Here is a 72,089-nt window from a genome sequence, read left to right on the forward strand (position 1 = left end):
GTCCGAGGCATCGGTGGTGAGGGCGATCGGTGCATCGGGCGCCGGGTGCGCGAGCATGGTGGCGTTGGCCAAGGCGAGCTTCGCGCCGACGAACGCCGCGTCCATCTGCTCGGTCCAGGTAACGTCACCTTTGCCCGGCTTCCCTCGGAGGGCCTCGTGCAGGGGGCGCAGGAGCTGGGCGATGCGGGGTAGGAACCGATGGTAAAGGTTTACCATGCCCAGGAACTCCTGGAGCCCCTTGATCGTGCGGGGGCGCGGAAACCCCTTCACCGCCTCCACCTTGGCCGGTAGGGGGATGGCCCCGTGCCTGGTGACGCGGTGCCCCAAAAGGTCGATTTCGGCGACACCGAACCGGCACGTGGCGGGGTTCACGATGAAGCCATGCTGGCCCAGGCGTTCGAAGAGCGTGCGGAGATGGTGGAGGTGCTCTTCGCGGGACGCGCTGGCGACGAGGATGTCGTCCAGGTAGATGTACACGAAATCCAAGTCGCGCAAGACGCTGTCCATTAGTCGCTGGAACGCCTGAGCCACATTCTTCAACCCGAAGGGCATCCGAAGAAATTCGAAAAGTCCGAATGGCGTGATGACGGCCGTCTTCGGGATGTCCTCCGGCCTGACGGGGACCTGATGGTAGCCACGTATGAGGTCCACCTTTGAAAAGAAGGACATGCCCGCCAACCGGGCGGAGAAGTCCTGGATGTGGGGGACAGGGTAGCGGTCGGGGGTGGTGGCATCGTTGAGATGCCGGTCGTCTCCTCACGGTCACCATCCCCCGCCGGGCTTTGGCACGATGTGGAGCGGTGACGCCCAAGCACTCTCGGAGCGCCGCACGATGCTGAGCCGCTCCAGCGTAGCGAACTCCGCTTTAGCTACTCTGAGCTTCGTCGGCTCAAGGCGGCGTGCCCGGGCGTAGACCGGTGGCCCGGCAGTGGGGATGTGGTGTTCCACCCCATGCTTGACGGCCCCCGCCGAGAAGGTGGGCCGCGTGAGGGCCGGGAAGCTGGCGAGGAGGTGGGTGAATTCGTCCGCTGCCGGAAGCGTACAGATCAACCTGGCCGGAACCGAGCCACTCGGCGAGCCGCTCGATGAGCCGCTCCGTGAGCTGCTCAACGAGCTGGGCAGCGCGCAAGCGAGCGAGCTGAACGTCTCGGCCTGGATGAGCCTTCTGTGCTTTACGTCCACCAACAGCCCATTAGCACACAGGAAGTCCGCGCCGAGCAGTGCCATGGGTACGTCGGCAGTGACGAACGACCACCGGAAAACCTGCCCTCCGAACCGTAGAGAGAGGCAGCATTTTCCGTATGTGCCTATGGACGTACCGTTGGCAGCAAGCAGCGCGGGGCCCCGGCCCGCGGTTTGCTTGTCGGACATACCGGCGGGAACGACACTCACCTGCGCTCCCATGTCGCACAGGTAACGGCGCCCGGATAAGGTGTCCGTTATGAACAGGAGGCTGTTCGAATGGCCGGCGCTCAGTGCCACTACCGAGGGCCGGCCCGGGCGTTTCCCAACCTGCCGAATGAGCACGGCGGGCGACACTGCCGAGCCTCGTGGCCGAACTGGGCGTGGAAAAAACACCAGGTTGGCGGCGGAGGCCGCGGTTTTCTCCGCGGCGGCGGTGGTGGGCGGGGCGTGGAGGCGGCCGCGAGGTGTGCATCAGCATCAGCCACGAGGTGTGCATCAGCCTCGGGATGCGCGACGGCCGCGCCAAAACTCGCCTGCGTGTCCAAAGCCGCGAAGAACTTGTCGGCCTCGGCAGCGAGAGCTCGGGGTTCCGTCGTCGCAGAACCGGCCAACGCGAGGCGTACTCGTGCCGGCAGCTGGCGTCGAAACAGCGCTCGGAGCTGAAAATCCAGGGTTTCGTCACCCATCAGCGACAGCATATGGTCCATGCGGACCGACGGTCGCGTGTCACCGAGCTCGGGGAGGTCCAGGAGGCGGTCGGCCCGTGCGTCCACCGTGAGGCCGAACGTGGCGAGGAGGAGACGCTTGATCGCCTCGTACCTGCCGTCGGCCGGTGGGTTCCTCAGGACCGACACGACGCGGGCGGCCGTGCCGGGCCCGAGGGAGGCGACCACGTGGCAGTACATGGTCTCGTCCACCGTGATGCCTCGAAGTCGGAACTGGGCTTCTGCCTGCAGGAACCAAACTTCAGCTTGAGCCTCCCAGAACTCGGGGAGTTTGATTGTGACCGCGTTGGTTGCCATTGCTGTGGCGTGTTCGGGTGGTCAGCGACGGCTGACCAGAATGTGTCGGAGGGTCACCAATGAAGCGCGGTGCTACGCGCGCTACTTAGCAAGGAGGAAGCGGCCAACGCGGTAAGTTAAAAGAGTCTTTATTGCAAGAGCTCCACTGTAGCACTGGAGCGCTCCGGGCTGCGCGCCCGGTGTATATCCCGAGGCCACGCCTACCCCTCGGGCGTGGCCGCCGCCCACTTGGTGCGCGGAATGATGCCATCACGCCAGTGAGCTTTCGTGTCCGCCACAATCTATCTATAATTCCAGTAATCTCTGTGTGTATGTTTGTATGTTTGTATGTTTGTATGTTTGTATGTTTGTATGTCTGTATGTCTGTGACCGCTGTTTATCGACAACCACGGGTCCGATATACTTTAAACTTGCCAGGTATATTGCTGGGGACCCGAGGATGTGCCTTTTCAAGGTTTCATATTAATCGGAGAAGTAGTTACCGAGCTATGTCCAAAAAACGATTCAACCAATCAGAGAGCAGCGAGCTATCACGTGTGCCGAACGTGGCGAACAGACTCTGCCTCGGACGGCACATTTGAGAGCGTATTCATTTATTTCACGTTGGCAAACTATGTTGCCGCTATGTTGGCGTTAAACGATGTTTTAAAACTAATTAAAACTAATTTGCGATTCTTTCGCTTTCCTGCGCGTTTGTGCATGCTATGGCGATTTCTTTACCAAACTCCGCAAGCCGTTCGCTTTGGACCAAACCATTTCACGTAAATAGAGGGGGGGGGGGGGATTGTCACCATACTCGCAAGCCGTTCGCTTTGGACCAAACCATTTCATGTAAATAGAGGGGGGGGGGGATATAATTTTAGATATAGATATAGTACGGGCATGCCCTAGTATCACAAATATAAAGACAATGGTTTTCAATGACCTTTGTTTGTTGCTTTTCTATAATCCTGAGCACTATTTTGAGGCCTTTATTGGATTCCCTGACCCAGAAAACATAGGATTAGCATATTTAATTAAGTCTCTAGGTTGACAAGAAGCCGAGATCGCACAAAATATGTATTTTATGGCGGCCATTTTCAAAATCCAAAATGGCGGCCATGCAGGTGTCTGTGCAAATGCCAACATTGATTTTCAGATTCTCCATGCTCTGAAGATTCCAAAAATGTACAGGTTTGCTAATCCCAAAATTTTGAAAGAAATTATATTTGTTAACATCGTGAACCTGACTATCTTCATCACTGTCCTGAGTGTCATTTTCGCAAAGGTGTCTACGCAAATGTAAACATTAATTTTTGGATTCCTCATGCTCTGAATATTCCAAAAATGTATAGTTTTGCTCATCTACCAAAATTTTGAACGAAATTATATTTGTTAACATAGTGAACCTGACTATATCTATATGGTGCAATGCATTGGATACGAGGGGTCACGTGCTATTCAGACGTCGGCATGACGGCATGACGTCATCACGTGAATGGGAAGGATTGGGTTCCTTTGATACACATTTCTGATATTTCTCCCTTTGTTAGCTTTCTTAAATAGCTATAGACCATTTGTTTTGAAAAAACGTTATATTTCTCTTTACTGTACCGTCTTGAAATAATTTTATAATGTTAAAATGATTTTAGTACGTAATTGCCTTCACTCAACCTCACGTCTTACTGTGGCAATGCCAATCATGGCCATGGCAGTATAGTTTGCGGCAGTGATTTTTTAGGGACCACATAATGTTATTTTCTATTTTCTCCGCACGCACATCCTGTATTTGTCTGCTTTGCTCAACTCAACACATATTGAAGCCGATCAAGTAATTGATAGTTATTTGCATCGTTAGAGTTGTTAATCATTTTTTTACATTCACCAAAACATTTTATTTGTCGTTGAATATACATTTTTGGACATGCAACAAAAACCTTGTGTGCGCAAATTATTAGATTATATCTAACTTGCTTGTTATATTCGATGCTTGGCGAACCTTAAATGGAACAAATGACATTCCAAGCGGTCTGTGTGAACAATGCGCTAATTAACGACGAATTGAATTATTCTCATGAGGAGAAAGGCTTCTTCACCTGAGAGTTCCCGGAAGTGTTAGCGTGCTGACGTCAGTCGCACCTGCTCGCAAGCTTCCTGAAAGGACTTCATCGCGATCAACATCTCTCCGTCGTTTGCTTGTTTCATTTTGCCCGATTGTTATTGTTGTTATTACATTGCTTTGGCTTCATTACGCCTTCCCAATGGCTACGGTTTCCAATGGGTCATTTCATGGAGAGAAGTAAGTTGTTACTGTGGTTGGCGAAGTCCTAATCTAATCTGGCTGGGTTGACATGATGGCCTAGGCCTAGAGGTACGCCCACTCGCCTCTAACCTGTCTAGCCTGGGTTCGAATCCTGACTCGACTATAAACTGCCATCCTGGTGTTTCACAGGCAGGATGATTCATCAATGCGATGGACGTTAAGCTGGGTATCCCGTCTGCTGGCATTAGTTGGTGCATGTTAACGATCCCACGGTGTCTTTCGTGAAGAGTAGGCAAGCTATCGCCGGCACCCTGGAAAAACTCCAAATTCCTGCCCCAGCCTACAGGGAGCATTTAATCATTACTTCAGCCCAATGATGCTACCCCTGTAGGCTTGTGCTGCATACGAAAGAAGCAGGTGTAATCTGACTGAGAAGCGACAATGCAGACCATAGGTCATGTCTCGTTCACCGAAGATTAACGGAAGTTATGTTTTCACCCCTATCTGTCTGTTTGTTTGGGAGCAGGATAAATCATAAAGTTATGGACAGATTCAGACGAAACTTGATGGACAAGTTGGGTGTGTGACAGAGAAATTTTGACATATCACGTGCCTTCAATACGGTCTGGCACCCCGCCCTGCTCACCAAACTCTCTTCTGGTATCCATGGAAATCTCCATGCATGGCTTGCGGACTTCCTCTCCTGTCGCAATTAACGTGTGGCCCTGAATAGAATGATCTCTTCTCCCCTTCCTGTTCTGGCTGGAGTTCCCCAAGGTAGTGTTCTGCGCCCTGTGCTTTTTCTGGTCTTCATTAATGATCTCTCCGACTCTGGAAAATCCTCTCTTTCCTTTTGCTGATGACTCCACTCTGCTGCTCCATATCTCAACCCTAAGATCGGCAGTCTGCAGCCTCCTCACTCTCTTCAGACCTGGACAATATCACAAACTGGTCAAACAAGTGGAACATGTCTTTCAATCCTGACAAATCTCACACTCTCACTATGTCTCTCTGAAAAGACCGTCTGGAAAACCCTCCCATCTACTTTCTGAACAATCATCTCCATGAAGTTCTGTCATTCAAGCTTTTGGGTCTCATTATCTGCCATGGTCTTTCTTGGGAAAACCACATTTCCAAGCTGGCCTCCAAAGCCAGTCGCCGACTGGGCATCCTCCGTCGTGCAAAGTCCTTCCTTGGCACACCTGAGCTCCTCACCACATACAAGGCTTCCATCCACAGCTCGATGGAATACTCATTCTCCCCTCTGGGCTGGTGCTCCTGCCTCACACCTAGCTCAGCTTCACGCTGTAGAAACCAAAGCATTCAGAATCATTGGAATCTTCCACAATGAGGCTGATTCTGAGGGTCTTTCTCTCTCTCACCACAGGCAGGTTGGTGGTCTTTCTGTCTTCTACCGCCTCCTCTCCAGCCTAGCTCCACCAGCTCTCTCTGTGCTCTGTCCCCCAAATATTCCTTCAGGATGCACAAGTTCTGCCAGCAACCCTCTTATGGTTAAACTGCCAAAATCAAGACTCTCTGCTCACCTTCAATCTTTCATTCCTCTTTTTTCCCGCCTCTGGAACAAACTCCCACATTCTCTTCAATCCCACTCCTCCCTCCAGGTCTTCCAAACAGCCGTTCCCCACCATCTCTTGTCTTCCCCCATCCAAAACCTTGATCTTTTCTACGCGAGCTAATACACCCCAAATCCACCTTTTTCAAATCCCGCTTTCTTTCATGAAAGTCCGAGTAGTGCCTGTTTGCGTTGTAGCTTGTACCGTCCCCATATGTTTTATGTGTGTTTCTGTTTGTTTCTATGTATTTTATGTATTCGCTCTTACATGAGCCCCGACTTTGTCTACAAAAATCTATAAATAAGGGAAGCGGTGTATTGGCGGCATATCTGCTCTGTAAGGCTGGCAGTTCAAATTTCCATTCTAGTTTTTGATAGATTTGTGTTGACCTTCCCTTCCAGCTCGAACTGATTATTTTAAAATAAATATAACTTTATTTCTCAGTTCCTTATTATTTATACCTGTTTGTTTCTGACTTCTTATTTACAGTGTATATTCAGTCAGAGCAAAATATATATTTGGCCGACCTCCCCCACCATTCACCCCATCACCATTCACCCCATCACCATTCTCCCCATCACCATTCTCCCCATCACCATTCTCCCCATCACCATTCTCCCCATCACCAGTCACCCCATCACCAGTCACCCCATCACCAGTCACCCCATCACCAGTCACCCCATCACCAGTCACCCCATCACCAGTCACCCCATCACCAGTCACCCCATCACCAGTCACCCCATCACCAGTCACCCCATCACCTGTCACCCCATCACCTGTCACCCCATCACCAGTCACCCCATCACCAGTCACCCCATCACCAGTCACCCCATCACCAGTCACCCCATCACCAGTCACCCCATCACCAGTCACCCCATCACCAGTCACCCCATCACCAGTCACCCCATCACCAGTCACCCCATCACCAGTCACCCCATCACCAGTCACCCCATCACCAGTCACCCCATCACCAGTCAACCCCATCACCAGTCAACCCCATCACCAGTCAACCCCATCACCAGTCAACCCCATCACCAGTCAACCCCATCACCAGTCAACCCCATCACCAGTCAACCCCATCACCAGTCAACCCCATCACCAGTCAACCCCATCCTCCATCCACCCCATCCTCCCTCCATGATGCCCCCATTCCCTCACAACCCCCAATTCACCATCACCCCCACTAACCCACACCCACCAATCCACCCTTCCCTCACTCCCAGAGAAAACAGGCATGGTCAAAGATGCCTATGCCTCTGTAGCGATGTGAGGTGAGGCGCATGTAGCGTGCCGATCCATGCTCCTTTATCTAAAGGAGCATCTGCGATAGATGATTTTTTTTTTTTCCATCATCATTTCTAAAGCAACTGATCGAATCCGATAAAGCATAGCTTGCGAACATATAAATGTTTTATTTGCCATTTTAAGTTCCATTCTCATGTTGAAAATAAATTTTGTTATGAATTTGGGGTGGGGGGGAATATCTAGATTTAGGTAGATCTGCATAGGTAGATATCCGGCTGTCGTGATGGGGAACCTCACCTGTAATAAGTTCTGTGTTTAGGCGGTTTGTTGGATTAAGTGTGTATCTGTGATCATACGAGGATGATCCGGTGATAGGTAGAATAAGGATAAGGCTAAGACTCCATTGTATGTGAAACCTCTGTGATCTACCCTTTGTCCCGTATGGCAACGCACTCTTATAGACACTTAGATAGGCCTTTAGCTGCACACATTAATTAATTTCCCTCTCCCACAATAAGACTTACAGAACAACAGGCAGGAAGCCACATCGGGGCACCGCCGATGGGGCCGCAGCCAGCCACATCACCAGCTGGCATAGCAACACACATTGACCAAGCAGGCTGAGAGCCATGCCCAGGAGAACTAGTGATTGGCCAGAGGAGGGGTAAGCAAAGAGCAGGCCACCGACCAATGGCATGGGAGCAGGGCGCCAAGCGCTCGGCCAATGGGAGGGGACGGATGACATCAGAAGATTTGGGAAGGTTAGAAGCGACGTGCTGTTTGGAGGAGAAAGCGCCAGTGACGTCAGAAGACGACCGATAAAACGACTGGCAAGTGGACATTTTGCCTCTCTCGTCCCTGGTTCCTTCCTGCCCAGATCTCTTCCCTTGCCCTTCTCGTTCCTGGATTCTTCCTGCCTAGACCTCCCTTCTGCCCGTGATTTTCGTCTCCGTTTGGACCTCTTCCTTTATGATCTAAATTTGCCTGCTGGACGAAAGACGGTGGAGTGACGATCGTGCGAGCGGGGCCTGCCGGGCGGCATGCGCTGATTAGCGGAGCGCGCGAACGAAGTGGACTGAGGCCTCCTTCCCGCTAAGCACAGAGCCGCGTCCAGACGCGAGTTTGGGGCCTGGACGACAGCAGACAGATAAGACTCGCCACATTCAACAACACGACGAAACATTTATTTTATTCATCCTTTCCCATTGTTTCGTATCTGAAGTCTGTGCGGGGACGTCCCAACTTAGGTTTTAGTTCTTCCGTCGCGTTCCTTGTCCCGATATTTATTAAATAAATCCTTTCATACTTTTCCCCTGTACATTTCACATTCGTTTCCGGTTTGGATTATTTCCCGTAGGGAGAAGACATCGGACCATGAAGGTAAGCGGCGTAGTTCATTCCGTCTCACGTATGATCCGCCATCAATTGGGAAACGCCTCGTTAAGCTCGATTCCATCCGTGGTGGACGCTCGGTCTTAACTGAGCCAGCCACACGACAATATATTTCCAAAATAATCATACTTTTATTTATGAAACAAAATTAAATCCACAAGCCTGTGAGTTATATTCTTTACAACTGCGCTGTGATTTGGTGGAATGGGGGGTGGTGAGGATGCTCCTTGGCCTGTCATTTTTGACAGGCTTTCCCCCTAGTATATATATATATATATATTGTATATATGTATATATAGCATGATATCTCGAGTTGTGGATGGATTGTGACAAAACCTGGTGGATGAGTTGATTAGGTGAGAAGAACAAGCTGATTACATTTTGGTTTCGGTCCAAATCCAGATACGGCCTGTAGGTGAGATATAAAACGTAAACTGTTCAGCTTGGTGGAGGTATGCTGTGTACCGTTCTAGTTCACATCTATTTTCTGCACGGAAGAACGCCCAGCGTGTTCCATTGAAATTGATATGATGCCAGTTGCATGAAGTAGATCCCAGATCCCAGTAACAAAAGGAACGTTTGGCGTGTTGCTTTTAAATATTACTGGGATTAGTTTCACACTACCTTTTGGAAAAGTGTCTTTATCTTGTATTGTGGCAAAGCAATAACTGCCTTCAAATTTGACTTTGTACAGTTAAAGCAAAATGTGAATGATTAATAAACAAAACTAGGATTAAGGTGCATACACAGTATATTAAACTTGGTGTTGTTTCGACTGTCACAGTGTGGACATGTATGGCTTTGAGCGCCCTGCGGATTTTGACTTGGCGACCTATGAGGAATTCATGTCCCACTACTTGTCCGTGCTGGTTCGTCGTGCCCAGCGCTGGGATAATTTGGTTGGTCAGAAACTAATGATTCGACGCTCTCTGAAAGGTATATAATTTTCGGTGTTTCATGGTTGCCTGAGGGACGGCATGTAAAGTGTGATGTGGGTGTCACCGATTTGGTGATAGCAGTCCTTCAAGATGCATATTTACAGTAAAAGCCGTTTTTGAACCTCATGTTTCATATTTGTGTCCAATGAACAGTGAAACGATTTTCAAGAAAGGGCATCCCTTCATCGCTGCGGTCTGTTGTATGGCTTGCCTTTAGTGGTGCACAGGCAAGGCTGGATGCAAACCCCAATTACTTTTCCAGTCTGCAGGCAGCAGAGAAAAGTTCTGCTCTGCACGATGTTGTCAGCTTGGGTGAGTTTGAGGAGTAATTCCTAGATTTGCAGTTTCGATAAATGTTCACTTTGTTGAAGCTTGGTGTTTGCTTAACGTTTAAGGTGACTAGCTTAAGATCTTAGGGTTTTGAGTTTGAGCCCCTGTCATGTCGTTTAATTAACACATGGTGGGTTGTCTCAGCCTGTCATCCTTCCGAGGTTGGCAAAATGAGTACCAGCTTACTGGGAAGAATGAGCCATTCGAGTATCCTGCGTCAGAGTGGCGACCCATCCAGGATTGTACCCAGTAGCCTCGGAAACTGCTTCGGCAGCCCTATGCTTCTGAAAATGCAAAATGAGTGGTCTTCTTCCCTTCACTTTGTTGAAATTGCTGTAGCGTTGTCGCTCCAATTCCTGCTAATATCAGGGACGGTTCCAGTCCAGTTGTCAAGTCATCTCTTGCATCGGAAGGAAACTATGCACATGGGTTGTAAGCAGTGTGCAGGAGTAGCTCACGAGTAGTGTTTGCTACTCTTTTTCAATTTTAAGTGGCTTTTTTCAGTATTAACTGGCTCTTTCACAGTCATGTCAAGCTTTCACCCATCATCCTTCTTCTTTATTAACACCAGATTAATTTTTATCTATTAGCTTATGTATTTGAGCCTGGTGTTGGCTTAGCGGTCAGGGTACCGGCTTAGGATCCTAGGATCCTGGGTTCGAATCCCGGTCGATCGCTGAATTAACGCCAGGTGGGTTGACTCAGCCTGTCATCCTTCCGAGGTCGGCTAATTGAGTACCAGTTCACTGGTAAATCCCTGCTTGTCGTAAAAGGCGACGAACAGGGTTGGCGGCAGGAAGGGCATCCGGCCGTAAAACATTGCTTCAAAAAGGGGACCAAAAAACAACAACAACCACGGTGCCCGAAAAAGGCCAACCCCCGCCTTGCGGGGGAAAATGGCCTCTAAAGGTGTTTTTTTTTTTTTTTTTGTATTTGACTTCACAGGGATAGTGGTGGGGTTGGGAAGAAGGAATGCAGAGGAGAACTGAGGGGCAGGCACAGCAACATAATCATGGTGTTGCTGCATGTTGCTTGTTGTTTGGGTGAGGAATGAATGAACAAGCACAGACAAAACGTTTACTTTCTGATGAGACCCCATCATAGACTCCACAAATTGTTACACGTGTATACAATCACCGATTGCTACCGACTAGTCTTGCTCCTCCATCCCCAATACTAACAGGTATGAAAACTACATTGCCAGAAGGACCTTGATGTGGCTTCCTGACTTCCGTTCACTGTCTGTTATAAGCCTGGTGTTGTCTTAACAGTTAAGGCGGCTGGCTTGAGATCTTAGGGTCTTGAGTTTGAGCCCCTGTTGTGCTGTTGAAATAACACCAGGTGGGTTGACGCAGTCTGTCATCCTTCCGATGGGCACTGCATCAGTGGCACAGCTGCGCTTCCAGAAATGATGCAACCAGCAGCCACAAGCTGCATATGAAACAAAAACTGTCTGTGTTTGTGTTCCCCTGAATTGGGTTTCTGGAGAGAAGCTAAAAATTATTTCGTTTTTCACAGAGGATGCATCCATCAGAAGTTTGAACAAAGTAGCAAACTGCATTTTAAAAGCGTTTTTCCAAATAGGTTATAAATGTAGTGAGCTACTTTTTTTTTTTTCTTGTATCTTTATTGGGGAAGTGTTTTCAAAGTAGCTGACCCAATACTGATATTAAGACTGAATTAAAAGAAAGATTGGCTTCCTCTTTCAACCTCTTTGACTTTGGAAACCTTGGTTATGCCAACCACTTCTGCTTATACACACCGATTACAAACAGTGATTTCTCGAATTAAAGGGATCCAGATTCCTGCAGGGTGCATGTGGCCTACCATCAACTCCCAATCTGGTGCAACTCCCAAAATCCCGAATCTTTGCTCACCTCCACTCATTCGTTCCTTTTTCTTTTTTTTTCTTTCTGTCACTGGAACCGACTTCCACATTCTCCTCTATCTCATTCTTCCCTCCAAACCTTCAAGACAGCTGTTCACCACAATCCCAGACCTTCACCCATCCAAAACGATGATCTTTTTCTATCCCAGTTAACCCTTCCCAAGCCGGCCTTTTTCCAAGTTTCCATTTTTTTCCATCCTGAGAGTTTGCGGCTCTATCCATTTTATCCACGCAGTGCCCCATCCCTTAGCCCTCATTCTTCCCCACATCCCTTATTTGTCCAAGTCTCCCTTTATTTTGTCCCTCATCCCTGCTGTTGGTGCCCCCCCCCTCTTTTTCTACTGTTCCTTTTGTACTGTTACCTCATCATCCATTCTATGTTCTAGCTTTTACACGAGCCTCAACATTGTATTCAAAATAAACTTAAACTCTGTCCAGATTTAAATCCCACAGCACAATTAAAAGAAGTAGGTAGTAAAAAAAAACAACTTGCAATTTGATGCACAAGGAATGGCATCTATACCCAGAATGCAAACACTGTCATTGCTCCGCTCACGTCAATCACAGCTGCTACAGATGGGCATTGAGCTGAATCAATTGCTCGCATTAAATACTGAATAAAGTTCTATCTAACAATCTTTGGAGGGTCCAGTGAAAGTGAAATTCCAATTGAAAGTCACCCACTTTGTGGTAAATTGGGTGAAAATATTCCCTGAAAATTTTCCTGCTAGGGCAGACCGTCTGAGCTTGAGGTGTAGTACCCCTGCAGATTTCCAAACAAATTTACAAGCGCTGTCCGCTCGCGGCAAATTGCATTTCCCTCCATGCTTCATTGCTTCATGGTTGAAACAGAAAATCACTCTTTCTGCATACATATCTTCTATTTAAACACCGACAAAAATCCCCCTGCACCCGTCATCCCCCTCCCCCAAAATAAAATCCTTACTTACCCCAGTCATTAAGGAGCATGTGACAAGAAACCCAGCATTTTTTTTGGCTTTAATAATAACATTCAAGTCATATTCCTTGGGAGGAGTGTCTGACTCAACACAAGTTAGTAGTTGTCGTTGTTTTTGTATAGCTCTGGACAGTTTTCTCGAACTAGCCCGGGGTACTGAGACAGTCGATCGATCTCGTAGGAATGACCCAGAGATCTCCTCATCCAGGATGGTGTACCCCAGCTTGCACAACGTCAGGGCCACGACAGAGTTAGAGGGTTAGAGAGAGAGGCAGAGACAAGGGGGCGGTCCATGGGGACCGATCGGCCCTCTGACCATGACCACGCTGTCCTGACAAATCCGGGCATCAGGGAAGAATGTGGAAGATTTGGCTCCCGACTTGTATTGGGGGGTACAACCACTGCGAAAAAGCGTCCCCGATAGTCGAGCCATCCCCGATATTACACAGGTTGGTTGAAGCTGACTTGAAAATTATGACTGAGTGCAAATCGAAGAAGAATAAAAACATCCCAAATATAAAAGCCTGGAAACTGAAACACTAAATGTCTTCCCTACAACCCCTTTTTTATTGTGAAGAGTAGCCCTTCCCATGTCCTTTTTCTCAAGTCTTCCCAGGGTAAAGTGTTCTATAAACTCTTTTGTTCTGTTGCTTTTTTGTCTCTTCTCACATCAGAGAGTACGCCATCCTTTGGAAGTGTTTTCCACTGTTGGCACTCGCTCATAAATGTGAATGATCTCACGGAGTCTTTTGAAAAGACGAGGTAATTGTATTAAGTTGTTTTATATTGAGTCCAAAATTCATGAGTTGCCTCTCATGGGGGATGCAGTAAGCAAAACACTCCTATAATATTTCTTTATTTGTTTTGGCAGCTCCTAAATTTTGCAGAGGAGAATTATGTGAAACACTGTCGTTAGTCTTGTCAATTTCACAAACTTCTGCTTTATATTTGGTCCCATGCTCAATCAATCCCTGCCAAACAATGTATACTATAGGAAAACATCATAAATGTAATTAGCAAAAATAATTCTCAGCAATCTGTTCACCTTTGTCCGTCTGTCCCCAAACATCAGTTTATGATCAAGGAACAACTTGATTTCAATTGAATGTTGTATTTTTAACTTGGATCGGAAAACAAACCTGCCATTTAACAGTACATCAGCTCTGAATTTGTCCTGATCGCACATGTGCAGAGAGGAGTGAGATAATTTTTTTCCTGTCTGCCTGCCTGTCAGTCAAACAAAATAGAAAATTATTCAAAACGGGTAACCTACTGTTTTTAAGGATGCCATAAAGGACACAACCAACAGGCACGAATAACTAATGCATCGTGTTATATAGGGTGGTGTAAAAGATGCTTCGTCAACGGTGGTAAACTTCCGGAATTTTTTTTTTTTTATACAATGTTTATGATCTTTATTTTATTTTTTTATTAAATTATATACTTGAACACTGATGAACATAAATCGCCTTCCTACCGCTTCAATAAACCTCCAGTTTTGCTGTGCTTGGAGTTTTGCTTAAATAAGGTGGTGGAGAGACTACTTCAATGTCGCTATGACTTTTATGATGTAGCCCGTATGGCAATGCCGTCTATAACAGCGTTTGTCTGTCCGTATGTCCCCACAAACATACACCAATCTGAGCTGAGGATCTGGTCACATGACAGGGGGACATGTTTAGCAACCATTACAATAGCACATTTTATTAAAGGGAAATATAATAACCTTCTGTGCAACGTTTTGGGGTCCCAGCGGGTGTCGTAAGGTAGGTAAAAGGTTTCAGAAATTCCTCAATGCAATTATGATTTTAAAATGCGATCGGCATGGAACTTGCTCCCAAATCTGGAAGTGATCAAATTATGACAGTTAGCTGGTTTGATATCTCAATACAATTATGATTTAACATTATATTTTGATATCTCAATTCTATAGTATTAATTTGTGATTGGAATGATGAATGATGCTGGTTGTAATGAAAATATAGAGAACGTGCTGCATTGCCTGACGTTTGACTGAAGGTGGCACAGGAATGTGGAATTTATTGGTTCATCATTCATACTATCCTCTTCAACTAAAGTATTGTCGTGTGTCTACCCTGTAGTGAACACCGCAGGGTAACGGATGGCCAACCGAGCTTTAAATCCGAGGCGTATACCCAACTATGGCGGTAGTGACACGTGAGGTGGGGGAGGGAGGGGTACGGGGGTATTGGAGGGCAGCGAGAGCTTACCTGTACGGCCAGACGCGACGCTGGTTTTCCGAACCACAAACAAATAAACGGACAAGACAAGGAAATGAAAGTCAACAATTAAAGGGTTTAATAAAAATCAATGCAATACAATTAAAAAAACAATGACACTAAATTCCTAACCGAGGGACCCTCCAGCGGACTCGAATGCAGACACGGAGAAATAAATGAAAGTACATGTGGTGTGTAGCATTTGCTTGGTACTCATCTTGGTGTCCTTGACCATCCTGGGCCGTCACCGGTCCCGCGTCTCTGCACGGGAAAACACCTGTTGGCGCGAAGTCACGTGCACCGCCTGCCGCCGACCTGAAGCGAACAGGCCAGAGCTCCTCCCACGTCCTTCTTGCTCGGATGCACCGAGCTCCGACCGTCCCGAACTTCCCAGGTGCACACGACACGAAGCGCAGCCGTCATGAGCCAACACCAAGGAGAGGAAAGAGAAGGATGTGTCCACTCGCAATGAAGGCCAGGACAGAAGAGAGTATATGCGACTGCACACGATGGAAGCCTGATGAATGTGCGCAACATTGTATAACCACACAACCCACACAACCAAGAGTGTATAAACTGCGAGAATGCTCGTCACGAACCCAGCACAAAAGAGCAAATGCGAAACTTACTGTCCGTAATAAATGTCGGAACCAAGAGAGTGTCCGCTCGTAATGAAGCCCAGCGCAAGAGAGCGAAAATGGCGGGACGTGTCCTTTTTGTCTCTGGCGCTAGAATGTTCTCTCTGACGTCACCCGCCCTCCAATCAAAGAGCGCCATCGCATCAGTCTATGGCTATCAATCATTTATTTCGGGGCGGGGCCTCACGGCCCTTCTTGACGCTTCTTGAGATGGCTCGGTTCTTGATGGCTCTTGAAATGGCATCTTGAGATGGCTCGGCTGGTTAGCGTAAGTGGTAGTGTTTGGATCTGGTCGGCAATCGTGTGGTTTAATTGAAGTGCTGAATGCATGGCTGGTATTGTCAAAAGGAACGAAGGGAAAACCACAGAGGCAACTACACACAGGGAATCTACCCTTATACAACAACAACACAACATGCATTTTAAAGGCCATTTTCCCTGCTAGAGCAGGGGGTTAGCCTTGCGGTCCCCATGACAATCTTCTCCATTTTGCCCTATTTTCTGCATCTCTCCTTGTTAACCCCCTTGCCCGCATTTCTTCTTCCACCATCTTTAGCCAAGTCTTTCTCGGTCTTCCCCGTCTTCTACTTCCTTCTACATTCATTTCCATCACTCTTCTCAACCAGTCACTTTCATCCTTCCTCAACACATGACCAAACCATCTCAACCTGTTCCACTTCACAGCATCAATCACAGGCTCTATTCCCATCATCTTTCGCAATTCATCATTTGTCTTCCTCTCTCTCAACGATACTCTGCACATCCGTCGAACCATTCGCATTTCCACCCTTTCCAACCTCCGTTGCTGCTCTATGTTCATTACCCATGTCTCGCTCCCATAAATCATAACACTTCTCACACATGCAGCATACACCTTTCCCTTCAGCTTCAACGACACTCCCCTCATCATCAGCACGCCACTCAATTCCCGAAACTTCTTCCATGCACATCTCACTCGAGCAACCGTTGCCGAGTCTGATCCACCTTCTCCATTCAGCATGTCTCCGAGGTAGCAAAATGTTTTCACACCTTCCAGCTTCACGCCGTCTCCAAGATCCAACTCAACATTTCCTCCATCTGCAGCTCCCTCTGTGCACACCTTACATTTGAATGTAGCTGCCACACTGGTTAATGACCCTCTCAGACCACTACATTTTTGATGAACCCACTCAGCGCACATTGTACACTGAATGGAGTTCACTCCGACACCCTTCCTACACACAGCACAGGGCCACTTCCCAGTTCTTTCCACCTCACCACATGCTTTACCACTTGCCATCACCTTCGTCTTTCCGATATTCACCTTCAGACCTATTGTCTCCATACATTCCTTCCACGTGTTCATCTTTTCCTTCAGTCCATCCATACTTTCCGCAATCAACACCAGATCATCTGCATACAACAACTCCCAAGGTAAACCCTCCTTTACGTTCTGAGCCAGCACCTCCATCACAGCTACAAATACAGACTTGGCATTTAATATGGAATATTTTTTTTGTGGGGGTGAACTTACTTTTCAAGATGACTTAGAACCAAAAGTTCATTGGAATTATGTTGAAATTATTCTAGATTTTGTTAATGTGACCTTTAAAAGAAACAAAAACCACATTTGACATTTCGAAGCAAATAAATTGATCCTTGAAAGTGATATCAACTGATATCAAACTCAATTAACGGACAGTACTGTGTAAAACTTCTGTGCGTTTTCCAGAAGTATCTCTTTATTTTGCACATTAGGCAAAAATTTTTTTGACAAAAACAAAAGTTAAATTACGACTGGGATTACAGACAGTAAAATTACAGTTCAGTACTTCGTGGAACCCCCACGAGTATTCAGGAGAGCACGTACACGTTGAGGCATGCTGTTCACGAGATTTGCCACGGTTTGGCCAGGAATCGCTTGCCATGCAGTTACAATAGCCTGCTGCAATTCAAGCACAGAGGCAGGCTGCTGGTCCAAGTTGTCGATTTGACGCGTTAATTCTGCCCACAAGTTCTCGATCGGATTCATATCTGGGGACATGGCAGGCCACTCCATATGCTCTACACCATGGTCAGCAAGAAAGTGTTGGATCATGCGAGCACGATGAGGCCGTGCATTGTAATCTTGGAAGACAAAGTTTCCTCGAAAGGCTGCACGAACAAATGGAAGCAATGTTTCTTCCAGAATGGCCCTGTGCTTGAACTGGTTCAGGTTTCCATTCAGAACAACCAGGTCAGTTTTGCCCCCTGCATGAAAATCAGCCCAAACGGTCACCCCACCACCTCAAGCTTGGACTCTTGGCACTATACAATCTTTGTTATAGGCTTCATGCACTTGTCTGTGCACTCAGACGCGGCCATCTTGACGATCGACCAGAAATCTAGACTCGTCACTGAAGATCACGTGATTCCAGTGTCCTGGCTGCCATTGACGGTGCTCTCTGGCCCAATGCAATTGGCGCTGGCGGTGTTGTCTGGTCAGACTTGGCTTTCTCAGGGGACGCCTGACACGATAGCCTGCTTGAACCAGTCGTTGGTTGACTAGCCTTCTGGATACAGGCACATTTGTCAGTTGCTGCCACTCAGCCCTAAGCCGATTAGCTGACTTGGTACGGCCATTGCGGACTAACCGGTGCAGCTGGCGATCATCCCTCCTTGTGGTTCTGCGGGGACGTCCTGGCCTCGGTATTGGAGTAGGGACACCCCTCTGAGCATTTCGTTTCAGGATATTTGACACCTGACCTTGAGTGATGCCATACTGCCAAGCAATAGCACACTATTTCATGCCGGAATTTCGTAAAGCCACCACTAAATGACAAACAGCATTGTCGAGTTGACGGACCATCTCCAGGGGAAGCGGCAATAACTTTTGTAGACGTGCAGCAGTTGTTTTCCACTAATACAGTACGCAACAACCCTTAAAAAACCCGAGTGTGAAGCGAATCGTCAAATGTACCTGTCCGTACATTTTGTCACGCCACCTGTGATATAATCCTGTTATTGACTTCTTGCTGCGACAGACAATCAGTGACATGGTTCTTTTAACAAATAATTCACCGACGCGTAAAAGAAACTCACCAGATTGATATACCGAGTTCAGAAAGTAAACCCAAGTCAAGAAAAAAAAAAATTCCATATTAAATGCCAAGTCTGTAGTAGTGGACTTCGTACCGACCCCTGATGCACTCCCACCTTCACCTCAAACTCACCACTGTTCCCGTCCTTCGTCCTTACAGCTGTGCGCGCTCTTTTGTACATTGCCATCACTACTCTGATCAACCATTCCTCCACTCCTAACTTCCTCAATGCTCATGTCAATACTTTGCGTGGAACCCGATCGAATGCTTTCTCCAGATCAACAAACCCAAGAAACAACTTCTTCCTCTTCTCCATGTACTTCTCCTGCAACTGCTTCACAATGAAAAGCGCGTCTGTCGTTCCTCTTCCTGGCATGAATCCAAACTGCATTTCGTCGATCTTCACTTTCTTCCTTATCCTCCTCTCCAACACCCTTTCCAATACCTTCATTCCATGCTCCAATAACTTTATCGCTCGGTACGAGCCACACTCCAGAGGGTCACCTTTCCCCTTGTATAGAGGGACGAGGGTACTCAGTTCCCAATCCACTGGAATGCGGCCTTCTTTCACCACCAGATTACAGATCTCTGTCATTCTCTTCACACCCCAACTTCCTGCTGCCTTCAACATATCTCCCACAACTCCCGTCGGCCCTCCCGCTTTTCTACCCTTCATTGCTTTTATCGCTTCCTCAACTTCCTTCTCAGTTATCTTCTCTGCCGGTCCTAAAACTGGGTTACTCTAAATGTTGCCATCCCATTCATTCTCTGTATTCAACAGCATTTCCATATATCTTTTCCATCTTCCTTTAATTCCATCTGGGTCGACAACGATTTGTCCCACTTCATCCTTCAAGCAACTCACCCCCATCACATCACACCTCTCTTTCGCTATCTGCTTTGCAATCCTGAATACTGCTTTCTGACCCTCTTCCGAATCCAAGCGTTCTTCGAACATTTTCCTACATGCCTCCTGCGCCTTTGCTACCTCTTTCTTTGCAGCCTTCCTGGCTGTCTTATAACTTTCATGCTCTGCTGTTTCTGCTCCCGTACCCTTCGCCTTCTGCCACTCCTTGAACTTCTTCCTCTTCTCGTCAATCCTCTTTCCAACTTCATCATCCCACCACCTTGTTTCCGAGTGCCTCGGTGGTCCTTTTGTCCATCCACATACCTCACCAACGGCTCCCAACAGACTGGCTTTCATTGACATCCAACCACTTTCAAGCTCAACCACATCATCCTCGACCCTACTCAGCCTCTCTTTTAATGCCTCCCTTACTGTCACCTCTTTCAACCTCCACACCTTCATTCTCGGTTGGTACTTCACCTGCCGAGCTCTCCTCGCACCTTTCACCCTTACGTCGCAGACAACCAAGTGGTGCTGTGAAACAGCCTCCTCCCCCGGGATCACCTTTGTATCCCGGAGGTGCCCCCCTATCTCGCCTATGCACCATCAGGTAGTCAACGGTTGTCGTCGACCCACCTGACGTGTATGTAACAAGCTTATTATCCTCTTTCTGGAACTGAGTATTACAAATCAACAAATCGGCTCCATCAGCAAACTCCAAAATCCTTTCACCTTCTCCATTTCTCACACCATATCCATAACCCCCATGAACTCCGTCAAAACCATCCATACTCCTTCCCACATGTCCATTTAGGTCTCCTCCTACCACAACAACTTCCTCATCTTTCACGTTTTCCATCAGCTTCTCTATCGCACACCAGAACTTGTCCTTCTCTTCATCGCTCCGACCAACCTGCGGAGCATATCCCGAGATGACGTTCACCAAGAGCTTTCCAATCATCATTTTCACCATCATCAACCTATCACTCACTCTAGTCACACTCACCACACTGTCTACAAACTCCTCAGAAAACAGGACACCAACACCATTCACGCCCTCCGGGCACCCTTGCCACACAAACTTTTATTTCTGTCCCTGCCGACCCTTCACCATTCTCACACCACTTCCCTTCCATCTCGTCTCTTGCACACAACATATGTCCACTCTTCTTCTGACCAATACTTCCACCACTTCTCCTGATCTTCCTGTCATTGTCCCTACATTCCATGTCCCAAACCTCAGAAACCGATCTCCACTACCCTTATACCCTAACTAATTAGCATAGCTCCACCCCTCGCATGGAGACAAATATACACTTACGCGACATCCGGGCCTGACTTAGTTACAGGAGGTTTCTTCTTCTTCATGACATTTGGAGCACACTTCCCTATACTATCCTACCTGGCCTAAGGTATTCCATTGGCTACCCCCACAAACGTAATAGTATCAAACAAGCCTGATTACGCCGTTGTTAGACTATCGGTCTTGTTTTTATACGGCCTTTAAAATCATTATTTTATTTCAATTGAATTATATACCTGAAAGCTGCGTGGGGTAAGGTGTTCTATGAACTCTCCAGTTTATGAAAGCATGCTGTTTCCTTTAACACACCTTTCTTGCATAGATGTACATAGTTTATTGTGTATTTGCCTTCAGTTTGCTCAGTTTGACAGTTAAGAAAATTGGATACAACTATTATACTGTGGCATTGTATGACAGAACACACCTTTCTTTATAAAAGACTATAAGCAGGTTGTCTTGTCTGCAGTCATGCTGCAATTCCAGAGCAGTGTGGTGGCCTACTGTCTTCCTTTATTTTATACAGTACATTCAGAAAGTATTCAGACACCTTCACTTTTTTCACATTTTGTTATGTTGCAGCCTTATGCTGAAATCGTTAAAATTCATTTTTTCCCTCATCAATCTACACTCAATACCCCACAATGACAAAGAGAAAACAGGATTTTAGAAAGTTTTGCAAATTTATTAAAAAACAAACAAACTCAAATATCACATTTACGTAAGTATTCAGACCCTTTGCTATGACACTTGAAATTTAGCTCAGGTGCCTCCCATTTCTCTTGATCATCTTTGAGATGTTTCTCCACCTTGATTGGAGTCCACCTGTGGTAAATTCAATTGATTGGACATGATTTGGAAAGGCACACACCTGTCCATATAAGGTCTCACAGCTGACAATGCATATCAGAGCAAAAACCAAGCCATGAGGTCGAAGGAACTGCCTGCAGAGCTCAGAGACAGGATTGTGTTGAGGCACAGATTTGGAGAAGCCTACAAAAAAAATTCTGCTGCATTGAAGGTTCACAAGAGCACAGTGGCCTCCATAATTCTTAAATGGAAGAAGTTTGGAACAAGCAGGACTCTTCCTCGAGCTGGCCGTCCGGCCAAACTGGGCAATCCGGGGAGAAGGGCCTTGGTAATAGAGGTGACCAAGAATCCGATGGTCACTCTGGCTGAGCTCCAGAGATCCTGTGTGGAGATGGGAGAAACTTCCAGAAGGACAACCATCACTGCAACACTCCACCGATCTGGGATTTATGGCAGAGTGGCCAGACGGAAGCCTCTCCTCAGTGAAAGACACATGAAAGCCCGCTTGGAGTTTGCAAAAAAGCACCTAAAGGACTCAGACTGTGAGAAACAAGATTCTGTGGGCTTTCATGTGTCTTTCACTGAGGAGAGGCTTCCGTCTGGCCACTCTGCCATAAATCCCAGATCAGTGGAGTGTTGCAGTTATGGTTGTCCTTCTGGAAGTTTCTCCCATCTCCACACAGGATCTCTGGAGCTCAGCCAGAGTGACCATCGGGTTCTTGGTCACCTCTATTACCAAGGCCCTTCTCCCCCGATTGCTCAGTTTGGCCGGACGGCCAGCTCTCGGAAGAGTCCTGCTTGTTCCAAACTTCTTCCATTTAAGAATTATGGAGGCCACTGTGCTCTTGTGAACCTTCAATGCAGCAGAATTTTTTTTGTAGGCTTCCCCAGATCTGTGCCTCGACACAATCCTGTCTCTGAGCTCTGCAGGCAGTTCCTTCGACCTCATGGCTTGGTTTTTGCTCTGATATTCATTGTCAGCTGAGACCTTATATAGACAGGTGTGTGCCTTCCCAAATCATGTCCAATCAATTGAATTTACCACAGGTGGACTCCAATCAAGGTGGAGAAACATCTCAAAGATGATCAAGAGAAATGGGAGGCACCTGATCTAAATTTCAAGTGCCATAGCAAAGGGTCTGAATACTTATGTAAATGTGATATTTCAGTTTTTGTTTTTTAATAAATTTGCAAAACTTTCTAAAATCCTGTTTTCTCTTTGTCATTGTGGGGTATTGAGTGTAGATTGATGAGGGAAAAAAATGAATTTAAACGATTTCAGCATAAGGCTGCAACATAACAAAATGTGAAAAAAGTGAAGGGGTCTGAATACTTTCTGAATGCACTGTACATCGTCATCCAATTTGTACTTTAATTGTGGCAATGTTTCATCTTGTCGGGAATAATAAAATGGTGTTCTGATTTTGTCCAATCAAGTATAACAATGTGTTGTGGCAAGTATAAATATCCTGCACAATTATAGTTAGATGCTGTGGTCAACAAAAGAGTGCATGATTTGATATCTTTGTTAGCTAAGTTTCTTTATGCTCTTTTATTAATTTTATTAATTTTTTTAAATGTGCATCCTACAGACCTTGATCGAACTTTCCCAGAAAATGTTCATTTCCAATCTGGTGCAAATCCCCATCTTCGTACTTTCCTCTACAACGTGCTTACTGCCTACGGCCACCACAATCCTGCTGTCGGATACTGCCAGGTCTCCAAGCCTCCCCTGGCCCACCAAGACAATCTGCCAGCGTTGCTCTCATGGTGGCTGCACCTAGTTTGTGATTTCGTGTAAAAGGAACATCAATGAAATCTTAAACTGTTTTGCTGTGGAACATTCAAGCCTTAAAACATATTAAAACTTACTGTGTTGTACCATTCAGGGCATGAACTTCATCGCTGGATACCTGCTGCTAGTCACGAAGAATGAAGAACAGGCTTTTTGGTTGCTAGATGCCCTTATCAGTCACATACTTCCTGGTAAATTGTTTTCTTTGTTTTGTGTTGTTTTATGTTGTATCTGTCTGCATCTTAAACAGGTCTTTTATTGTGGTCTATCTTGCATCCACATGAATGGTCATGCAAAGTATCATCCCAGTCCCCATTGATTTAAATTTTCTACCAGAAGTACTCTGTTGCCTACTAAATTTAAAGAAGTTGCGTGCATTCTTTGCAAAAGATGAACGCCATGACTAAATATTTATTCGGTGTCGTCACGCAATTTTGATTTTTTTTTTCCCCTCAAGGCTGGGTTATTGGTGCTAAGTACTATTGCAAGACCTGCTTTATATCTTTGCTTTGTGTTTGAGCATGGATATGGTTAAAGTGCAATCTCACTATAAGTGCAATCTCACTATAAGTAACGCTTGTTACAAACAATTTTTGTAACGAATGGTCTTTTTGGTAGATAATCTCATTTTAGCAAATACATTTTAACTCTATTTCTATTTTACCACTCAAGGCAGGGAAATCGCCTATGAATATTCCTTTTTTTGGCTATGGCCACAGAAATATTGTTGGGTCACCCAGCGATTAAGACCACTGGGTGACGAATGACCGATCGTTTTTACTCCCGAGGCGAACTCCTGGAATCTTGGTGGTTATTTTCATGGTGCGCGCAGAATGGAAGGCAGCGAAGGTGTTTTCCTCAACGGAATCACACGGGTTTATACCCGAACCCACAACGCATAAACACCACAACAAATGAAAAATGCCACAATAATGATTTAATAAAAATAAGTGCAAGACAAAATAAATGTTGAAGTAAACCAATTGCAATTCCTACTTTGAGGATCCTCCTCTCAGACACAAATACAAACGAACACACAGGGGAATGATAAAGTAAAATAAATGTTTTTTTAAATATCGTGCAGCCACTGAGCTGGTCCCAACGAGTTGTTTTGCAAGGGTGACGGCGATGGTCCGGTCCCATTGACTCCCACGCCGGAGTGCCCAAAATGGCGCCGGCCGGCGACGGTGACGTGCACAGAGCCGTTGAGTGAGCTGTAAAAACAGCCCTCTTTTGCTCTCTCTCCGTCCCTCCCATGCACGGCAGATCCTTCAGTCCACCACAGGCCCAGCAGTCTTCAAAACCTCCTTCAATAGCCGCCAACGCAGCTAAGGGCTCCTTGCTCTCAAAAGCACACACCAAAAACTACCTCAGCACACGAACAGAGAAAGATGGTGCCCCCTCCTCGAGCATTTCACCAGAGAACAACTGAGAGAGAGCCAAGAGGCGCGCTCTTCTTCCTCTTCCACATTTCTTCTCTTCTGACGTCACTCTGTCCAATCGTCGAGCCCCATCAAATCACCCCATGGTCGTGCTCAACCAATGACGAACTTTGGGGCGTGGCCTGCCGGCTTTGCTTGGAGTGAGCATCATTAACATGTGGCTTACTTGCCGATCGGCAATGTCCGGGCATTGTCGGCGGTAACAGTGGTTGTTGTTTAAACGGAGGTTTTATGGCCAGCCTTGTCATTGTAAAAACGTAGGGAAAAGCCACAGGAGGCAATCACATACTGGGGGAAAACTAGCCTTAATCCCTACGCTAGTTAACACAGCTTCAACCCCGTGTGAAGACACATAACCAATCTTAAGCTTCAGTTTCCCTACTTAAATACATTGAGATGTCTCCTACGCGTCTATGGTCCATGCTATGTCTATACGATCCTATCTTTTGTATGAGATTCCATCATCTACCCAAACAAAAGAAACAATAAGTTTCACTCTTGCACTTGTAACGCTATGGTATGTTCCTTTTCTTGGTGGGTGAGTGGGGAAGGGAGGGGTAGGAGTATGTTGTGAAGGGGGGATGGATTTCAGGTATCTATAATAAGAAAAGGCATTGTGTGTCAGTCAGTGTGTCTCCTCCATAACTCCAAAACCATTAAACCTAGCAGTCCTGAACTTTGCATGCATACTAAGGTAACTTCAAAGGAGTGCATAGATGAAAACTGGGTATTTGGATAAATATAAACACCCCTTTTGAACAGAAATAACAGCTTACCTTCATAAAAGACGTTATCCTTGGTCTGCTCATCACCTTGCAGGGGGTCTTAGCCACAATTTTGTGTCAGCCTATTCAAACGTGCCTGGCCTTGGAAACACGATCTACTCTCAAGGACTAATTAAAGTATATAATCAAAATCTGTGTTTGTTTTCCATTATATACTTTAATCAGCGATTCTTATAACTAAGCGTATTTATTTATTTAAGAAAGGCTGACATCCCTCCTTCTGCTCTGTCATCTTAATTCATACCTCCATAGGATAGGGTGTCACTCTACTGGGAACTGCAATACTTGTAGGAAACCTAACAATTTGAACCATCTCTTTTTAAAATTCCCTCTGTGGACCCAGATTGAGTCTATTTCAAAGTATTAAAGAAGTGAGGATTGGCGTGTCAGATCTGACAAACATTTTTGCCCATTTGAACCAGAAGCATTTCTGACTTTGCAAGGCAGTTCTGAGATTTAAAAAAGAAAGCAGGGGGAAATCCATATATTCCTATGTATTATGGATTACATAAAGGCTCCTTTGTACACCACTGTTATGTCTGGGTGCATGGCGTATATGGAGACTCGCGGCTCTGACAAAGCCATAACACTTAAAAAGCAGATGAAGAAGATCCCTCCTTCTCCATATTCAGTGAAGCGATGGGTGGAATGTGCTAGCGATGGGTGGTGTATTGAGAGAGACCTGCGGTTCGGCCCCATGGTGTTCACACACGTTTGATTAACAATGGTTCCCGAGGAGCACAGGCCAGGGGTCCTTCATCTTGGGAAAGTTAACTCCCCCACCCCATCCTCATGGGGTATGTTCTGTTATGTATGTTTCACCTTTGGTGGCGGAGGTAATCAGCTTGCTATCACTTGCCAAGACAGCCCGCTCCTTATCGACCATTTTGTTGGAGTGCGACCTTGAGTGCTTAAGCCACTTGGCGAGCACTCCAAGTTTATGGGTAATGGAAACCCCCTGCCACCTCCTCCTGCTCCCTCTCACTGTTCTCCTGTTCCTTGCACACCCCTTTTCCTCCTCCCTGCTCACCCAGAAAACTACTCCCCACTCAACCCTGAAACTGCTCTCCACCCACTTCTCCTGATCCCTGCTCACATCTCCTTCTGATCCCCGCTCACACCTCCTCCTGATCCCCGCTCACACATCCTCTAGATCCCCGCTCACTCCTCCTCCTGCTCCCCGCTCACTCCTCCTCCTGCTCCCCGCTCACACCTCCTCCTGCTCCCCGCTCACACCTCCTCCTGCTCCCCGCTCACACCTCCTCCTGCTCCCCGCTCATACCTCCTCCTGCTCCCCGCTCACCCCTCCTCCTCCCTTCTCATCCCTCCCCCTGATCCCTGCTCTCCCTCCTCCTGATCCCTGCTCTCCCTCCTCCTGATTCCCGCTCACCCCTCCACCTAATCCCTGCTCACCCCTCCTCCTGATCCCTGCTCATCCCTCCTCCAGATCCATGCTCATCCCTCCTCCTGATCTCTGCTCACCCCTCCTCCTGATCCGAGCTCACCCCTCCTCCTGATCCGAGCTCACCCCTCCTCCTGATCCGAGCTCACCCCTCCTCCTGATCCCAGCTCACCCCCTCCTCCTGATCCCCGCTCACCCTCCACCCATGATCCCTGCTCACCCCTCCTGATCCCTGCTCATCCCTCCTCCTGATCCCTGCTCATCCCTCCTCCTGATCTCTGCTCACCCCTCCTCCTGATCCCAGCTCACCCCTCCTCTTGATCCCCGCTCACCCTCCACCCATGATCCCTGCTCACCCCTCCTCCTGATCCCTGCTCACCCCTCCTGATCCCCGCTCACACCTCCTCGCTTGCCAAGCCAGTCGTTCCTTATCAACCAATGTTTGTAAACCATGGTGATACAGTCGAAAGCAGTGTAATAGCCTTTTTAAACAGTGGTTGCTGTTCCTGAAAATAAACTATGTTAAGGTGATAAAGTAAACCAAGTACGTACAGTATATAAATGTGTGTTTTGTTGACTTGGTTAAATCTGACAAAAGCTTAACATGTAACCTTCACCTCGGAGAGTTCCAGTTCCAGAGTGGGCACCCAGGTTGGCAGCCACAGTTTGTCGCATCCCTCAAGGGAGGCCCATGTTACATTCTCTTTTAAAATGGTACGTGCTGTTTGAAAGTGATGGATGGTATTGCTATCTTGTTTGAATGCGCTGTTTTAACGTACCCCATTTCTTTGAATCCTGTAATAATGCCAGCAGACGGGACCAGCCCTCTTCCCTTCCCTTCCCCCTTCATCCAAAATAAATGTGATAACCTCTCATCTTCTTCCACTAATAGATATTTCTGGTTTTAGCAAAAAGTATCTCCAATAACTCCCTTTACTGTATCTTTCCTTCGCTTTTCCGTTCTGATGATACTATCGCTGTCTCTCCGACCGATAAAGCAACACTTTTTGGTCCTTTTCTCCTCCAATTCCACAATGGATGATGAACATTTCACCTCTGAAGCACCCCTTACCAATCCAATTCCCCTCCCTACAATTTATTTTCATGCAGTCAAAAAGTACTCCTCTCTCTGGACACAAACGAGGCATACGGACAAGACGGCATTCCTCTATTCCTCCTCGTGTCTTTAAAGAGTGTGCTTCAGAACTTGCTCTCGTACTTGCTCGTTTGTTTTGTTTTTGTTTAAAAACCTAAACTTTTTCTTTCCTGGAAACTGTAAAGTATCTCGACAAACTACGATCAATTGTCGTACGCGTTTATTCACTCTGCCGTTCAAGGCCCGATTTACAGCAGCGCCATCCGAGCTCTGGCGTAGGGATACAACCCGGTCCCGGTGTAGGGATACAACGGTGAATATTTGCACTGCATACATGACATCCTCCCCTTTAAGTCCAAAATTACCAAGAGCAATACGTGCTAGATTTCCAGAATTGACATTTCAAAAGCAACATTTCCAAAACATGTGAAAATATGTGTGCAAACGGTTATGAGAATAATGAAAATATGTGAAAATAGAACATGTGTCAACGTGAAAAAAAACATCTTCAAAGATTCAACCGGTCGGGTGCTTTTCTCTCACGCATTGAGCGTCGCGGTGTACCAGTGGATACAGAGTCCGAGGTGATTCCTTTGGGTCGCGGTGTACCAGTGGATACAGAGTCCGAGGTGATTCCTTTGGTCTCCATGAAGGGTGTAGCGTTTGCAGAGGTTTCCGGGGCATCCGAGCCGGCTGGAGCGGCCACGACGATCTCCGGCAGTGGCGGGTCGAACTGTTGTCCTGACTGTGACGATGCTACAGGCTCCATCGACTCACAGTGACGGTAGGTTATGTGGTCCTGATGTCGACGAATTTCGCGGCCGTCCTGCAGGCGAATCACACTGGACAGTGGACCTGGCTTCTCGATGATGTCCCCCGTTAGCCACGTCGCACCTGCACCAAAATTTCGGGCAAACACTGGATCTCCAATGTTGATACATCGACTGTTGGACGTCTTATCGTGCACCAACTTTTGATTAAGCTGGCTCTGATAAACATTTGATGATATGTCTGGTTTGAGATTGTCAAGTGTCGATCTCAAGTGTCGTTTCATCAATAACTCAGACGGAGCTGCACCGGTTGTTGATTGTGGCGTGATGCGGTATTTGAACAGGAGACGAGACAGCTTTGTTTCCAGGGTTCCCTCCTGAAGTTTCTGCAATCCGGATTTGATGATTCCCACGGATCGTTCGGCCAAGCCATTTGAAGCCTGGTGATGTGGGCTGACAAACTTATGTTTGATGCCGTTCCGACGTGTGAACTTGGCAAACTCGGTACTGGAAAAACATGAACCGTTATCACTCACGATCATCCTGGGCAGACCATGAGTGGCGAAACAGCGTCTGAGTCTTTCGATGACAATGGCTGACGTAGTACCACGCGTCACATAGGCATCAATCCATTTTGTGTGCGCGTCCGTAATTATTAGAATCATGCTGCCGTTAATAGGCCCGGCATAATCGAGATGTAGGCGATGCCACGGTTCGCTGGGCCATTCCCAGGGATGCAGTGGCGCTTTCGCAGGTGTATTCCGGGTGCTCTGGCAGGGGTAACAATGTCGAACATGATGTTCGATATCAGCATCAAGATTCGGCCACCACACATAGTTTCTGGCGAGTGACTTCATGTTCACAATCCCGGGGTGACAGTCATGGATTTCATCCATGACCCTGGAACGCAGATTTTTCGGGATCACGACACGACATCCCCAGAGTAGGCAACCATTTTCCACGCTGAGTTCGTTTTTACGTGCTTTAAAAGCCGCAAAATCTGGGTCACCCTCAGGTAGCAAATGCCATCCAAGCTGTACAGCCTGGACAGTTCTGGACAGAACGGGGTCTCGTCGAGTATGAGTGCGGATCTGGCCGGAATCGACAGCACAATCTTCCAGATGATCCATCAGTGCGATAATGGATCCTGGTGTAGGCGAATCATCAACGGATTCTGGAAGGGGTAACCGACTCATGGCATCTGCATTTGTGATAGACGAACCGGGCTTATAACATATGGTGTAGTCATAAGCAGCGAGAAACAGGGACCAGCGGATGATCCTGGGTGGTAGTGTGTCAGATGTCGCCTTAGTTGGACCAAACAGACTGATCAGCGGCTTGTGATCAGTGCGAATCGTGAAATGATGTCCAAGAAGGTACTGGTGAAATTTGCCGACGCCGAAAACGATTCCCAATCCTTCCTTGTCAAGTTGGGAATAGTTTTTCTCTGCCGGGGACAACGTTCTGGATGCAAATGCAACCGGTCTTTCCGTACCATCAGGCATCACGTGTGATAATACACTCCCCACTCCATACCGACAGGCATCGCATGTCAGCACAAGATCCTTCTCTGGATCAAAATGAATGAGAACATTGGACGATTTGAGCAGATCCTTAGAGGTCTGGAATGCTGATTGTTCAGTAGACCCCCAGCTCCAGGAGACTCCTTTCCTCAAAAGCCGATAAAGGGGGCCCAAAACGTCGGTCACATTCGGGATGTAACGACCATAGAACTGAAGCAAACCTAGGTATGACTTCAATTCGGTCACATCTCGTGGAGCAGGAGCATCCTTGATAGCTCGGACTTTCTCATCTGTCGGGTGTAGACCCTCGGCGTCAATCGTATGACCCAGGTACGTGTCTGATGGCACCATAAACTTGCACTTGTCTCGACGCAAACGTAGGCCGGAGTCCGAAATCTTCTTCAGAACTCTCTCCAGGTTCTGTAGATGTTCCGCGTCCGTACGACCAGTAACCAGAATATCATCCTGGTAACAAATGACGTTGTGTTCGGCGGCAAACAAACTGTCCATGACACGCTGATAAATTCCAGGTGCAGATTTCACTCCAAAACTAAGTCGGTGGTACCTGTACAACCCACGATGCGTGTTGATGGTAAGATACTGTTTCGAATTCTCGTCCAAGCAGAGCTGTAGATAGGCGGATTTGAGATCGAGTTTCGTAAAAGTCTTGCCTCCCGTGAGACGAGCATAGAGGTCTTCGATCCTCGGGATTGGATATTTATCCAATGAAGAACACCTGTTCACGGTCATTTTATAATCTCCACATATGCGGATGGACTGGTCCGATTTTATGACCGGAACGATGGGCGCCACCCATTTGGCATATTGGATTTGCTCGATGATCCCCAGATTTTCAAGATGATCCAGTTCCTTGTCAATCCGCTCACGCAGGGCGAAAGGGACTGGGCGAGCCCTGCAAAATATAGGATTGGCATCCCGGTCAACCCTGAGTTTAGCCGTATGTCCTTTCAAGGTTCCAAGCTCATCCTTGAAGACATCCGGGTACGTATCCAGCACATTTTTGAGTGTGTATGCTGCGGTAGGAGAAACGTTGGCTGCCCGGAGTTGATGAATGCTTTCCCACTTCAGTCGAATTATGCTCAACCAGTTCCTGCCGAGTAAGGAAGGGCCCTTTCCAGGAATGACAATCAGGGGTAGGTGAAACTCACGGTTATCGTAGCCCACCGTGACGTCACATGTACCGCAGGGAACAATCTTCTCACCTGTATAGGTGGAGAGTCCATAGGTAGTAGGTTTCAGATGGGGTCGGTCAGCATCACTCCACAGGTTTGTGAAAACAGCATGGCTGATGAGCGAGATGGCTGCACCAGTGTCGACCTCCATTTGCAATGGTCGATTGTTGACGACAACATTGGCAAGAAGAGGGTCCCGCCTATGGTGAGAATCAATATGAAGCAGGTCATACGATTCTGAGTTGTCGGAAACAGAGCTCACCTGGTCAAGCTTGGGTTCCTCCGAACCGATAAACTGATGAATCTTGTCAGCAGCTTTTCCTTTTCCCGATTTGCGAGTGATGCAGGCTGGAGCAATATGGCCAGTTTTCGAACAGAAATGGCAGGTGGCATCTTTGAACCGACACGTCTCCGGAGGGTGCTTTCCGTTGCACCGAAAACAGTTGTTGTGGGTTTGCGACTGCACTTGCTTCTGACGAGGAGCCTTGTTCCAACGTTTTGGCTGAACATGATCCAACCGATTCACAGCAGGGCTGGTACCAGACGAGCGAGTGGCACCGATGCTTGTAGCGTTGCGTTCAGCACTTTCCATGGAAATGGCGGTGTCTCTGGCATTTTGGAACGTCAGTCTTCTCTCAGCAAGCAGGTGTCTACGAGTGCGGTCATCGGACATGCCAACCACCAGCAAATCACGAAGCATGTCATCGATCGTGTCCCCAAACTCACACAGATGTGACAGTTTTTTGAGGTGTGCAATGAAGTCTGCGATCGACTGACCTTGCTGCTGTCTGCACATGTAAAAATTAAGCCGACACAGGATGACTGAAGGAGATGGGTTGCAATGTTCCTTCAAAGCGGCCTTGAGCTCTGCATACGTGAGCTCCTGGATTGTCCGAGGCCGAACCAGGTTTTTAACGAGTGTGAACGTCTCACCTCCGCAAACGGACAGGAAGACGGCCTTCATCCGGCCTTCGGTCACGATGCCGTTCGCCTCGAAGTAGAAAGACAACCGTACAGAATACGTGTCAAAATCCCCCTCATGAGGGTCGAATTCATCGATATGGCCGAAAGATGTCATGGTCTAGATGTTTATCCTCGTCGCCATGTAAAGTATCTTGACAAACTACGATCAATTGTCGTACGCGTTTATTCACTCTGCCGTTCAAGGCCCGATTTACAGCAGCGCCATCCGAGCTCTGGCGTAGGGATACAACCCGGTCCCGGTGTAGGGATACAACGGTGAATATTTGCACTGCATACATGACAGAAACGTGCCTTACCGCAGTCAATTTTAAAGAAGGGTGATCATTCAAACCCTTCCAACTAGCATCCCATTGCTCTGGTTCACGAGTTATCAAACAGAGTGACCACTATATTCGTCATGGGTGTGTGTGTGTCTGTCTGTCTGTCCGCAGCATAACTACCCGATGATATCATCCGATCTTGATGAAACTTGGGTGAGAGGTTGATATCATGATCTCGTTGTGTCCTGCCTAGAGTGGGCGTATTGTGCCCATTGTGGGCGGAGCCATGCCCGAAAAAGATGTCTTTTTAGGGGGTAATCGATTTCAAGCTACATCTTCTCCAAGGGGTTTGGTGGAATCTGACAGGGGTTTCGATATTTGGTTCGGCCAATGTCATGTGTCTCGCCCCACGGAGCTGGATTTTTCATTTTCGCCCCAAGGTCAAGGTCACAATTTAGAAAAGTCGATTTTTGATGGTTTTATTACATTGTTCGCTTCCTGATACGGTGAAATGTCGTACATGATCTTATATTATCACATACATCATGAAATACAAGTTTTCCAACAAATTTCAGAATATTCGACCTTTGACCTTTGAAGGTCACAAAGGTCAAATTTTCCAAGTTGTTGGAATCGAACCGAATTTTCGGTATTGTGTAGCTAACTAACCTCATAACTGATTATACATTATTTTCTATCATTTCAATGTCAGTAACCTTCGTTTTGACATTTCCGGGCCAGCACCACACACAATTACGTACAGCTGGCTCTTAAAGGCCTGCGCACGCGGTGCATTGGGGCCCTTTGTAAATAGGCATGTACACCGCATGTCGGCGGCCGACACCTGCCACGTGGGCCCCCGACCCCCAGTCCAGGCCTGTTTCGGTTATAGTCCGTCCTTTGTCATTGAATACCGCTCGCTCGTGAACCATCGTCGTCTCCTGACCTGTTTATACTATTTCCAAAGTCTTTGATGTCTTTTCAATTCCCATTTTCTCAAGCATCTTGAATCTCACAGTCTTCTATATGACCATCAATATGGCTTTCACAAGGCAAGATCTACCTCCCTATTTCTGCTCCCAAGAACTTGCTGCTTGTGTACCTCAGCCATTAGCGAGACCATGGAATATTCGACAAGCCTCTACATCTCATGATTATTGTGCGGCCATTGGCAACTCAAGGGTGGACCGTTATGATGTTTGTTTCTTCCCCTCTACTGCCAAATTCTGTAACTCTTTATAGGCCATGGGCCAGGTAGGGTCCATCTGCACTCCCCCCCCCCCCCCCCCCCCACAACCCTCCGACCCCATGTTTTTCTGGACCATTGGGGTCCCCTGAGGTGGAAATCAACTGGTAACAGTTAATAAACTGGGACTCACTGTCCATTTGGGACCCATATTTGATGGTGCCCCCAAAACGCCAATTTTGTCATCGATGTCGTGCCATATTCAACGCTCTTATTTATTTCAGTGTCTGTGATGGTTAATATTGCTCCATAGCACAAGTTTATATATCAAAAGAAAGCTGATCATCTACTTATCATGATAAAATATCTATATGACAGATTTAAGGGTAACTTGGTTGGCATAACTGGGGTTGAATAGCGCAACCCCATTTTTTCCTAACGTAATGCGGAATCGACTAAAATATTTCAGCTTGTATGTAAAATACGGGTTCAAAATACCTGATATGCATAAATAGATATTTTTTTATCATTGTGCGTTATCTCAGCTTTCATTTGATACCATAAACTATCCCATAGCACCCAAACCCGTTTTGATACATCATGTCAAAAATACTACCGGTTCGTGGAAAAATGGTCGTCTGGTACTGGTATTAAGGTTCTTTTCTCAACCATCGAAGAAGCGCTATTTAAACGTACAAATTCCATTCATAATCACATTCCCCTGTTCACCGTGCCTCCCAAGACATAAGGAAGTCCAAGCAGCTTAATTATAACAAGGGTTTTATTTTCATCTGCACAGTTTTAGGTTACCCATTTGAACCCACCGAACAGTATTGTCATATTCATAAATGTAGAAAACTTCCAAATTTAAATGTAAGTTTGAAAATTTCACTGGAAACTTTTATTTGCCCTATAAAACACAAATTTATTCCCCTAGATATACAAAGAGCCCCAAATATCCTAACAATATTAATACTCAGTTTATATCCACCAGTTAAACACGTCATATCCTGTAAAGTAATAGTTGTAATAACTGTATTTAATATTCAACTAACACAAACGATCGAATTGGATTCTTGTCATCATCATGGTGATATAAACTTTCATTAATACTGTGAAGAACAGAATTTGACACATGTCAAGTTTATATGAAATAAGCCAAGTCGGGCTGTGCCTTGTTGCATGAATGTCCCTACACATTCGACCAAAGAGACATTACTCATCATAATCATTGTCACTGTCATCGACATCGCTCTCCAGTACATGCTCCATGTCATCAAATGTATTGTCAGTTGAGTCATCATCACTGTCAGTATCATCAGGTGTGACTTCAGCTATGTCAGCCAGCTCTCGTAGGAGTAGATCTCCTTCATGCCAGACAGGAACCAGGTTGTCATTCTCCTCTTCCCAGCCATGACCTTGGCTTGGCTTGGGAATCCTTGGTTTAAGAACATGCGCTCTCTTCCAAATTCCTACTTGATGATTGACCCTCCGAATGTGCTGTGTGAGGCTCCTCTTACATGGTGGAATATTGGCCATGTCAACATTGCCTGAAGGAAGACGACGTTTCTCTTTGGCACATAACTCATTTATGCGGATGAGTCTCAGATCGTCAACACTTGACACTTTTGATGTTCTACCATACACGGCACATGTGAAGCTGTTCAGTTCATCATTCAGCTCTCCTGGTATATGCCACGTATCTCCAAGCTTCTAGATCAGAAGGACTAGGTGGCCATTTCAACTCTGGAACGTTGGAGAAGTCATCCAGAATTGACAGCCGCACATGGTTACCTGCACTCTCTGTCATATCTCTTGATCCTAATTGGAAAGCATTCTTCACGACTGTATGGACGTCAATTGCTGTGCTGAAGACTATATATGATTTTCCCAGATCACAGAATGAGAGTCTTTCCTTGAAGGGTTCATGGTTTTCAAGCTTCAGTTTCAGTTTGCTTCCCCGGTAGTCAGGATTTGGGTATTTGCTGGTTTGTAGGTTTAGTGACGTACAATTGCCTCAGGTCAGATAGTTTAATTATCTTCTTGGCAATTAACATGTCCTTTTGTATGGCATCACAAACTATGTCGAAAGCCTTCCTGTGGGCTTCTTCTAATCCAAACTGATAATGTTGTGATTCTTCATCAGTACTTCGCCACTTCTCTGGCTTCTGCATATATTTCACACGACAACTTTTGTGGAACTTCGCCTCACAAGCAAAAAGATCATGAACTCTGATCCTCATTAGGAGCTTGTAGTCTTGTTTCTTCTCAGCCATATCTAGTACTGCCTTCCAACCATCATACTCAAACTGGCTCATCCCCTGGCCAGTCCACGTACCATGCACTTTCACCTTTTTTCGACTTTCCGAACTACAGAAAATACAGTCTGGCTTGAATAATATCTGGTCACCGGAACTACTACGACCCATTCGCTGAGTTGGGGCATCAGTCTTTTGAGATGTACTCGCAGTAGGCTGTTTCAGTCTGTCTAAGTTCATAGTGAACCGCTTGTAGCACTCCCAGTGGAAACCATGATGTTCGGCCAGAAAATCAAGGATCAACTCGCATGTATCTTTCATCATATGCGGAGATTCTGGGGGTTGTGCGAGGCGTTTTTCTTTGACCTCCTGCAGTTTGGCCAATTTATTTTCAGAATCCTTGAGTCTGGACAACAAACGCAGCTCTCCATATTTCAGTCCCTTCACATGCGCTATGCACACATGACTGGGAGACTGGTCCCTGTCACGTTTACGTTTCGATGGTGGTCGCTCCAGATGCTCCATGTTGTTACTTCACCTGGAAAGACACATAAACGTATCGATAAGTTCCAGTCTGGATAATACACAGCAATGAATTATTTATCTTATAAGTTAAATACTTATCAAAAGAAAATAGAATGGGTATGCACTTAAACTGAACTACTTAACATGCTTAATTGATGCGTCCTTTCGCTACAAGAGACACTGAAATAACAAAAAATGTGTATACAACCTCATGATCTCCATATAGGCCTATGCAGAATACAAACATTGGATGATCTGTCACATTGTGCAATTTTCATCAATATGCCTAAGAAAAGAACTGAAATGACCCACCGATCAACAATATATTAAAACAAGCATTCTGAGTATTGTGCTGCAATACATGTCCCCTACCAAAGTTCAAAGTGCCATAACTTTGCAAAAATGATCGAATATGCAAATTTATGCACGGTTGATGCTGGTTTTCAAACTTGATCTGAGGTTATGCTGAGACACGTGTGTCACGCCTCGCCGCGTTGATAAGCCCGCAAGGTCGCTCCGTGGAGCGGCCTGCACGTACTGCACTGTGTGAATTATATAATTACCAACCCACAGTCTGATGTACTAGCGATTCAAGAGATACCGTTAATTAAACGAAAATATTTTTAAAAATGGATATCTGCCAAACCACGTGCCCTATCGCAAATTCCAAAAGGACATTTAGTAGACTGACATGCTGAACAGATCTGTGAAGTTTCCCCTCGATTGGATCAAAAATGAGGGAGGAGCTCGGTTTTAAAGGTTCATGCTTAAAAACGTCGTAACTCTGAAACCATGTGACGCATGACTTCATGCTCGCTGACTTTTTTGTTCGTCATGGGTATGCGATTCTGCCTGCAAAGTTTGGCCTCGACCTGTCCAGCCATTGCAGAGAAAAAGGGGTTTTCGTGTTTTCACAGAAAAAACAATATGGCGGCCGAACCACGTGACCTGTGACGTCATAATTACCATTAAAATATTCTTCAGACCGAGTCCCCCCTACGGTGAAAATTTGATCTCAATCGGTCCTATTATTGCAGAGAAAATATTTTTTTAAAGGAAATTAAAACTTAAAATGGCGCTGAGTTAAGGATCATCGGAATTATCAGAATTCCCAAAGTTCAAAGTGCCATAACTTTGTCAAAAATGATCGAAACGTCGTGAAGTTCGAACTTGATCTGTAACTTATCATGAGGAAACCATGTGCCAAGTTTGAAATCATTAGCATTAAGCGTTTAGAAAAAAAAGTCCGGAAAACTGTTCTTTGCGTGACGGACTGGCGGACTGGCGGACTGGCGGACTGACGGACTGACGGACTGACGGACTGACGGACTGACGGACTGGCGGACTGGCGGACTGGCGGACTGACGGACTGACGGACTGACAAACGGAGGGACTGCGTGCAAACCTATAGTCCCCTCCCGTGTACACCTATAGTCCCCTTTGAGACCTATAGTCCCCTTTCCCAAGCCTCCGGTTTTGGGGCTTGGGAAAGTTTATGGTATCAAATGAAAGCTGAGATAATGTACAATGATAGAAAAATATTTATTCATGCATATCAGGCATTCTGAACTTGTATTTTACATATAAGCTGAAATATTTTAGTCGATTCCACATTACGCTAGGAAAAAATGGGGTACAGCTATGCATCCCCAGTTATTCCAACCAAGTTACCCTTAAAGCTGTCATATAGATATTTTATTATGATAAGTAGATGATCAGCTTTCTTTTGATATACAGTATAAACTTGTGTTATGGAGCAGTGTTAACCATCACAGACACTGAAATAAATAAGAGCGTTGAATATGGCACGACATCGGTGACAAAAGCAGTGTTTTGGGGGTACCATCAAATATGGGTCCCAAATGGACAGTGAGTCCCAGTATATTAACTGTCACCAGTTGATTTCCACTTCAGGGGACCCCAATGGTCCAGAAAAACACGGGGTCGGAGGGTTGTGGGTGGGGAGGAGGGGGTGGTGTTGGGGGGGGGGGGGGTGCAGATGGACCCTACCTGGCCCATGGCCTATTTACCTTCTCATGTTTTTTCCAAACACTTATGAGCTTCCCCTTTTCAAAAAGCAGATTTTTACTTCCTTAAAAACTCTTAGACTATTCTCTCTTTTTTCACTTTTCTATCAATGCAGTTCTTTTATTTAAGGCCTGGCCCCGATGAGGACTATACAGGGTGGTCCAGAAAACTTGGGCACATTTTGAAGAACAATACCTGCGACAAAGAACTAAGTTTATTATTGTTCTTTGGTGCAAAACAAAACATGATTACTCGTAAATGGATGTGACCGCTTCAACATGCACAGGCATCACGTGATACGCAACAGGGTGAGGTGCATTACGTGATATGGATCGGGGTGAGCTTTGCTCACTGTGCTGCACGCGTTTGGCTTTGCATTAGTTTAGTTCATTGTGAATTAGATGCCCTAATATAACGGAGGATATCGTGAGACAGACAATTTGCGCTGTATGCTTGTATTCTGTATCTGGAAATTCGGCTGAAGTTCACAGACAACTTGTCAAAGAATGTGGCGCCGACACAATTGACAGAAGAACCATCGGCAGAATAAACAAGCAGTTTGATGAAACCGGCGACATTCTTCCAAAACAGTCACCAGGTAGGCCTCATACTGTTCGAACTGAGGAAAGCAGAGCGGTCATTCAACAACAGCTCGATAGTAACACACCTTTAGCAACTCGTCGTTTATCAAACGTCACCAACATAAGCCGATCATCGATTTGAAGAATAATAAAAGACCTTAATGCAAAACCATACATACCCAGATTAATTCACCAACTATCTGAGGATGATTTTGACAGGTGCGTTGAGGCATGTGAGACATTGCTTGGGTTAATGGATATGGACAATGATTTGCAGAACAGGATCTTGCGGTCAGATTAATCCAAGTTTACTTTATCTGGTTCTGTGAATTGTCATAACAGCATGACATGGGCAGTAGACAACCCATGATTTACTGTTGAGCACAACGTCCAGTATCGAGCTCGTGTGTCCGTCTGGGCAGGCATTTCTTCTGCAGGCATTGTTGGACCAATATTTTTTGAAGAAAATGTGAATGCTGCAAATTACCTTCTAATGTTGGAGCAGCATGTATTTCCACTCAATGATGGCCAAATGTGGTTCATGCATGATGGTGCGTCTGCTCATTATACTGCCAGTGTACGCCAGGCCCTTGATTTGAACTTTACAGACAAATGGATTGGCCGCCGTGGTCCGGTTGAATGGCCGCCGCGGTCTTGTGATTTAACAACACCCTGTGATTTTTTCCTTTGGGGTTTCCTCAAACACAAAGGGTATGCAAGGAATCCTACGACTCTTAGAGACTTGAAACAATTCATCCGTAATGAGACTGCTGCCTTAACGACTGAAACATGCAGAACTGCGTGTCAGAGTGCAGTTTGAACATTTGAACTGATCTGTTTCATGTATATTAGACTGATTAGACTGTTTAACGAGTAATCATGTTTTGTTTTGCACCAAAGAACAATAATAAACTTTCTTGTTTGTTGCAGGTATCGTTCTTCAAAATGTACCCAGGGTTTCTGGACCACCCTGTATAGATCCTGACAGGAGCCTTCAACATTAAAAAAAAAAAGCATTCACTCTGGTAGAGATACATAGGGAATCTCAAGACAGAAATAGTGTGAGGTGTCCGAAAGGGGACCGCAGGATCAGAAAGGTCCCAACTCCTCTGGCAGGGAAACAGTCCATTACGTTCCATTTCTGGTCGGAGGGGAGGGTGTGGCTTTGGCATAGGCATGGCGTGGCTTTGGCTGTAGCAGGAGCAAGCAAAGCACACAGATCTTCTCAGGAGCATTCGGGCTTCCCTTTGGTGCTTCCATACTTTATCCCCTCGGGCCTGGGACTCATCAATGATGCACCATGCCCCTCCCCTCTCATTCCCTATTGGCCAGCGGCTGTCTGTGGGTGGGGCACACCCGTTTGTGACCCTTGTGGTGCCAATGCCCCAGCAGGCTTGGTTGGCTTTACTCGTAAGTTTGTTTTTCCCACCTATATTTGCGCTCAGGGCCTGGCGAACATTAAAAAGATACATTCTAAAAGGAAAATCGTCAAATAAAGGTCAAAAGGGATGCTAATTTTCGACAGACGTATGAGGAGGGGTGGATGGTGTTTAAACTACACATAAAAGTGGCGCATATCTCATATCACATTTAATTGCATTATGGTTATGCTAAACATGCATTAAGGAAATATATACGCTATAATGAACCTCTTTAACCCACTAAGAGTCATTTCCCCAAAATTAGTATGGACCATGTGTTTGAGTGGGTTAGATTTACTCTTGTATTATATATCTGTGGGGGTAAGTCACATGGTTAAACATGTACTGAGGAGGCAGTGAGTGGAAACCTTGTAAGCAGAATAGGGTATGATTGTTATGTAAAACCTGTAACAGGCGATGCCAGGTGGATAACTTGTGGCACCTGGCACTTTAAAAGGACACATCGACTGTTTGGTTGGTGGACCGCAAGCCATGGCGGTATAGTTGGCTGTGGAGCCTTGGAGAGGGGCAGAATGCCAGAGCACGTGGCATCGCCCACCAGAGCTGGTGGCCAATGATGGCAGTACATTATTGAATTGTTTCGCATCCGTGGAGGTATTAGACCTCTGGTTCAGATTGATCTGTGTCAAGAGACCCCTCTAATGCAACAATATTTTTCGACACAGATTGGTGAGTTATCACTGGTATCCCGGCAAAATCTGAGAAATCCCTGCCTGAGCCTTCATGGGGAACTGCATCACCTACGCAACCACATTCCCTAGTATAGTAAAGGCCCAAACCTGCAGCCATGAGTTACATGCGAGAAAAGGCAATTGTAACAATGCTCTCCTGTACTTTGAAATTTGTTAAAATAAAGTATCAATATGCAGTTTTGCCTTACGATATAAGAACATGTACTTTCTGAGGCATATTTGTTCTATTTAACAGACTTCTATACACCAGCAATGGTGGGGCTCAAGACTGAGCTCAATGTTCTGACAGAGTTGGTAAAGAGAAAGCTTCCAGCACTTGTAAACCACATGGAGAAGCACAGTGTGGCTTGGGTGCTTGTTTGCTCACGCTGGTTCCTTTGTCTCTTTGTGGATGTACTTCCAGTGGAGGTGATATGTACTGAGCTTTTATTTGAAACATCCAACCAGATATTTTGCATGATTGTAGTCATGATAGTCCCATGGTGTGCACCAATGTTTTCACCACCCATGTCTGTTTTTGAAGCATCTTCTCAACCTACCATCTTTCTTCATTCATTAGATAACAAGTTTCTGCTTTTGGTTATTTTGATTTTATTTTTTTTAATTGCATGATCATGTTCAAAATTCCATTTTGTAAATATATTTTGTTAAAAGCAATGGTAATAGAAAGGTAACTGTTGTTAGTATATTGTCTGAAAATAATTTTATGACCATCCACCTTCAAATCATCCTCATAAGCTTGAAAGAAAAGAAACTCTCATCATGTACCATTTATTATAACACAAGCGAGGTAACCGTGCTATGCATGGGTGGGAAGCCAGAAGCAAACAAACAATGCGGAAACGGTGAATGCTAAACCATGGAACCAATAAATTCCACATTCCTGTGCCACCTTCAGTCGAACGTCAGACATGGGCAGCAGGTTCGTGAAGGACTTGGGCAAAAAACGTAACCCGTCTGAATGGTTCTATACCCAGTCAATGGTGAATCTGCATATGGTGACTCCAAAAGTGTCACGGTTAGAAAGCAGAAACCCTCACGTCATTTCTACATTAATTTAAACTCTATATCTCTATTTTCATTCCACACAGCATAATTCCCATCTATATAATAATAGCGCAAGGACTCGACTTTGTTATCCCTTTTACGCCGCACCCAGTGACCCGATGCCCACGGCACTAATGGATTTACGATCTACGAACCGCGCTCTTTGTTTATCACATCCAGCCATACTCGAAAAATCTGAATTAGTCGACGTTGGGGCCCAAAAGCATCCGATTAACTGCCGATACGACGCCATCTTACGACGCCATCGTATTGGCGTCTGCTGGGCGAAGGCGAAGCAAGCCGTCCGCTGATTGGACAGGCGAAGGCGAAAGCAAGCCGTCCACTGAGTGGACAATCCAGAGCATGCATTTGTGCCGGTGTCGGCGATCGTTGTTCATATACACACTCTTCATTCTCATCTTTCTTCCTAACTCTTACTCGGACAAGCAAATCCCCTATTCCATCCATAATGGTACACTCTATCCATACACCACATCCTCCCTTCCGTGGATGTTCCACGGGTTTCGGCTAGTCATACATTAATACTATAACAAAATACTGTTAAATCACGATTGTATTGAGATGCAGGCAGTCCTTGCTTAACGTTGTAGTTACGTTCTTGAAAAGTGCGACTTTAACCGAAACGACTTTAAGCGAATCCAATTTCCCCATAAAAATTAATGTAAATAGGGGGGGTTAGGTTCCCGATCCTTTTTTTTTTTTTCACCAGACACAAGGCATTTGAAGTTTTAATAAGTTAACTATGTACTGTACTCACCGATGATGATAATGAAGCTTGTTTGAGGAGGTGGAGTCACTGAGATTATGAAGAGGCAGAATCGTCCACCTCTCCCTCGGATTATTCCTTCAGATCTTTTTATTGGGGTTATTATGCATTATTATGCAAATTAGCGTGTCTATTGAAACGCTCGAACAGAACCCTGGTGTTGGGCTAGCGGCTAGGGTGCCAGCTTAGGATCCAAGGATCCTGGGTTCGAATCCCGGTCGATCGCTGAATTAACGCCAAGGGGGTTGACTCAGCCTGTCATCCTTCCGAGGTCGGCAAATTGAGTACCAGTTCACTGGTAATTCCCTGATTGTCGTAAAAGGTGACAAACAGGGTTGGCGGAAGGAAGGGCATCCGGCCGTAAAACATTGCTTCAAAAAGGGGACCAAAAAACAACAACAACCACGGTCCCCGAAAAAGGCCAACCCCCGCTTTGCGGGGAAAAAATGGCCTCTAAACGGTTTTTTTATTTTTTATTTTTTATTGTAACGCTCGAACCAGCCTTGGGTTGCAACGAAATTTTCTTTTTGAGAAATTTCACCACCTTCACTCTTCAAATTGTCAAACAAACTCTTTGCTTTCGCTTGAATCACAAGGAAACCTATGGGAATATTTCTCTGATTCTGGTCAACAATCCAAACCGAGAGGAATCGCTCCATGTTCTCCATCAAACTACTTCTGCTCATACTAATCTTCGTAGCACTAATGGGTGTCGCAGCTTGAGCACTCGCATGAATCGTATCTACATTCTTGCAAATTTGTACGGACTGGAGTCTGCGGAAGCCTAAGCGTCAGGCCAATGTCCATGGCTCGGTCTCTTCCATCAAACCACCTTAATACATCGAGTTTTGTATTTAAGCTAGTGCTTTTTCTGCCTTTCTTAGCACTACACTCACTTGCTGCACGCTTTGGCGTAATTACAAAGTTTGTAGATGCCTACTTCAAAACGTAAGAACGCCACGCAGCTAAGTACGGTAGCTACTGTTCCCTACACTTTACGATGCGTGGCAAAGTAGGGTTTTCAACACTTTACGATGCATGGCAAAGTAGGTTTCCCGACACTTTACGATGTGTGGCAAAGTAGGTTTCCCGATACTTTACGATTGGTGGCAAAGTAGGTTTCCCGACACTTTACGATGCGTGGCAAAGTATGTTTCCCGACACTTTACGATGCAGTGCTGTAATATGTATGGGTAGACGCCGTTATAACGAATAATAGCATGACGTTAAACGAAAATGTGCGCTAATTAATCTGCAACTTAATAACGAAACGACTTAATGCGGTACGACGTTAAGTGGGGGTTGCCTGTATTATCAAAACAGCCTATTGTTGTCATCTGTTCACTTCTGGATTCAGCGCAGTTCGGTATCGAGTCAATTTCAAAATCATAATTTTATTGAGGAATTTATGAAACCTCCTACATCCTCTGGGTCCCCCGAACAACATCCTCTGGGGCCCCAAAACGTTTCGCAGGAAGTTTGGCAGGGCTAGTCCCAAAACTGAGGGAGTAGTTTCGGGATGAACAGGCAGACACTGCTGTTTTATAATATAGATCCAGTAAACCCTTTAACACTACCTTGTCATTTATAAACATCAGATGTACATGTATTCAACTCTCAGCACTTTAAAGGTGCTTTCTGTAATGCTACAAATTGGTGAGAACTTGTTTGTTGCCTCCTGGCTTGTAAGATAGAGTGTAGCTGAGAATGAAAATGAATGAATGAATGATCGTTTTAAGGCCATTTTCCCCACTAGAGTGGGGGTTAGCCTTGCGGGCCCCATGACAATCATCATGGTTTCCTTTTTGAGGCAATGTTTTTATGGCCAGATGCCCTTCCTGACGCCAACCCTTTAGTCGCCTCTTACGACATGCAGGGATACAGTGCACCTATTCTAAATCGGGGTACACACCGGGATCATTCATCCCAGCAAGCTTGTACTCAATTTGCCGACCTCGGAAGGATGACAGGCTGAGTCAACCCCCCTGGTGTTAATTTAGCAATCAACTGGGATTCGAACCCAGGATCCTAGGATCCTAAGCCGGCACCCTAACTGCTAAGCCAACACCAGGATAAGTGTAGCTGAGAATGCTGAATATTAATCAAAAAAGCCTCAAAACCTTTGAGTGTTGTTGATGTGATGCTTGCATCGTACTTTGAAAGGCTTTCCGGAACTCGTGCAGTGAAGTGCACTGTGGAGCCTGAGGAAGAGTGCTGAATACAAACGCTTGGCTTTCTAGAGCCTCTCCATTTTTATAATTTGTGTTAAATGAGCGGGGTGGTGGGGGACCAACATTCATGAAAGACAAATAAGGTTAAAATCTTTAAATTATTTAAGGCTCATGTAAAAGTACATATGCAGGAGAAATTTTAATTTTACTTGAATTGCAAGGACTTTCAGAGATAATTGGATATGGAATTTTAATTGAATACTCATGGGAATAACAAGCAAGACAACCCTGATGTTCAGATATTTTGGTTAGTGTTGCAAAGTAAAGAATGTATATTATGCACATTCCATGTATTCTGTTCTGAGAATTCCTTTGCATTATCCTGCAGACTGTATTCCGCCTATGGGACTGCCTGTTTTATGAAGGTTCAAAAGTGATGTTGCGTGCTGCCCTGGCACTCATGTTGCATTTCCGCACTGCTTTGCTGGAGTCGGCCTCATTTTCTGCAATTGTCTCCACCTTCCGTTACCTCCCTCAGAATGACTTTACTCTGAACTGTCACACTTTCATGCAGGTAGTTGTGGTTTAACTCTGAAAGATTTCAGCCTGCCCATGTCTGAATTTGTGATTTTTACATTTGCTTAAAAATTGGCATTTGGTTTTGTTTAATTTGCCTTGCTTTGTCCTCTGTAAAGGTATCTATTTATCTACATGTTGCACTACCTTGGTATATAGCTCATTCATTCTCAGATTAGTTGAGTGCATTGATTTGGTACTGGTTCTGAGATTTACTGTAATATATATATATATATACCCCATGAGACTCGGTATTATTAAATGATCGGTTGTTTACTATTGTGATTAATGAAAATTGTTGTATTCTGAAGTATACGTTTTTATACCCGATTTAAAAACTTAATGTTGTCAGGTTTGTATTAGTCTGGATATCTGTGATTGCTACCATTGAACTTGAAGTTTCCGACACATCGTTGATTGAGGGGGAAGGAGGTGGAGGTGTGGTGGGGGGGGAATACCTGTGGTTAAAACTTTTTTTGTTATTGATGTAATTTATTTGCCCGTTTTTTAATTTATTTTTATTTAAGGCATGTACGTTTTTAAACCAATGTTCTCATTATCTGTTCTTTGCCCAACCCATCTTAGGCAATATTTAAAGAGCCAGGCAGCCTTCCGCTATCTACCATCGATCATTTGCGACAAAGCTGTCGAGAATGAATTTTGGCAAATAATTATCCTCCAATCTTCCAATGATACACTACTACAGATATCGATGAAACTGATATGTACACGTTTGCCTTGGTTTGTATGTCCTCCGTTCAAAACTCTTGCCTTTTAAAATGTAATGCCAGGTGGGCAAGGAATATGTGAATGCAACAAAGTGTTGTCACTTGTTTTTGTTGTTAAATCCTCTTTTGGTGCTTTTATCAAGAAAACATATTTTCCAAACTGTTTTTTTAACTTCAGATCATTTCCTTCATAAGACAGCTTTCCGCTTGGTCTTGAAACCACACTTACTGTTTTCTATTTTTTTTGGCTGTGGTTCAAAGTTTCCATAATCTGGTTTTATTCTATTTGGTTGTTATTTTTTAGCTTACACTTTGGTTTTTATTGTACCATTGATTACAATTTTTAATGACTGCTTTTGCTCCTCATACAAAAAAAGAAGAAGAAGATGATCAAGTTCTCACTGACCAAAGACGACTTTATTGAGGATTGTCATTAGGAAAGTCCTTTCTCCTACACTGTCTCTGCCATCTTCTTGTTGACTTTGTACTAATCAAGACTTTCCAATTAATATCAGAATGCTTTTGTGTAAATCTAATTTAGATGTTTATTTAGAATCTCTATCTGTTTGAAGACAATAACTGATGTAAAAAAGTAGTTTTCAATGGAAATAAATCAACAATATTTATGATTGATGACAGTTCTCAGGCTATTTATTTTGTCTTTTAACTACGGTATGATTTAGAATGAATATTGACTTTGATAAAGCTCAACACGTGCATTGTTATTTTGTTCTTATGGTGTTTGTCAGCATTAAACTGGCCAAGTTGTTAGGCTAAAGCTGGTTACACAACAAAGTATTTGTTCATGCAAATCCTGAGCTTATACCTGAGTTACACCACGGTATTTGCTGTCGACACCACGGAGTCTACACCACGGTATTTGCTGGGTCTTTGCTCAAGAGTTTCCTCAGATTCACCTCGCATTCAACTACGTTGCATGAGACTTGTCCGTGGATCACCTCCTTTGGCTGAACACAATATTCGCACTGTATCCCCACAGGTCTGATACTCCTCGAGTCAGGGTGAGCTGGACTGTTCAGTGGAGTTGTCTGTAACAATCACCTAAAATGGTAGATTCCATCCATGTTTTAAATTTGAACCAATTATAAATGCAAGAAATTATGTAAATATGCTCGATATTTTCACGTAACGCACTGGTGCCCATTATGCATATGTATATCAGCCTGTCTCCTGCACAGCAGAAGACGTAGTTTTGTAATAATTTCTGTCTATCTGTGTGTCTGTCCAGGCCGTAACTTTTTACCATTTGAGCTATTGTCATCAAATTTTCACCAAAGCTCTATTATGATAATACGGAGAAGGCAAATTAATAATTGTCAAAAGGTCAAATGTCAGCGTCACATAAAATCAGCAATTTTCATCCAAGTGACCTGAAATTTCAATTTATCATTTGAGTTTTGTCATCAAATTTTCACCAAAGCTTTATTATGAGAATATTCAGAAGGCAAATTAATAATTCGGACAAAAGGTCAGCGTCACATAAAATCATCAATTTTAATCCGATTGACCTGAAATTTAAAAAAATTGCATATTGGGTCACTGAATTGGTTTACCAATCAAAAGCTATAAGCCAATTTTTGTATAGATCAAAAGGTCAAAGGTCAAGGTTGTGCAAAATCACCAATTTTCACCCCTATTGACCAGAAATGTAATGAATTTGCATATCGGATCACTGCATTGGTTCACTAATCAAAATGTAATAGTTGATCGTTTTTTTAGGTCAAAGGTCAAGGTTGCATAAAATCATCAATTTATGTCCAATTGACCTGAAATTTTAAGAATTTGCATGTTGGGTCACACAATTGGTTCACCAAACAAAACCTAGAAGCTGATTTTTTATATTTTTATTTTTTATTTTTTTCTTAATAGATCATAACCTCCTCAAAGGTCAAAGCTGCATAAAATCATAAATTTTCATTTTGTATTTTCTTTTTACTGTTTTCATTATTTTAAGCATAGGGAAGGAGACGAAGACGTCTGAATACAAACGGATGCGAAAGGGCATTGCATCAATATTCACGGCATCATTTTTTTTAATGCCGTGAACATTGATGCATCACGGGTGATGAAGGTTGTGGTCATGTTTCATCAGAATTGTGTTTCTGAGAGAAAAGCAAATGCATATTTTGGAAGGGGGAGGGATGTGAGAGGTGAGGAGAGAGGGAGGGGAAAGATATGCTACATATACATTTGGGGGGGGGGGGGGGTGGGGGTGGCTTTGACAGGCCCCTCCGTTTTGGGGGGGGGGGGGGGGTGAGGAAGAGAAATACAGTGGGGCCCAGGTATAAAAAGGAAATTGTAATACCCTCTCCCGGTCCCCCACACCCTCACATGAGGCTGTGGTCACATAGCCTATGTTACCCCCTCCCCCTCCCTCCCCAGCCAAAGTTGTATTTGTATTTGTACACCGAGTAAAGTATATGTGTTTATAGCTGGAGTACCCAGCGTTGCTGAAGTTAAAAATAAACATTAACATATTTTAAATGAGGGCAAATATTATGCAAAAACAATTACATCCAAATCAGAATCCATCACAAATGTCAAATCATCATTTCAACCTTGTGTTGAATATATTGTAACGGATTTGAGAAGTGTAACGGATTTGAGAAGTGTAACAATTTTGAGAAAGTGTAACGAATGTGAAAAGTATGGTTTTGTTGTGTGTAACTGACCCTCGTAATGTAAAGAATGGTCGCAGCTCGTCCTCTTAGTTAATTCCATAAACCTACACACAGGACACCATATATCCTTTTAAATAGTTAGTCCCTTATTCTCTGTGTAGGCTAAGGATGTGTTTCCCACTAGTTTGACTCTTCATTGCACCGAATTAAATAAGAGTAGGCCCTCCGACGCCCCATGGCAGCTTCCAAGTGCCAGGTTTGCACTTTGCTGCAATTGGCTCTTTAGGCACTTTGCTGCATTTTCAGCTGCCGTCCACTTTGCTGCATTTGACTCCATTACGCACGAGGTAACGCCGAAGAAGAAAGGCGGGTCTCCACCTCGTCATAGAGGGGAGGAGTAAGGCGGCCCCGCTCATCCAACCCAGAACGAGGGGTTTGGCTTGAGAGGGCGGAGAGAGAACGTTTGGGGAACGTTCGCAAAGGGTGAAGGGCGGGGCCTAGATAACCCGCTGCGGGACGCTCCCAAGAGGAGATGAGCTGAGAGGAGGGATGAGTTCTGGGTCCAGGAGATGAGCAGGTGTGACCAAGCCGCCGTGAGACGTGCCGCGCTGCAGGAAAAACGGACCGGGGCAACGCAAGGAGTGCACGAGGCAGCAGTACGGAGAAAGGAACTCCGCCCGCGCAGTTTGGGACCAAAGCTCGGCTTCTTGACGGCGGTGCCTTCTGGCCCGACCGTGCCCAGTACCCGCTGAACCTTCCTTGCCTCTAAAAGCCACCCATCTCCAAGCCATTCCTTCCTGCCTGCATTTCCCCGTGTAAGTGTGATCGTCCGTCTGTCTTTAACGTTGTCCTGGGGTTTATTAATTAAGCTTGTATAGGTAAGCTAATGATTTCACTGTGTGTCTGCTCCTTCCATTTTCTGTATATAACCAACTGCTCTCTTTGCTTTGGCTTGTGAAAATAATTAATAAAACCTGTTATTCCTCAGTACGTCTTCTTCTTCCTCTTTACATTCGGGCGCTTTAGAGTTTTCCACATTGAATATCTGTGGCGTGATACGGCCAACGTTTGGGTGAATCGGGGAAACTGTTAGGTCGCGGTGCCTCCGCTCGGCAAACATACCATCCTTAACCGCGAACAGTAACAATTGGTGTCAGGAGTGGGATTCGAGGCCCGAACCAAATTTTTAAAAACATCTAGGAAAACATTTGGTCAAAATTTGGAGCTGCTGGAAATTTGTGTTGTTTTAAAGCAAAACCCGAATTTTGAAATCGCGCCATGGCTGGTCAAGGCGACGGGATGTCGGTGGGAGAGATAGACGGGGTAGAATCGACCCAGGACCTCGGGGAAATGTATGTGGATGAAAGAGACGAGGAGAACATTGGCAATGTGGTTGAGGGGGTATCAGGCGCACAAAATGGCGCTCTCGCACATGGCTACGGCGACCGCGCCCGCGACCGTAGCAGCGCCACCGGTGGATTTGAACCTTTTTATGCTGCAAATGGGGGCCTTATGGACAAAATGGGTAAGCAATTAAGGGACGAAGCGAGGGCTGATAGTGAGCGATTGGGGGGTGAAATGGGGGGCAAAATGGGAGAAATGGGGGAACGGCTAGAAGCTAAATTTGAGGGTTTAGACAAGAAATTTGAGGGTTTAGACAAGAAAGTTGAGGGTTTAGACAAGAAATTTGAGGGATTAGACAATGGGATAGAGGGGGTGAAACATGGGTTAACGGGGGTGGAAAATAGAATGGCTGCCCAGGAGAATCAGATAGAGGGGGTGAAAAATGGGTTAGAGGGGCTAGAAAATAGGATGGAAGACAAATTGCGGGCAATAGGGGAGCAATCCGCCTGGGAAATCGAACAGATGGGGAACCAGATAGAGGAGGTGAAAATCGGGTTAGAAAGTAAATTGGATGCTCAGAGGAATGAATTGGGACAGATGAGGGTGGCATCTACAAAAGAGATGGAGGAGATGAAAGAGGAGATACGACGAGGTGTAAGTGAGGAGGTCTCGGGGGTACGCGAGGAGGTAAAGCGAGGTGAAAAGCGTATAGAGAAAGAGGTGAGAAATGGGACGGCAAAGTTACAAGGGGGCATAGAGGACCTGACGGAGGAGGTGGAACAGCTGACGGTGGGACAGACGGAGTTAGTGGAGCAGGTACAAAAGAACACTGCGGTACTAGGAGGTTTAAAAGCGACACAGGAAGACATTAAAAATGAATTAATAGCGACACAGAGGGAATGTCAGATGGTACGTGAGGGACTGACAACGAGGTTGGACGAGGTGACAGAAGTAATGGAGACGAAGGACCGAGAGGTGAGGACGCACATAGAAACGGTCAAGGTAGCCTTAGAGGACGAAATTGAGGAGACACACCGGGAAATAAAAGAGGTGAAGCAAAAATTAGAGAAGGTGGAAGAAGGGGTGAGTGAAATTAAGAAGAGACGGAGGGAAACTAAGAGAGAAATACAGGGGAGGTGATGGAATATGTGCAAGGTCGGTGCTCGAATCATGATGGTGTGCTTGCTAACCAAATAAAGAGTTTGCAGGTGGCAGAGGAGGTGCGGAGACGAGGTGCCAAGGTGAGTGGCGATATATTCGGAAATGTATATGATGTGAGGGGAGCTTCAGTCGGCTTGGGGGTTGATTTGGATCCGGGTGTTCGTGAGAGGCCGTTGGTGAAGTGTGCGACAGGTACGGTGTGCGAAGGAGGAGGTGTGCGAGAATGTCCGACTCTGGGGTGTGTGAGGAAAAAGTGCGCGCCGAGGAGTGAGTGTGCTGTCGAGAGTGAGTTGGTCGTAGCGCGTGTGCGAGGGGGCACATGGAAGCGCGGAGTGGTGAGTGTTACGGAGGGAGTAACGAGAGAGTGTGCGCAAGAGGATGCGCGAGAAAGGTGTGTAACGGATGGGTGCATGGGGAAAGAGTGCGCTGTCAAGAGTAAGGGAGAATGCACACCTGTGAGGAGTGTTACAGAGGGTGTAACGAGAGAGTGTGCGCAAGAGGGTGCGCGAGAAAGGTGTGTAACGGACGGGTGCATGGGGAAAGAGTGCGCTGTCAAGAGTAAGGGAGAATGCACACCTGTGAGGAGTGTTACAGAGGGTGTAACGAGAGAGTGTGCGCAAGAGGGTGCGTGAGAAAGGTGTGTAACGGATGGGTGCATGGGGAAAGTGCGCTGTCAAGAGTAAGGGAGAATGCACACCTGTGGTGAGTGTTACAGAGGGTGTAACGGGAGAGTGTGCGCAAGAGTGTGTGCGAGAAAGGTGTGTAACGGACGGGTGCATGAGGAAAGAGTGCGCTGTCGAGAGTAAGGGTGAGTGCGCGACCGAGTGTGGAGGTGAGAGTAGTAAGAGTGACACGGAGCGTGAGTTGGTTGTGGCAGGTGAGAGAGGATGTACACCTGGAATGGAGGGATGCACACCTGGAATGGTAGAACACGTATGGGAATGCACGCTAGAGTTGGTCGTGAAGCACGTGGTTGGGTGTGCGAGTGAGAGCACACCTGTGATTGTCACAGAGGAGGTGACCGAGAAGGGGGTGCGAAGAGGTGTGTTGGTGAGGTGTGCGAACAATGAGTGTGTGCAAAGGTGTGAGGTGGTCAGGTGAGTGACCAAGTCGGAGCGCGAAAGAACGAGAGCAATAGCGAAGTACGTGGGGTGTACGGGCGGCGTTGGAGCACCGAGCTCGGTGAGGGTGAAAGGGGTAGCGTATGCGTGTGAGCATGCAAGTGGAGCATCGACGGTAACCGGGTTAGAGGTTAGAGCGACTTATAGCCGAATCGGGCCCTCGGTGCGTGCCGGGTTTCGCGTGCCGCGAGGACCAGCGGGGATCCGAACCACGGCGGGTTCGAAAGGCCCGCCGTACGTGATCCACGCTGGGCCGCGCTTGGAACGACCGCGTCCGTGCTCCGCTAGGCGGAACGGGCAGTCCGATAGGAAGGGTCGTCATGGCGACCCCTTTTTGTTGAGGCGTTCCGGCAGGTCGAGATGGGGCCATTGGATGGCTCCGTGCCGAGGTGGTGCGTGGGATCTCGGCCCGGGTAAGCGTCCTTCCCTGCACCGAGTGCCGGACGCATCCAGCCGCCGGCACCAAACAACCCGCATTCATTGCTCGGCTTTACGAAGCCGGGCTGTGGAAGTGAATTGGCGCACCGAGAGGCACTAGTGAGTGGATTGTGATGATGGTGATAGTGATAGTGATTTGATACGAAATTTAGAATAGTGAGTAGAATTGGCAGTAATTGGAAAATTTTTGATTTGTGGAAATTGGACGAGCAAAATTTATAGTAAGAGATGCCCCATGTGGTGGGATGGCAACTCTGTCATCCCTCACAGGGGGGGCAAAGGAGCACTAGTCTTATGGGGTTTGGCAGTGAAAACTAGCCCGGGAGGGTTTGGATAATGTGTAGGGATCTAGAGGAGATGACAATAGGTAACGTTAAGATTAGTTAGTGACAATGACACCTGTAGTGGGGACGCAGGTAGTTTAGAGTGGATGATAATGACGAGGGAGCGCAATAGTTTAAAGGGGCGACTGGGAAGCGCAAGTTTCAGAGGGGAGTAGTTAGATGAGATGATGCCGTGTGTTTGAGGATTGGAAGTGTATTGTGAAAAGTGTGTAAGGAACAGGTGAGATTGCACAGGTGTGCAACTGAACAGGTGGATGGAGCAGTGTATGAGGGAGTGATGGTGATGTGTGTTGTGTTGACCAAATGGTCCAGGAAGGAAGGAGGGTGCAGGTGGCACCAGGTAAGATTGCACAGGTGTGCAACGACAGGTGTATGGAGAATGGTTGTGTGGAATAAATGGTCTGGAATATATGGAGTATTGGAATGGATGGTCGTGGAGTGAGTATGATGGAAACTATGGAGTGGAGTGGATGGTGCGAAGGTGTGAATGGGGGAAGGATGGACCCCCATCACGAATACCCGGGGCGGGTCGTGTCAGTGTTAGGTAGAGGGAACAGGTAAATTGTGGTTGGATATTGGCATCTGTGGTGCAGGTGAAAGAATGGTATTTGGATGGGTGCATTAGTGTTGTGGAAATGGCTGGGCGTGTAGCCTGTTAGTGTGTGTGTAGTTGGCTTGGGCACTCCACCACTGGGAGGATGTCGGCCAGGTGAGGCCGCAGGTGGGCTCTGGGAGCCGGTAGTTGTGGATGGGGCCCGAGGATCCGGAGGACGGACCCGGGTAGCCCAGTGCCAGAGGGCACCAAGGGGTGACAGAGCCAGGAGGGGCCTTCCCCAATTAGATAGGTTAGGGTGAGGAGCTAGGTAAGCTCGGGTGGCAACTGCAGTGGTGGAGGTGTGCAGGTGGGTAGACCTGCTGGGAGAGCTACACGTCTCAGCCCAGAAATTGTGCAAGGGCACCGGGAGATGAATCGGTGGAGTGAGACCCCAAAATGGAGAAGCACCACAGTTTGGTCAATGGGAATTGGTTTTTAGAACCCATAGTGTAAGCTGGCCAATGGATTGGCAGGGAAAGACCCCGGGTAGTGTAAAGTGTGTTAATGTCATTTAGAAAGTAGTTAGGATGAAAATCTCCTTGCACCATCTGCATCCACTCACCTGAGGTGACAGGTACTCCACACCATGCCAGGTGGTTTTTATTATTTTTATTGATGCAAATGTTTGGAATGTGAGACGCATCATGACGTGGGTGTGACATTGTGCTTGATGTTCCATCTCTTCCTCCTTATGAGGATTGATGATGAATTGGGTGATGGCAAATTTTGGATCGAGGGATTGTGGAGACGAATTTGGTGTAGGGGAAATATGGAGAAGATGTGACGGTAGCGACGGATTTGTAAAGGTGTAGATTTTGTATATATGGGGTAAGGGCAAGGGTAGAGTAGGTGACAGGGGGGGGGGGGTGACGTACGGTAGGGACGAGCTTTCTCACTTCGCTCTCCGTACGCACTTCGCCTTGCATTGCCTTGTTTGATGTGTACCCTTGTGACCTTACCCCTCGCTCATCTGTCTTTCCCCCCCTTTTGTCTCCCACCTGAGGACTGTGCGCCCCTGGGTGTTGAGGAGAGCGTGCGGAGGTCGTCTTGTGTGCCAGGACCCTCTCAACCAGCATGCATTGCATTGATGTACCACTTTATGGACCGCTGTTCTGCGGCCGAGTACCACTTGATGGCCCCCAGGTTCTGGGGCAGGGCACCTCTGTTGGAGACCGGCCATAGTGGCCAGGGAATCTTGCTTGCGGACCTCGGTAAGGTGGCACCTATGCCAAACAGGTGGACCACCCTTAGTTGGCCCCTGTGGCCCTAAATAAAAATGGACACGGTTTGTGCTTTTTATATTTCCAAGTAGGCCGCATGAAGCAAGAAGACATCGGGAAGAACATCGGCCCAGCAGAGAAGACGAAGACCACCACCAGTTGTTTTTTTTTTGTGTGTTTATTGCAAACAGTAATGACTGTGCACTGGTTGGTGCGTTTGGGTGCTTTGGGGTGCTTTGGTGTTATTGGTACTGGTGCATCGATGCAATGCGTGCTGTCTCCTCCCTCCCAACAGGAATTTCCTTCTCTTTATTTCCCTAAATATAAAATAAAAAAGGGAAAAAACACAGGTCCTGGGTTGCGTTGTAAATAAGAAATAACATCACTGTAAATAATGCTCCCCACCGTAAATGTATAGCTTGAAAACAATTCCGTAATTCCGTTATCCTGTGGGCGCAAATCTGTTAGGCAGGGTGCAATGCAGCAGGGGGACATATTTATTTGTGTTTTAAGATTGTCACATTCAGGGTCAGGTTAATTGTAGAGGGAATTACACCTACGTGTCACACTAAGTTAAAGTTTTGTAGGCCCGAGTCCGGGCCTGAAGAAAGGAGGGTGCAGTGTAACGGATTTGAGAAGTGTAACGGATTTGAGAAGTGTAACAATTTTGAGAAAGTGTAACGAATGTGAAAAGTATGGTTTTGTTGTGTGTAACTGACCCTCGTAATGTAAAGAATGGTCGCAGCTCGTCCTCTTAGTTAATTCCATAAACCTACACACAGGACACCATATATCCTTTTAAATAGTTTGTCCCTTATTCTCTGTGTAGGCTAAGGATGTGTTTCCCACTAGTTTGACTCTTCATTGCACTGAATTAAATAAGAGTAGGCCCTCCGATGCCCCATGGCAGCTTCCAAGTGCCAGGTTTGCACTTTGCTGCAATTGGCTCTTTAGGCACTTTGCTGCATTTTCAGCTGCCGTCCACTTTGCTGCATTTGACTCCATTACGCACGAGGTAACGCCGAAGAAGAAAGGCGGGTCTCCACCTCGTCATAGAGGGGAGGAGTAAGGCGGCCCCGCTCATCCAACCCAGAACGAGGGGTTTGGCTTGAGAGGGCGGAGAGAGAACGTTTGGGGAAGGTTCGCAAAGGGTGAAGGGCGGGGCCTAGATAACCCACCGCGGGACGCTCCCAAGAGGAGATGAGCTGAGAGGAGGGATGAGTTCTGGGTCCAGGAGATGCGCTGGAGATGAGCAGGTGTGACCAAGCCGCCGTGAGACGTGCCGCGCTGCAGGAAAAACGGACCGGGGCAACGCAAGGAGCGCACGAGGCAGCAGTACGGAGAAAGGAACTCCGCCCGCGCAGTTTGGGACCAAAGCTCGGCTTCTTGACGGCGGTGCCTTCTGGCCCGACTGTGCCCAGTACCCGCTGAACCTTCCTTGTCTCTAAAAGCCACCCATCTCCAAGCCATTCCTTCCTGCCTGCATTTCCCCGTGTAAGTGTGATCGTCCGTCTGTCTTTAACGTTGTCCTGGGGTTTATTAATTAAGCTTGTATAGGTAAGCTAATGATTTCACTGTGTGTCTGCTCCTTCCATTTTCTGTATATAACCAACTGCTCTCTTTGCTTTGGCTTGTGAAAATAATTAATAAAACCTGTTATTCCTCAGTACGTCTTCTTCTTCCTCTTTACATTCTGGCGCTTTAGAGTTTTCCACATTGAATATCTGTGGCGCGATACGGCCAACGTTTGGGTGAATCGGGGAAACTGTTAGGTCGCGGTGCCTCCGCTCGGCAAACATACCATCCTTAACCGCGAACAGTAACAATATTCTGGTGAATGTACCATTCATCACGTTTCTGAGTTGAGAGTGATGCCGATCAGGAAGAAGAAGAAGCCTTACTACCAACTTCGTACACTTGATTGATTTATTTGTGTTCTTCGTGTTATTGATTTATTTGTTTTTACGGAATTGTTTGATTTATTTGTGTTCAAATGTCTGGTGATTGTTTTGTATTTATTTATGCGAATGTGTACTCGTATATAACTGTCATTCATCAACAAAAGAAAAATGACCACAGTGTGGTCACCAGCTGCGACGTGTAGAATCATGAGGATATCCGTTGCAATATGCGCTACCAAATTCGACCAGTCATTAAATTATACGCATGTGCGATTTTAGTCCGCGATGTTCTTACCTCATAACAACGCATGTCCGAGTGTATGCGCATGCGCTATTCAAAAGGGCACCCCAACAACAACAACAACGCGGTCCTCTCGTAGAGCTGCTCGTCGCAGCTGAAAAGGCTTTGGCACTACTGATAAAAAAAAAATCCATAAAAACGAACTTAGAAAAAAAAAATTCTTTTTTTGGCTATAACACTCCCAGGCACACTGATACACCTCTGAAAGTTTGACGAAGATCCGTTCAGCCATATCCGAGAAAAATGGCGACACAGATGGACCAACAGCTCTTATGTAGTAGATTTGGAACGTGGCCATGGTACTATTGCAGAATGGCCTGCTCTATTCAAAAGATGCCATGGGATCTTTAACATCCTCAAGCAGATGTTATCATACAGCATAGCTGGCTGAACAGCCCCCAGCTCAGAATGACTGCATACTCACTGATGCAATGTCCAACCTGTGAAGCACCATGATGATAGTTTATAATCATTAATTAGCTAAAATCCATGCGTTATAATGTTGCAATAGCAACAAAAGTGAAGGCTATATGGACATGCCAAAACCCACTGCACCTGAAATCCTTTTTCCTTGTATTTCTAACATTTCAAACAAATGTTGTTTTTTTGATCATTTTTAATGCACAAATATTTTGTCAAATGATGAATGCACACTTTTTTTTATGCCTTGCAGTAAAAGGCTGGCGGCTCCGTTTTCAGGTTGTACGTCCATCCATTAACTGTTTTTTTTTGTTACCACAATCAATTGTGGATGACTGAAGGGATTTCAACTAAACTCATGAGTATGGAATGTAATGCAAAGATGAATTCATCGGATCTTGCATTTGAGGTTAAAGGTGACGTGGCCTTTAATTCAAAAAAATGTTTCTGCAATAACTTGTGAACCAATGATGGGATTTCAACCGAACTTGGCACAAGTATGAAATGAAATATAAATGTATATATGAACTGACTCAATCTTGAGTTCAACAGGTTAAAGGTCTTGTGCCCTTTGAAAATCATTTTGCAGACCAAAACACGAGTTGGAATCGTCGGATCTTGTCAATCTTCTCCTTTTGTCTATTTCTCGCTCTTCCTCTATCTTGTAACCTTTAATTGAGGTCAAACATTACAGTGGATTGACATATAATGCGGGTGGAGGGCTGGAGGCATATCCATCGACACTTTCACGTCTAGTTATATTTACTTGTTTTAAACTTTGCATCCGTATGCATGATATATAGTTTGTTTGACTGAAAGGGTGGCACGCTGGCCTCTGATCGATGTAGTCTGGGTTTGATTCTCGACCTGATTATAAACTTCTGGACTGCAAGTAGTTCACAAGTAGGGTTTTGTAGCAATGCGTGTGCCATCCTTTAGATTTAGATGGATGCTAAGCTGGGGAACCGTCTGCCGGGATTGATTGCTTATGCTGGCACTGGCCACAAATCCTGCCATAACTTGGCTGGGATAGGATATGGGCACCACTGGGGTTGTTTACCAATGGAAACACAAGTATGGCACCCCGACAATATGTGAGATCATGGAACAGATTCTGTACATGTATTCATTTAATAATAATAATATTAATAACCATTCCTTTCACACATAGGAGCTGCCGAGGCAGTTTTTTTTTTTTTTTTTTTCGTATACAAGATTGAGGCTCGTGCAAGAGCTAACATTAATCACAAAAAAAACAAACGGACACATAAAAAACATATAATAAAGGGAGCGGGAGACGAGATGGGGAGAGAGAGGCAAGCACACAAGTACAACAGGAGAGAATGGGGACATCGGGAGATCTGTGGGAGGGAGAGGGCTTGGGGGGGGGGGGAGGAGGCATTGGAATGGGGGGGGGGGGGGTGGGAGAGCTATAAAACACATTGACACTGCTAGGACTTCAAGGAAAGAAGTTGGTATTTCAAAAAAGTGGATCTGGGGTGAATTAATGGGGGTAGAAAAGATCAAGGTTTTGGATGGGGGAAGACAAGAGATGGTGGTGAACAGCTGTTTTAAAGACCTGGAGGGAAGAGTGGGATTGAAGGGAGTGAGGGAGTTTGTTCCAGAGGCGGGAGAAAAGAGGAATGAAAGAGTGAAGGTGAGCAGAGTCTTGATTTTGGCAGTTTCACCAGAAGAGGGTTACTTGCAGATCTTGTGCGACCTGCAGGAATATTTGGGGGACTGGGCACAGACAGGGCTGGGGGAACTAGGCCGGAGAGGATTCGGTAGAAGACAGAAAGACCACCAACCTGCCTGCGGTGAGAGAGTGAAAGGCCCTCAGAGTTAGCTTCATCGTAGGAAATTCCAATGATTCTGAAAGCTTTGGTTTCAACACCGTGAAGCCGAGCTAGATGTGAGGCAGGATCACCAGCCCAGAGGGGGGTGCAGTATTCACTTGAGCTGCAGATGAAAGCCTTGTATGTGGTGAGGAGCTCGGGTGTGCCAAGGAAGGACTTCGCACGACGGAGGATGCCCAGTCAGCGCCTGGCTTTGGAGGCCAGCTTGGAAATGTGGTTTTCCCAGGAAAGATAATGTCAGATAGTGAGACCCAAAAGCTTGAGTGACAGAACTTCTTGGAGAGGATTGTTCAGAAAGTAGATGGAAGGGTTGTCCAGTCGGTCTTTTCGGAGAGACATAGTAAGAGTGTGAGATTTGTCAGGATTGAAAGACATGTTCCACTTGTTTGACCAGTCTGTGATTTTGGCACGGTCTGCAGAGAGTGAGGAGGCTGCAGACTGCTGATCTGAGGGATAAAGTATGGAGCGGCAGATATTGGAGTCATCAGCAAAGAGATGGAGAGGATTTTCCAGAGAGTCAGAGAGATCATTGATGAAGACCAGAAAAAGCACAGGGCGCAGAACCCTGCCTTGGGGAACTTCAGCCTGAACAGGAAGGGGAGATCAGAGAAATCCATTCAGGGCCACACGTTGACTGCGACCAGAGAGGAAGTCCGCAAGTGGAGATTTCCATGGATACCATAGTACATAGGAGGAGAGTTTGAGCAGAGCGGGGTGCCAGACCGTATCGAAGGCATGTGATATGTCAAGGGAGACAGCTCTGATTTCCTGTTTGGCATTGAGGACCTCCACCCATTGTTGAGAAAGCAGAAGCAGCATGTCCAGAGTAGAGTGACCTGGTCTGAAACCAATTTGATGATAAGAGATCAAGCCATTGGAGAAGAGGAAGGATTTGATATCCGAAGCAATGATGGATTCCATGACTTTGCTGATAATTCGGAGCAGGCTGATTGGTCTGTAGTTGCAAGGATCTGTTTTTTGCACCTTTTGTGTGCAAAGCGGTAATGTTGGCTGATTTCCAAGCTGATGGCAGATGACCTTGAGCAAAAGAGAGGGTGAAGAGAACAGAGAGAGGCTGTGAAAGTGCGGCAGAGCAGGATTCTAGGACCCGTGGGCTCATGCCGTCTTGTCTAGTTGCAGAATCGGAGTCGAGGTTTGACAGAAACTTCGCCACCTTGTTAGGAGAGAAGGACATAGAGTCCAGGAGCAGCTGGGTACGACTGGGTACGGTGGGTACAGAGAGGGATGGGTTTGGGACACAAGATTTAGAGGCAACCACAGAGTTGAGGCATTCAGCTTTTTCATGTGTGGAGTCAGCTGTGTCGTCGTTTGAGGTAAGGGAGGGGATGGAGGGGGAACAAACACCAGAAACAGATTTGACCAGACGCAACCAGGATTTGGAAGAGGGAGACAGGTTTGAGAGTTCAGTCTTGAGAGTAGAGAGATAGTGTTTCTTGGGTCTCCTGACGGTAGACAGTTTCTTGGCTATTGGGCACAATCCTGGACGGGTCGCACGCCACAAAACCTTTTGGCTAGAAAAATCGGACAAGCAATTGGATACATCATTCATGTGTAAAAACTCATTTGAGTACTTCACCTGGAGGCCAAGCAAGGTGAAATTGCTCAGACTCGTTAATCTGTGAGGAACTGATGAGCATAGTGTGCTTCAAGGACGTCAGTGGTGTTGCATTACCAATCAGCTTGAAGAGCGCTCACCAAGTTATTTAAGCACTCAAGCAAGCACTCCATTGAGAGGGTTCGTATGAAACGCCTCGCTTGGCAAGCGATAGCAAGCTTATCTAATATTTATATATATATATATATATATATATATATATATATATATATAATATATATATATATGTATATATGTATGTATATATGTATATGTATGTATATATATATATGTATATGTATGTTTATATGTATATGTATATGTTTGTATATATGTATATGTATATGTATGTATATATGTATATGTATGTATATATGTATATGTATATATATGTATATGTATATATATATATATATATATATATATATATATATATATATATATATATATATATAACTGTGAGAAATAGTAGAAACTCCACAGTACGAGCAGGGCGTCTCATTTGCATTAAATAAATAATCGGGAGGTTAAATCAGACGCGGACGTAGCTTCAGGATGTCGATTTTTAATTTGACAAGCTTTCGACCAACAAAGGTCTTCTTCTTAGTCGTCCCCAAGTTCAACGGAACTTGAACTATATATATATATATATATGTATATAGTATATATATACACAGTACATATATATATATATATGTATCCAGTATATATTGTTGTGGATATGAGAATGTTTTTTTTTTGTTTTGTTGTTATTGTGTAAATTGTTGTTAAAATATCGCCCTCCTTACTCCAGTGTTGTATAAAGGTCAAAGGGCGTTCCCGTAGTTAGTTCCATAAAGCATACATGAAGGACACCATAATATCCCTGTTCAGTAGTTTATTTCCTTATTATGTGTATTAGGGTAAGGCCTTGTCTTCCATTAAGATGACACTCCATTGCACCAGGTGAAATAAGAATAGATTCCGTTCACATTCCCTTTTCGTCAATTGCCATTCGCATTGCCAACTACAATTGCCGCCATAAAGCATGTGCTCAGCTTGGGGAAGAAGGGCGTGCCCGCCCATCGTCATCAAGGGTGGAGTCAGAGGGCCTGTGCCCACCAATCAGGGCCGAAGCGAGCTCACCGGGGGGCGTGTCCTGAAGGCCGGCGGCTTGATCGCCTGAGGCGCTATAAAAGCGCGCGCGCAAGAACCGAGTGCGTGGTTGGACCAAGCGGGAGACGTGCAAAGAGAGGTGCGTCAGAGAGTTGGCAGTACACAAGCAAGCATTGAGAGAAGGAGTTCTGAGAGCAAGCATTGAGAGAGAGTCCTGAGAGCAAGCAAGAGGAGTACCACGAGCAGTACCAGCAGCTTTAAACTCCACCAAGCCGCGTTGGCTCCACCAGGCAGCTTTAACTCGACCGGCGGAGCTCATACCGCGGCAGCTCGCACGACCGCAGCTTGGGCGTTGACGGCTGTGCCGACCGTGGCCGCGGAGGAACGGAGCTGCCGCTCCCGGCCCGACCGTGACCCAGTTCCAGTGGACCTTCCTCTCCCTCCAGCCATCCACCTCCTGCCATTCCTATCATCATTCCCCACGTGAGTCTGTCTTTGTTTGTTCTGTCCCTGGGTAATAATTAAGCCTGTATAGTTAAGCTAAGTTTCGCTGTGTCGCCTTGCCTCTTCTGTAAATTATTTTATTATCCTTCCTTCTCCTTGGTTACTTTGAGCGTGTAAATAGTAGGAATAAATTTAGTAGCATTTCAAACCTTTTTGTCTTCTTCTTCTTCTTCTTCACAGCCGTGTCGCCTTTGTCTTTTCCCTATTGAATACCTGTGGCGCGATTCGGCCAACGTTCGGGAATCGGGTTAGTCGGGGTGACTGTTAGGGCCGCGGTGCCATCCGCTCGGCAAACCAACATCTTATCCGCGGTCCGTAACAATATATATATATATATATATATATATATATATATATATATATATATATATATATATATATATATATGTATATATATATATATGTATATATATATATATATATATGTATATATATATATATATGTATATATATATATGTATATATATATATATATGTATATATATATATATATGTATATATATATATATGTATATATATATATATATGTATATATATATATATATATATATGTATATATATATATATATATATATGTATATATATATATATATATATATATATGTATATATATATATATATATATATATATATGTATATATATATGTATATATATATATATGTATATATATATATGTATATATATATATATGTATATATATATATATGTATATATATATATATATGTATATATATATATATGTATATCTATATATATGTATATATATATATATGTATATCTATATATATGTATGTATATATATATATATGTATATATATATATGTATATATATATATATGTATATGTATATATGTATATGTATATATATATATGTATATATATATATATGTATATATATATATATGTATATATATATATATGTATGTATATATATATATATGTATATATATATATGTATATATATATATATATATATATATATATATATATATATTGTTGTGGATATGAGAATGTTTTTTTATTTTATTGTTGTTGTAAAACGTTGTTGTAAAAGGTTGTTGTAAAAGGTTGTTGTAAAATATCACCCCTCCTCCCTCCGTTTGTGGTTGTATAAAGGTCAAAGGGCGTTTCCGTAGTTAGTCCATAAAACATACATGCAGGACACGATATATCTTTTTTGACAGTTATATCCTTATTATGTGTATTAGTGTAAGGCTGTGTCTTCCATTAATTGAAATACTCCATTGCACCAGTGAAAGAGAATAGATCCCCTTTCCTTCCCATCCCCAAAAATCTCCCTTTCCTTCCCATCCCCAAAACCTCCATTTCCATATTACATCCCCTCTCGTCACTGCTGAGCCCTCGATTCCCAATCACCTCCCCTCCAATAACCGCCATTGACCATGTGCTTTGAGTCGGAGAAGAAAGGCGTGTCTCCACCTCGTCAGAGGGGAGGAGGGGCGTGCCCGCCCGTCGTCATCCAGGGCGGAGCCCGAGGGTCGCGCGACCAACCAGGGCCGAGGTGAGCACCCCGATGGGCGTGTCCAAAACGCCGGGGGCGTAATCGCTGGAGGCGCTATAAAAGGCGCAAAACGGAAGTGGTCACGGTCACGAGGAGTTGGTGAGAGATGCACTCTGAGTTGGTCTGAGTCGGTTGCCAGTAGAGGGTCTGAGTCGGTTGGTCACAAAGGGTTGGTCTTGGTGAGAGAGGTCTGAGTTGGTCTGAGTTGGTCGTCAAGAGAGTGGTGGTAAAGAGTGAGGGACCAAGAAAGAGTTGAGGGTTTAGACGAGTGGGACAAGGCCTGGCAAGGCAAGTGGAGGCGGCAGCAGCAGCGACACCCGGCAGCCGCTTGGGGCCTGGGCGGCGGTTTGGAGCAGGGCCGAAAAGGAACGGCGGCTGCTAAACGCGCCGATCGTGCTGCATGACCCCCCTTTGGACCTCCCTCTCCCTCCAGCCCTCCACATCCTGCGATTCCTGCAATTCCCCGCGTGAGTCAGTGTCTTTTGTTTGTTCTGTCCTGGGATAAGTTAAGCCTGTAGATAAGCTAGTATTTGCACTGTGTCACCTGCGTCTTATGTGTTGTAAATAAACTTAATTGCTCCTTTTTGCTTGTGTGTGTAAATAATAAACCCCATTACTCGTCTGTACGTCTTCTCGTTTTAATTCCTTTTCCTCTTTGCATTCGTCGTTTTTGTCTTTTCCCTCATTGAGCAGCTACGGTGCGATACGGCCAAAGTTCTGGGTGAATCGGGTGAGTTTTGTTAGGTCGCGGTCTTACACCACCGCTCGGTCTATAACATCTGTCCGCGACCTGTAACAATTGGTGTCGGGGAGTGAGATCGATCCGGAGCGCGCTTCACGCGCTCAAAATTATAAAGTACCGAAATTTATTTTGTTTTATAAAGTAAAACCCGAATTTTGAAATCGCGCCATGGCTGTTCAAGGCGACGGGATGCCGGTGGGAGAGATAGAGGGGTTAGAAGTAACCCAGGACTTCGGGGAAGAAAGGGAAGAGGAGAGCAATGAGGTGGTTGAGGGTGTATCAGGTGCACAAAATGGCGGCCTCGCGCACATGGTTATTGTGGCGCCAAATTTAGCCACGCCCGTGACCGTAGCAGCGCCGCCGATGGATTGGGGCCTTTTTATGATCCAAATGAAGGCCCTTATGGATGCTCAGAGTGAGCAAATAAGGGCTCAGAGTGAGCAATTGGGCGTAATGGGGGGCCAAATGGGCGTAATGGGGGGCCAAATGGGGGTAATGAGGGACGAAGCGAGGGGTACTGGGGAGGAGTTAGACAAGAAATTTGGGAAGTTAGACAATAATTTTGAGGGGTTAGACAACGGGATAAAAGAAGTAAAGAATGGGTTAACGGGGGTGGAAAATAGAATGGCTGCCCAGGAGAATCAGTTAGAAGGGGTGAAAAATGGGTTAATGGGGCTAGAAAACAGGATGGAAGGCAAATTGCGGGAGATAGGGGAACAATCTGCCAGGGAAATCAAACGAATGGGAAACCAGATAGAGGAGGTGCAAATCGGGTTAGAAAGTAAACTGGATGCTCAGAGGGATGAATTGGGACAGATGAGGGTGGCATCTACAAAAGAGATGGGGGAGATGAAAGAGGAGATACGACGAGGTGTGGGTGAGGAGGTTTCGGGGCTACGCGAGGAGGTAAAGCGAGGTGAAAAGCGTATAGAGGAAGAGGTGAGAAATAATACGGCTAAGTTACAAGGGGGAATAGAAGATCTGACGGAGGAGGTGGAACAGCTGACAGAGGGACAAACTAAGTTAGTGGAGCAGGTTCAAAGGAACACTGCAGTACTCGGAGGGTTAAAGGCGACACAAAAAGAAATTAAAAACGAATTAATAGCGACACAGAGGCAATGTCAGATGGTACGGGAGGAACTGACAATGAGGGTGGACGAGGTGACAGAGATAATGGAGACAAAGGATCGGCAGGTGAGGATGCACATAGAGACGGTCACGGTAGCCCTAGAGGACGAACTTGAGGAGACGCACCGAGAAATAAAAGAGGTTAAACAAAAACTAGAGGAAGTGGAAGAAGAGGTGAGTGAAATTAAGAAGGGACGGACAGAAACTAAGAGAGAAATCCAGGAGGAGGTAATGGAATATGTGCAAGGTCGGTGCTCAACTCATGATGTGATGCTCACTAACCAAATAAAAAGTTTGCAGGTGGCAGAGGAGGTGCGACGACGAAGTACGGAGGTGAGTGGCAATGTATATGATGTGAGGAAAGCTTCAGTCGGCTTGGGGGTTGCTTTGGATCCGGGTGTTCGTGAAAGGCCGTTGGTGAAGTGTGTGACAGGTCAGGTGTGCGAAAAAAGAGGTGTGCGAGAATGTCCGACCATGGGGTGTGTGAGGAAAAAGTGCACGCCGAGGAGTGAGTGTGCCGTCAAGAGTGAGTTGGTCGAAGCGCGTGTGCGAGGGGGTACATGGAAGCGCGGTGTGGTGAGTGTTACGGAGGAAGTAACGAAAAAGTGTGCGCGAGAGAGGTGTGTAACGGACGGGTGCATGGGGAAAGCGCATGCTGTCGAGAGTAAGGGTGAGTGCGCGGTCAAGAATGGAGGTGAGAGTAGTGAGAGTGAAACGGAGCGTGAGTTGGTTGTGACAGGTGAGCGAGGATGTACACCTGGAATGGAAGGATGCACACCTGGAATGGTAGAGCGTGTGTGGGAAGGCACATTTGAGTTGGTAGTGAGGCACGTGGTTGGGTGTGCGAATGAGAGCACACCTGTGATTGTCACGGAGGAAGTGACCGAGGAGGGGGCGCGAAGAGGTGTGTTGGTGAGGTGTGCGACCAACGAATGTGTGCCAAAGTGTTCGGTGGTCGGGTGTGTGACCAAGTCGGCGAGCGGAATGAGTGTACCGAAGTGTGTAAGGAAAGGTACGAGGAGAATGGGAACAGCTGCATGTATGAGCAAGAAAGGGGTAGCGTATGCATGTAAGCGTCCAGGTGAAGCGTCGACGGTAACCAGGCTAGAGGTTAGAACGACTTATAGCCGAATCAGGCCCTCGGTGCGCGTCGGGCTTCGCGTGCCGCGAGAACCAGCGGGGATCCGAGCCACGGCGGGTTCGAAAGGACCGCCGTGCGCGATCCACGCTGGGCCTCGCGTGGAACGGCCGCGTCCGGGCTCCACTAGGCGGAGCGGGCAGCTCGATAGGAAGGGTCGTCATGGCGACCACTTGCTATTGAGACGTGCCGGCAGGTCGAGATCGGGACAGTGGATGGCTCCGTGCCGAGATGGTGCGTGGGATCTCGGCACGGGTAAGCCCCCGTCCCTGCCACGAATGCGCGATGTATCCAGCGGCTGGCACAAAAGAATCCGCGTTCATTGCTCGGTTGTACGAAGCCGGGCTGTAGACGTGAATTGGCGCACCGAGAGGATGTAATAAGTAGACGGGTGATAGTGATAATGGTAGTGATTCGATACGAAATTTGTAATAGTGGGTAGAATTGGCAGTAAATGGAAAATTTTTGAATTGTTGGAATCTGGACGAACAAAATTGATAGTGAGAGACCCCCGATGTGGAGGGATGGCAAATCCACCATCCCTCACAGACGGGGGCAAAGGAGCACTAGTTATGGGGTGTATGGCAGTGAAAACTAGCCCGGGTGGGTTAGGTTATATTGTAGGGATCTAGCGAAGATGACATCAGGTGACGTTAAGTTTAGTTAGTGACTGATACCTGTAGTGGGGACGCAGGTAGATTAGTGTGGATTATAATGACGTGGGAGCGCAATAGTTTAAAGGGGCGACTGGGAAGCGCAAGTTTCAGAGGGGAGTAGTTAGCTGAGATGATGCCGTGTGTGTGAGGATTGAACAGGTGAGAATGGAACAGGAGTGATTGCACAGGTGTGCAACTGAACAGGTGTGTGGAGCAGTGTATGAGGGAGTAGTGGTGATTGCGTGTTGTGTTGACGAAATGGTCCAGGAAGAGGAGGAGGGTGCAGCTGGCACCAGGTAGGATTGCACAGGTGTGCAACGACAGGTGAATGAAAGACAGGTGTATGGAATAAATGGTCTGGAGGATTGGAATGGATGGTCGTGGAGTGAGAATGGTGGAAATTGTGGAGTTGAGTGGATGGTGCGAAGGTGTGAATGGGGGAAGAGTGGACCCCCATCACGGATACCCGGGGCGGGTAGTGTAAGTGTTAGGTAGAGGGTATAGGTAAATTGTGGTTGGATATTGGCATCTGTGGTGCGAGGTGAAAGAATGGTATTTGGATGGGTGCATTAGTGACGTGGAAATGGCTGGGCGTGTGGCCTGTTAGTATGTGTAGTTGATTGGGCACTCCACCACTGTGAGGATGTCGGCCAGGTGAGGCCGCAGGTGGGCTCTGGGAGCCGGTAGAGTTGTGGATGGGGCCCGAGGATCCGGAGGACGGACCCGGGTAGCCCAGTGCCAGAGGGCACCGAGGGGTGACAGAGCCAGGAGGGGCCTTCCCCAATTAGATAGGTTAGGTGAGGAGCAGGTAAGCTCGGAGGCAACTACAGTGGTGGAGGTGTGCAGGTGGGTAGACCTGCTGGGAGAGCTACACGACTCAGCCCGGAAATTGTGCAAGGGCACCGGGAGATGAATCGGGGGAGTGAGACCCCAAATTGAGGAAGCACCACAGTTTGGTCAATGGGAAATTGGTTTTTAGAACCCATAGTGTAAGTTGGCCAATGGATTGGCAGGGAAAGACCCCGGGTAGTGTAAAGTGTGTTAAAGTCATTTAGAAAATAGTTAGGATGAAGGATCTCCTCGCACCATCTGCATCCACTCACCTGAGGTGACAGGTACTCCACACCATGCCATGTTTTGATTATTTTTTATGATGCAAATGTTTGGATTGTGAGACGCATCATGACGTGGGTGTGACATTGTGCGTAATTCCATCTCTCCCTCCTTATGAGGATTGGTGATGAATTGGTGATGGCAAATTTTGAAGTAGAGGGATTGTAGAGACGAATTTGGTATAGGGGAAATATGGGGAAGACGTGACAGTAGTGACGAATTTGTAAATGTGTAGATTTTTGTACATATGGGGTAAGGGCAAGGGTAGTGTAGGTGACAGGGGGGTGACGTACAGTAGGGACGAGCTTTCTCACTTCGCCCTCCGTACGCATTTCGCCTTGCATTGCCTTATTGATGTGTACCCTTGTGACCTTACCCCTCGCTCAATTGTCTTTCCCCTTTTGTCTCCCACATGACCTGTGCGCCGTTGGGCGCCGAGGGGAGCGTGCGTGGGTCGGCCATTGTGCGCCCGAAATTCCCAGAACCAGCTGTCTGCATCGATGCACCACATTATGGACCACATGCCTGTGGCCGAGCACCACTTATGGACCCCATGGGTTGGGGCATGGCCCCTCTGCTGGAACCGGCCATGAGGGCCTGAAATCTTGCTGGCGGACCTTGGCCACAGGGCACCGGTGCCCCACAGGTGAACCACACATAGTCGGCCCTGTGGGCCATAAATAAAGCAAATAAAAAAAGGACACATTGGGCACACTTTATTGAAAATAGGCCGCCAGTAAGCAAAGCAAAATGAAAATGACAACATCTGGAAGACAAATAATAATTACCAGCAGAGGGAGCCGAAGAGCAAGAGACCACCTGCAGGGTTAGGGGTTGTTGATTTTATTTTATTGTTGAACATTGATGAACAATGGTGACTGCACCGATTGGTGCTTGGGCTTGTATTGGTGCGTTTTTGGGTGCGTTCATGGTGCGTCGATGCAGAGCAGACTGTCTCCCCCCCCCGAAAGAACAATTACAGGTCCTGGGTTAGTTTTGTAAATAAAAATAGCGTCAATTGTAAATAATGCTTCCCACCGTCAGTGTGTAGTTTGAAGACCATTCCGCAATTCGGTTAACTGTGGGCGTAAGTCTGTTAGGCAGGGTGCAATGGAGCAGCGGGACACATTTATTATGTTTTAAAACTGTCGCACTCAGGGTCAGGTTAAAAGTAGAGGGAACTACACCTACGTGCCACACTAAGGTAAAAGTTATAGGCCCGGGACGTGCCTAAGGGGAGGAGGGTGCAGTGTTGTGGATATGAGAATGTTTTTTTATTTTATTGTTGTTGTAAAACGTTGTTGTAAAAGGTTGTTGTAAAAGGTTGTTGTAAAATATCACCCCTCCTCCCTCCGTTTGTGGTTGTATAAAGGTCAAAGGGCGTTTCCGTAGTTAGTCCATAAAACATACATGCAGGACACGATATATCTTTTTTGACAGTTATATCCTTATTATGTGTATTAGTGTAAGGCTGTGTCTTCCATTAATTGAAATACTCCATTGCACCAGTGAAAGAGAATAGATCCCCTTTCCTTCCCATCCCCAAAAATCTCCCTTTCCTTCCCATCCCCAAAACCTCCATTTCCATATTACATCCCCTCTCGTCACTGCTGAGCCCTCGATTCCCAATCACCTCCCCTCCAATAACCGCCATTGACCATGTGCTTTGAGTCGGAGAAGAAAGGCGTGTCTCCACCTCGTCAGAGGGGAGGAGGGGCGTGCCCGCCCGTCGTCATCCAGGGCGGAGCCCGAGGGTCGCGCGACCAACCAGGGCCGAGGTGAGCACCCCGATGGGCGTGTCCAAAACGCCGGGGGCGTAATCGCTGGAGGCGCTATAAAAGGCGCAAAACGGAAGTGGTCACGAGGAGTTGGTGAGAGATGCACTCTGAGTTGGTCTGAGTCGGTTGCCAGTAGAGGGTCTGAGTCGGTTGGTCACAAAGGGTTGGTCTTGGTGAGAGAGGTCTGAGTTGGTCTGAGTTGGTCGTCAAGAGAGTGGTGGTAAAGAGTGAGGGACCAAGAAAGAGTTGAGGGTTTAGACGAGTGGGACAAGGCCTGGCAAGGCAAGTGGAGGCGGCAGCAGCAGCGACACCCGGCAGCCGCTTGGGGCCTGGGCGGCGGTTTGGAGCAGGGCCGAAAAGGAACGGCGGCTGCTAAACGCGCCGATCGTGCTGCATGACCCCCCTTTGGACCTCCCTCTCCCTCCAGCCCTCCACATCCTGCGATTCCTGCAATTCCCCGCGTGAGTCAGTGTCTTTTGTTTGTTCTGTCCTGGGATAAGTTAAGCCTGTAGATA

At 46.2% G+C, this 72,089-nt stretch overlaps 1 protein-coding gene across 1 annotated transcript; it reads left to right on the plus strand.

Annotated features, from left to right (window-relative positions):
• Positions 1 to 4,165: 4,165 nt before the first annotated feature.
• On the plus strand, positions 4,166 to 47,572 carry GRTP1 (growth hormone regulated TBC protein 1). The gene is made up of 8 exons (XM_068112816.2): positions 4,166 to 4,485; positions 9,445 to 9,596; positions 9,752 to 9,910; positions 23,261 to 23,385; positions 23,558 to 23,654; positions 41,866 to 42,038; positions 46,024 to 46,209; positions 46,797 to 47,572. Exons 1-8 carry the CDS (start codon positions 4,448 to 4,450, stop codon positions 46,866 to 46,868), a joined length of 1,002 nt encoding a protein of 333 aa, XP_067968917.2. The 5' UTR covers positions 4,166 to 4,447; the 3' UTR covers positions 46,869 to 47,572.
• The last annotated feature ends 24,517 nt before the right edge of the window (positions 47,573 to 72,089 follow it).

Source organism: Myxine glutinosa, chromosome 4 (assembly GCF_964187855.1).
Source record: "Myxine glutinosa chromosome 4, kmMyxGlut1.1, whole genome shotgun sequence".
Taxonomy (NCBI): Eukaryota; Metazoa; Chordata; class Myxini; order Myxiniformes; family Myxinidae; genus Myxine; species Myxine glutinosa.

What these genes read in the sequence shown, in the direction of transcription:
- GRTP1 (XM_068112816.2), top strand. Translation starts at nt 4,448, where the DNA reads ATGGCTACGGTTTCCAATGGGTCATTTCATGGAGAGAA. An exon ending in GCACGATGTTGTCAGCTTGG is followed by an intron (nt 9,911 to 23,260) that starts GTGAGTTTGAGG and finishes TGCATCCTACAG; the next exon opens with ACCTTGATCGAACTTTCCCA. An exon ending in TGGATGTACTTCCAGTGGAG is followed by an intron (nt 42,039 to 46,023) that starts GTGATATGTACT and finishes ATTATCCTGCAG; the next exon opens with ACTGTATTCCGCCTATGGGA.